General features: G+C 46.1%; 1 protein-coding gene across 1 annotated transcript; it reads right to left on the bottom strand.

Moving 5' to 3' along the window:
• Window positions 1-31,270: 31,270 nt before the first annotated feature.
• Window positions 31,271-52,632, bottom strand: CORO2A (coronin 2A). Its single transcript, XM_072859153.1, has 11 exons — window positions 52,432-52,632; window positions 47,064-47,180; window positions 42,219-42,368; window positions 41,488-41,667; window positions 40,688-40,804; window positions 38,824-38,928; window positions 38,382-38,478; window positions 34,594-34,706; window positions 33,378-33,468; window positions 32,808-33,079; window positions 31,271-31,402 (listed from the first exon to the last, which is right to left on the bottom strand). Exons 1-11 carry the CDS (start codon window positions 52,630-52,632, stop codon window positions 31,271-31,273), a joined length of 1,575 nt encoding a protein of 524 aa, XP_072715254.1.
• Window positions 52,633-72,089: the final 19,457 nt, after the last annotated feature.

Raw genomic sequence — 72,089 nt, 5'->3', positions numbered from 1 at the left:
TAACAATGCAGTCTTCCGAAGCCTGCTGGGTGAAGCATGAGCCTTCAGTTGGGCCTATAGGTATCTGATTCCTTTCTATTGCCACAGCAAATCAACCTGCTGGCCTCTGCTTGCTCCTTAGTAGATAGCTACCATAGTAAAATCTTCTGGGTATACCAAAATGGATAGACCTTGTACTATGGACAAGTGTCCATCTAGATAAGGCTGAATAATAACATATGTAGCAAGACTGATATTTCAAAACCAAAACTAACATGAACGAGAAAATTTTGTCTTGGAAATGACTCAGAAATCAGGGTAAGTCTTGGCACCTTTTGCAAAGTCTGAAAGGAGTGGAGAGGCTAGTTTCAGAAAGACATTTAAAAGTTTATTCACCCATACTTCTTTCAGTCTTAGGCAAGCAAAAAAATTGTCAACAGGGTATTTTTTTCTGGAAATTGCTAAAACTTCACAGTTGCCAGAGAAAAAAGTGGGACTCCAATTTTTAAGTAGTGATTTCCACTCACACAAAATAGATTCAAAGCACTAAGCAATCAGGATGGTAACACTTTTACAATGGCTTTGCAGAGGTGTAAATGAGTCTGAGCAAAGACCATGGCACCTGACGTGCAGACCACAGTTAGCTGCGAGGATATAAGAGCAGGTTGCCCTTATCTTCACTACTGCAAGGTCACAGCATTTTGATAATGGATTTGAGTCATCCCATCTTTTCATGTAAACTGTCTGCCTTATTCAGCCCACATTTTCCTTGTTCAGCAGCTGTTGATGTTGATGCAGCAGCATGACTTACGAGATTGGATTTTGATACTCATTTTGCCCAAGATGGAACAGAAATGACTGCTATAAAGAACAACAAATTAATTGGTATTATCTGACAATGACAAGTTTTAGATTACACTGAGAGTCCACCATGCACTTATGTCACACAACAGTTACTATAGAAGTGTCCCTTCAAACTGTCATTTAATGAACAAAAAATCCCATTTCCTACAGAGAAATTATTTCTGCAGATTTAAGGTTTATTTAATCCCAATCATCTTTCACATTTCCATTCTTTTTCCGTATTTTCATTCCATCCAGCAGTTTTATCATATCATAGCTTGCTTTCGATTGAGATCCCTGGAGATACTTTACCAGGAGATTGCCATACTTAGACTTGATGTTCCCAGGAAAGCACATCAATGTAACATTTCTGAAAGGCCAAGTTGTTTCCTGTTGTCCCTTAGGAGGCAATATCACTTTGTCCTATCTTTGTTTAAATGTACCAAGAGCTTTTTGGCACTGTGCCTGAACAGAGCTGTCAAGATTGTAAATTCAAGTTATAACCCAACGAGCATTCACAATTTTATCTTATCCTGAGTTGTCTAACATCAAAAGAAATACTGAGAACACAACCAGCCTTCTGCATCCCTGAAATATGCAGCTGCAGAAGCCTCTGATTTAAAGCAGTCAAAAGTAGAGCAGCTGTTTTAGGGAAGGTTATAAATGAAACCATGCTCCTTGCAGTTGCTGTTGTGAGCCAAGGTAAGTCCAAGTGGTAAGACTCTGTGTCAAGATGAGCCACTCTAAGAAGCAGAAATGGAGGTGTATGCATAAAGAACATACTCTGACAGAGCACAGTGCAGCACTCAGTTCCTTACTGCTGTCATTACAGAGGAGTCTTCCTCCTCTTCAAGCATCAGTGGGCTGAAGCCATATGACCCTATCAATGATGTCTGTAGTCCAAACTTGTGGAGATGGAACTGGCATAGACATGTGGCAAACTGAGCCCAAACCTCTTGAAACCTTAGCCAGCCCTCCAGAGCCCCAGTCCATGGTTTGACCTATTTCATAGAAAGAAAACTTGATTCACTTTTTGAGTAGTCATGCTTGGATGCTGTTGTCTTGGACAGACCTTTTGGGATGTATAACATATTGTCCATCATTCCTCATAAAAATCTGCTCTTTTACTTACGATTTTCACATCCCAAGGGCTTAAGCCTACAGTAATTGAAAATCATCCTGAAAGTAAATAAAAGCATGGAGTAGGACTGACCCCTGGTCAACAATTCCGTCCTGTGGCATACACAGTTTTGAAAGGGGATTGTGGTCCCCTGCTGGAAAAAGACCACTCAGAATCTTCTTATAAACATAGAAATGTGTTAAAATGCAGTATTTTTAAATCAGATTCTAAGGTTTTCCAATTCAAGTATGCATGTCTTTGTCTGGGACCTGGGCCAAGCTTGGAAAAATCCCAGATGGAGGACTCTGTCTGAATTTTTCATGTCAGATAGCTCTGAATGAGATAGATGAGGGACATAAATACATTTCCTGCATTTCATATTTGCACTTTTACTGCAATGCTGTTGAGAGGCAGTATCTCCTGGTCTTTTTCCTTCCTTGCCTTAACATGAGTGTTCATCAGTGAAATATCATTTGGCCATAAACATACTAACTCTAAACACACTAACATAACTCTAAACATACTAACATAAACATACTGACTCTACTACTGCCTGTGTATTATCATATGCAAAATATATATATATGTAGGAATCAAAGTAACTTGGGGGGGGGTGCAAACACTGTAATGGCAAATGGACAGGCATTCTTCTCATTAGTTCCATCTTTTCAAAAGCCATACACATGTGTGCGTTACTACAGTGCAGAGGTTATTTCAGGTTTCCTCAAAGGTGTGGTGTGAACAAGAGTGTTGACACCTCTCTCTCACCCCTCCAGTGAGCACAATAGGATTCTCCTTCGGACATCTTAGAAGTGTCCGGGCACCGGCATTCCCTGGAGAAGATATGGATTCACCAAAAGGTCTTTCAGGGCTTCAGACCCTGCATTAAACCCCAGTGCTCACTGTTTCGCAAGGAACTGAAAATTTGTGGCTACTCAGTACAGCATTGTGAGTCCTACTGACCCCCCAGCCCTACACAGGGCTAATATGGAGCATGGGAGAGGACCTGCAAGCTGCTTGGCCCATCTGCAGTCCTGTGGTGCTGGTTGCCCATCTCCCATGGTGTATCTCCACCATCCTGCAGCCACAGAGCTGGGCCCACCCCTGCCCCACACAGGGGCTTTCCAACATCAAAGTGCGTCTCTACAAGGTATTTTCTTTTAAGGCTTCTGGCAAAGAGCCTGCCTCCATGTATTGAAGTGTTAAAACCAGTGCCTAAAAGTTTTGTTATGAGGAAGAGTTCATGAACTATGATAGACACTGTTTCCAGAGGTGCTGATTATTCCCATATTCCAGTGACTCCAAGAAAATTGGGACTGTTTAGTGGGTCTCTGATTAAACATCAAAGCACTTTTACAAATAATGGATTTAGGCTCCACAAGCAGCCATGCGTCTGGTTTCTTTCAGCTTTCTGAATTTTTTATTCCTGAAATTTTAACATTTTCAGGATACAACTTTAGACCTTATTATATATTGGTGTGACATGTAGAGCTTATACAACTTAATGCATGATGACTAGAAGGTCAGATGTAAGTAGCTATGCCAATGATAAGCATGCTTTTGATGTATGCTGTGCTGCTTTTTGTGTCAGGAGGACACACTAGAAAATAGTAGTGAATGGTTATATGGCCACAGTTACAAGTAACTCTACATTAAATTATATTGCCCAAATATAATCTATTATTATAGATTATAAATTCTCTAATCTCTATTAATTGTGTTGTAAACCTTCATACACCATTGAGAATATACCCTTAGTTTAAAGAAAATAAAAGTTATTTTTTAAAATAATGATTAGACTTTTTGTTTGTTTGGAACCAAATATAAAAATGCACGAGTTTTTAGGAACTGACCAGACCACTACTTCAAAGAGATTGTATGCCTTGGCCTCTCATTTGGTTCAGTGATTTCATTTAGAGATGGAAAAGACAAATTTCATCTCCAGGATGCTTGGTTCTCAGTAGAAGGTGTGTAGATCTGCAGCCCTGGGTCAGATCCCTCTCTCCAGTTGGTTTCTTATCATATTTGTGTTGAGTTTCCCGCTGTATTGACAGCACAACTGCGATCCCAGCAAGAAAGTCTGCATAATGCCAACACAGAACAGTGGTAGCGGTGTATCTAGAAGGTAAAGCATGGCCTTAAGATTTCCCAGTGGGGTACTCCGTCCACCTCCCAGCAGTTCTGTACATTGGAGGAATCCTGAACATACTAAAAGGCAAGCAGCACATTTTAGAAAATGTCGGAGGGCTTCACTGGGTTCAGTTTGGGTGACCAGTTTGGACAAATGAGTGTATAAACCAGATTTATTTGGCAATTGTTCTTTCCCATTCCTTTTAGCATGATGAAGCAGTTAGCAAACCTCATACTTAAAGAGTGTCTGTGTAAATGTATATCCTCTGGAAATAAAAACGCAAGATCCAAAATAGCATTAATTGTTCTTTTGTAAAAACAAAGACGTAGCAGAAATATACAAATCCACAGTGCCACAAAATGCATTGGTTACTTTAGAATACCCAAATTCTCAGTAGCTCTGAAAATACCAGGACACAAAGGTTGAAAATGGGGTTACAGATAAAATGGTTAATTTCATGGAACTATTTTCTCATTTCAAGTTGGAAACTTGACTGTCCTAAATTATAATGCTTCACACTGAACTTTTTTCCTCTTTAAGCCCCAGAAGTCAGATTAAAAAAAAACACCGAGCAATACAAATTAATGAAAATATACCCCTGCTACCAAACTGGTTGTCATAGAAACAAATGTCATTACATCCAGAAAAAGGATTAAATAGCCAGCAGAACTAACCTTCCCACATGTCAAAGCATGGAGAAGCTTTACATGGCAGCACATTACAAACATGCCTCACCCTTGGCTGCAAGTAGCCTCTTCAGATGGGAAGATCACGGTTTGAACCCTGTGTCAGTTCAGCTCATGGAGTTTCAGTGGGTAAAGACAGCTGCTGTAGTTGTTTCCAAAGCCCTATTAGTTGGAATTCCTTCAGATGAAGTAATGAATTAAAATCAGACTGTGAAGAGGTCATGGAGCAGCTCTTCTGCACAAGCACCAGGATAGGGTACATGCCACCCTGCCCAGGACCACTCGTGCCTAAATTCTTGCTGTCATAAAACAGCAAAACTAGGCTCCAACTCTAAGATGATGCAGGTCTTCACTACCACATAACTCTTTGCATGCTTAAGTTATTTGGGAGAGAGCTAATCATAGAATCATAGAATGGTTTGGGTTGGAAGGGACCTTTAAAGGTCATCTCATCCAACCCTCGTGCAATGAGCAGGGACATCTTCAACTACATCAGGTTGCTCAAAGCCCTGTTCAACCTGACCTTGAATGTTTCCAGGGATGGGGCATCTACCACCTCTCTGGGCAACCTGTTCCAGTGTTTCACCACCCTCATTGTAAAAAATTTCTTCCTTATATCTAGTCTGAATTCATCCTCTTTTACTTTAAAACCATTACCCCTTGTCCTATCACTACAGGCCCTGCTAAAAAGTCTGTCCCCATCTTTCTTATAAGCCCCCTTTAAGTATTGAAAGGCTACAATAAGGTCTCCCTGGAGCCTTCTCTTCTCCAGCCTGAACAACCCCAATTCTCTCAGCCTGTCCTCATAGGAGAGGTGTTCCAGCCCTCTGATCATTTTCATGGCCCTCCTCTGGACCCGCTCCAACAGCTCCATGTCTTTCCTGTGCTGAGGACTCCAGAGCTGGATACAGTACTCCAGGTGAGGTCTCACCAGAGCGGAGTAAAGGGGGAGAATCACCTCGCTCGACTTGCTGGCCACATTTCTTTTGATGCAGCCCAGGATACAGTTGGCTTTCTGGGCTGCAAGCGCACATTGCTGGCTCATGTCCAGTTTTAATGCTGACATTTACTTCACTCTGATTAGGCTTTAGAGTAAATCAGGTATTATGACACACAAAAATAATTCATTCCTTTTAGAGTACCCATTTCAAGGAGCTGACTTTCAGTCTGTGATCTGCACACCCTTTAAGGCCCATAGACTATACCTAGTGCATGTGAAAAAGGTAATTAAGAGAAGCAAGCTGTTGTTTCTTGGCTTGAATTCAGTGTACAGTTGTCTGCATCTCCAATCTCCATATATTTTAGGGGCCTGCAAACTGAAGAAGGTGGAAAACCACTGCTTTTCTGGCCCTGACTGGAGGAACACTTGATTGACTGAAAGAATCCCCATTTGTCCTTGCCTTACACCATAGGAATCTTCCCTTTAGTTGGAGGATCTTTCATACTCATGAAGCTGTGAATACCTCTTCTGTCAACCACATGCTGAACACACATGACACTCAAGCCTCAAAAGACTGAAGAAAAATTCCTCCACAGGGTACCTGGACCTATCCCAGCTGCACTTCCTTGTAAGAAACCATGGTGGACCTGGCCCTGGGAGGGACCTCAGCAGGACAACGGCTGTTTACAGCCTTACTAGCAACTTCTCTGTGACCCTATCTCATTTCAGCCACTGGACTGAGATGATAAATTTGGAGCTATAGACTTCCATATCACAGCCCACCTTTGAAATTTTCTCTCTCTTTGCACTGACTTTAGAGCAAGTACACAGAGACATAAGTCCTAATTTGGATATCTCAACCCCTTCCTCAGTGTTAGGAGTGATGGATCAAAGCAATGGTCTGATCCATGCTGTAGAACTGCAACTGTGCTGACTGGCTCCTGCCCATGCCATAGGTACGCGTTTTGAGGGAAGGGGAAGGTGAAATTATCAACTATCCAAGATCTGTGTCATGTGTTGGCAATGTGCTCACTTAATATGCATCTTATAAAGCTAGTGTGCTCAATCGATAGTCACTGTAGGGAAACATGCACTTTCACTGTTCATGCTCTGCTGACACTGGAAATTCAGCATTCTTAATTCATCTCACAGCCACTCAGCTTACACAAGGCCTGATCAGAAAGCAAACCAAAGCCTTGCCCTTGACTTCAGCAGACTTTCAGTTGGGCTGTTTCACTGCTCTGTTTGTGCTCCTGGACCAAACTGTCATGCAACACCTTTCAGGCCAGAGTGAATTTTTTTATTGCAGTACTATATTCTCTGGAAGAACAAGTTTTATAATGAAAGCAGTGACACTGACCCTTAACTAAAACACAGCTTTAGATGCTGCTACTGCTCTGCCTTAACAAGTCTCCTATCAGCTTCACAGCAATAAAGAAGAAAAAGCCAAATCTCATGGTGCTGTCAGGGAGCATTTCAGTCATGTTCTGCACATATTATTTTTATTCAACCTATCTTTGCCAAATTTTAAAGTCTATTTCACATCGTCTCTGAATGCATCTGCTGTTGTCATGGCACTAACTTCACTTGCTCTTTGAGCTACACAAGCCATTAGATTTACTTCATCATTAATTTGCCTCTGTGCATACAGCTCATAGGCTGATTTATAGCTTTAAAATAATTTCTGGCCATCAGCATTTAGGCCAATTCTATTCCAAAAGCAAATCACAAAGAAGTCTGGCCTTTCCCTCCATCCTAGGTAACTCCTCTTCATGCCTATATGTGCATTAACTTTGAACAGCTCTGAGTGGCCAGGCCCTGAAGAGGTCTCACCTTCCCCACCTCTGCCACAGGCTTTGCTATTGCATGCATCTGAAAAGGAAAGAACTGTGCAGATTTAGGCAAATTATCCCCAGTCAGGATCTCAAGGCTCAAGCCTACGATTCAACACACTGCCTGTGCTTGTCCATTATGCAGCATGAATAAAGCATGACAGAGAAGGCAGCCTTTGAAAGTTCTGGATGTTTCAAGCGTCTCCTGCCAGCCAGCCCTCATTGCTGATCCATCATTTCACAGATGAAGCACTGCAGAGAGCTGCCAGTACTGCTGTCACTATGATGAATGAGGCCACTAGCTACAACTTTCTCAAGCAATATATTGAGCCCATCTTTTGTCAGCATTTATAACACCCCTCTCCCAAGGCGCTCCTGGGCAGCTACCACTTTACCAGTTGCTTTGTTTATTTGAACTTGCTGGAGAGGTTCTTGAAGTAAACACTTTATGATTAGAAATACAGGGAGTGGCTCATAGATAAGAAAGTAGATGTAAGTGTTTGTAGCAATCATCCAGCTACATACAAAGATGCTTAGAGATCACATGCTCAGCCCTTTTAGCCATTGCAAACTATATTTTAACTATCTTACCCAGTAATCACACCCTTCATTACAAAACATGTTAACCATAAAATTATATACATAGCTGGTTTTCTAAACTCTCTCACCATTGTGATATCTGGTTCTGTGATTTGTTAAAGTATTGCCTTCACAGTAGGGCAGGCCTAAAGCCTTTCCACTAGCTTATCACCCACTGCTCTCCTGCATCCACTTGTGGAATATTTAGTAAGCTGGAAGAGCAAACTGATCCCAGTTCAGAACAAGGGAGCTCCCAAGCTGAAAATAATTGGGTGCTAGGGGAAGTTTCACCTATGTTTGCCCTGTTCCTATTTTTCCCTACACATCTGGTTTTGATTACTAATGAAGACAGAATACTGCCTTAGATTGACCTTTGGTCCAGTTCGCCATGACTATTTTTATAGTCTTTGCAGTGAAGAAAATGGTCTGTGCCCTTGCACACTTACATACTAGCTTGTGAGGTATATGTGTATGTTTATACAGTTTTATGGTGTTATCAAGTGACACACTGATGCATTGATAAACTCATCAGCATGGCTGAAATACTGAAGAGTTTCAAGGGTTTTGTGAAGAGACTTTTACTGCAATAAAAGCCTTATAAAATGAATTTCCCTATATGTTGGTCCCTCAATCTTTGTTGCAAGATATCTTGTTCAGGTAAGCACAGTAAGCACATATTTATTACTTCTGTTTATAAATAGCTAGCTTCAGAAACAAAACTGAAATAATTTAATGAAATTATTCCAACTACAGAATAATACTTTGTTGCATAATCGTAGGAGCTCAATGGCAGATCTCAGGTCCCTTGACTCCACTGTAACAATCTCTCACAGCTGCTTTCAAATGCAGCTGTTAATCAGCAAGTACAAAATGTTAAGTAATATATTTTGTCTTTGCTGTGGTTAAATGGGAGACAGGAAAAGAGGAAACTGCTCCACAGAAGGCTTGATCTTCCAGTTCTGAAGATAATACAGTGATAAAAATAGCAATAGCCAGCCTTCATTACTGCTCACATTTGTTCTGCAGAGATCCATAAATCTGCTGCTTCTCTGAATCACAGTACTAAGTACCTTGTTGGAAAACTTTCCCGAGCCTGGAGAGAAGAGGATGACTGTTACCTAACTCACTCCTGCTCAGGCACATCTTTAAGCCACCTCTTTCTGCCCTACTTCAGACTGCACCCATGCCTTGGCCCAAGGAAAATCAAACCATGTAGCAGAAGCAGGGAAACGTGTGGACCCATCCTTCATGGAGAAAGGAAAAGAAAAAGATATCCGTGGTTTTTTGATCTTTGGAAGGATATGAAAAAGCCTTACAACCAAATACAGCTCAAAAAACCAAAAACTTAGTCTGCCTGTATATAAGGTCTGCTCTGTTCAGGCTGGGATCATTGCCATTTTGTTTCCATTTACTGTAACCTACCTGTCCCTGACCCTGGACAAGCAGGTGAAAGACACACTGCCTATTCTTCTACCTCTGCAACTGCTGCTGACAGCTGAGGGTCACAACACCTTAAGAAGCTCTAGCATGAACTGCCAGAACCTCTCCAGAGGCATCCCTAGGACAATAAATTAGGCCTTTTCAAAATGCTAAGAAAAAAACTTACATAGCCGGCAAAGAAGCACTAATGATGAATACCTGCCATGCAGCTGAAATGAGGCCACAGGAATGAATGCCCCAGAAGGTGCTCTAAGGAAATAACAAAAGCCAATTAGTGCTGCATATATCTTTTCATGGGTTTTTGCAAATCTGCAGTACCTGCGGTGCCTTACTGTGATATCTGAGCACCAACAGCTTCTTTGTCCTCAATAACTTCCTTTGAGGTAGAGAAAGGAAACTTGTCCAGTTCTGAGACCCAGACAGATTAAGGCTGAGGCTGATCTATCTAAATGACACCTTTGATGAATCCCTTAGGAACACTGTGACACCATATTCAGGATCCCTGTACCATGCACAGACTTCACCATTTTGAGAACTTTTTTCCTACCCAAGACAAAAACCTCCTTTGGAAGCAGGCTGCTCCTCCACTGACTCCATAGTTGGTGTGTCTGTGGTCTGGAGCTCGATGTACGCACACCAGGTGCCTACAGCTAAACAGGATGAAACCCCATCCCAGAGGCTGGCCCAAAGTCACATATCCATCGGGATAGCAGAGCAGAGAGCAGTGGTACGGCATGATCCTACCTGCCTATTCACTGTCATTCCTCCCCAGCAAACACCCTGCCAATGCTCCAGAATAAAACCCACGGGAGAGGCATGTAAGGTCTCTCCCCACAGGTAGAAGATTAAGATTTCTCTAAGAAACATTTAGGTAATTTTCCAGGCACCAATACATTAAATACCCCTGTGCCTTTTTAAATATTCTGAGCCTGACAATTACCCTACATACCTCATCCACCTGTTTGCAGTCACAAGCACTATTGCCTGCTCTGGCAGACAGCTTGAGTTTTCTTTTTCAAGCCTATGGTCTCATCACCTCAATGCAATTTGAAAAGTATCAGCACCACTACAGCTCCCGAATAAGCCTAAGCTTGTTTGGGTGCTGTCTCTTTTATAGATCCCAAGGAAACAACATTTGCAGCCCTTTCTTGAGTCCACTCATTTCTGCCCTGGCAGTGACATGGATGTTGGCATGTTCCCTGCCTCAGTGCTCCTTCAGAGCAATGACAGGAGCTGTCTGTGTCCTCTGTCCTCCCTCATCCCTTGACACTTTGTCCATAGACCTGTTGGGAATTCTGTGCTTTTTAAAGGAACATTTTTAACATATTTTTCCTTTTCACTCTTAAGATTACTCTTTCCCTTTTCTCCCATGAGTTTACCTGCCTTCCACTAGCACTTTCACAAGCTTGTATTGATTGCTGTGCCATATGTGGTACCTCTTCCAGAGTTAGTATACAGCCCACCATCTTGCATGGCAAGCTTTAAATTAAAACCCCAACAGGTAACCTCTTTTGCATTTTTCTGATGGAGCTTCAAGAAAAAATTTGCTTTGCTCATCCATTAGAAGCTCTATGTACAAGTGTCCAATTGTCCTCTGAGACTTTCCAGCCTTCAGTGGCAGAGTGGCTAACTCTTAAGTATATCAGGCAGAAAAGTAATGACAAGCCTATCTATAACACACAATGATGTTTTCCTCTTCCATTTCTCAGCAAAGGGGATGAGTTTCTTGGTCACTGCCTAAAGCAAGGAGAGCTGACACTCCCTTCAGCACTCTGCACATGCAGTTTCACTGAAGTTTATTTCTAGCTGACATGCTGCTTTTAATCATGCCATTCTTCAGTACCTGCAACTGAAACTCTGGTAGACAGAGCACCAGAAGATGGTAAAACAATCCTGCTCCAGGCACAAACTCTTCTAGCAAGAAAAAGCCACAGAAGTGTTGCTTTTCCCTAGCACTGTGCTAACTCCATCCATCTGTGGCTACTTGCCACAAATAACATGTTTCCACATGGTAGCGTCCACTAAGACAGGTTGCAGCTAGATCTGCCTCTTTTCATGACATGCCTTCTCCTATATCCTGTCTGCCTGTACTTGCCCTGTGACTAATCCCTTTGTGTCACGAACACAACATTCATCTCCCAGCCCATGCATAATATGCCTGGGATGTCTTATACATCCCAGTTAACCACCCATCCCAACCTCACAACTCCAATTATTCATGAAGCCCTCAGGAGCAACAAATAGATGTGTCTTTGGCTGGTATCTATACTGCATTTTGTATTTGTCTTTGGCCTGTCAGCCTCTCAAAGGACCTATGAAAGAGTACTATAAGGTTATAAGTGAATAGGGATGCATAAATATCGTTGCAAGTGTAGATTATGCTTCACATTTCAAAGAATAAGTCCACATAAGATCTATCTTCTTGTCACAGGGAGTCTGCAGTTTAAGAGTGTTTTCTGTATCTTATGGGGAAAAGAATGTCATACGGACTTTTACAGAATCATCTAGACAGCAGGTCCCCGGTACACATATCAGCCCTGTCCCCATCAAAATAACTCTTGTCCTGTTGCTAATGCTGTCATTTTTGCATAGGACTAGGTATCCATCACAGCAGAGGAAACCAGTAAGGGACAAAGAGATGCAGATGCTAATGTCAACATGAGAGAGTATAGGTGCTATGAGATAACCCAGCCAAGAAGTCATTTTTCTCTAGTGGAAGGTAATGCACACTAACTGCTGGTCAGGTTCAGATTCAAATTCCATTGAAAGGTGTTAAAGAGGGATCTGATCCCAGAAAGTAGAAATCATCTTTTCTCTGTTTGTTGGGACAAGGACAAAACCTGCCAGAAGATGCAGGACTTTGAAGGAGTTTCTGAGACCAAGAAAGCATCCACCTTTCCTTCACCAGTTTCTGCACTTCTGTACAGAAAGCTCACTCACCTGACACAAAGAAAGGACAGAAGTGTAGCAACCCCTTGCTTGATGCTTTAGATTGCTTTGTTTCTCCTCACATGCAATTAAGCCAACTTGAAAGATTTTTAATCAAAGGGTCGGCTGTAGCCATTTGCTTGAGCTGGGAGACTGAAAGATCAGCCAACAGTCAGCAATAGTCTGAGCAGTGAACCCAATAAATATGTTATAATATTTCCATTGATGCTTTGGGAAAGTTGGCCTGGACAGAGGTGAGAGCAGTAGTGAGGAGGAAAAGGTAGCTGTGATCCAGACAGCCAGATGCCATTCTGCTTTAAAAAAGTAAATAAAAATTCACACCATCCAGGCTCTTTTGAAAGAAAGAAGAGTACAAAACTTCCTGTTGCTGCCTGCTTCAGAAACAATGTAAACATGCTCAGCTCCACACTGAAAGCAGTCTACTACCAAAGTACTTACATACGCATCACCAGTAGTGCGTGTTAGTGTGTGTGCATGTGCGTATGCATGAGAGTATACATACATATGTCTATATGCATGTATTTGTATAGATTAGTCACCCAACCAAGCATCTGTATTTCTCTGTCTAGTGTTAAGAGAAAGGTGACAAACTCTTGAATTCTATCACAGCAGAACTGTTCCTACCCATTGTACAACCCACTGGATTGAGGCAGAATGAGAAGAAGGAAAGAGAACACAGAGATGAGACGATAAAAAGAAAAACTAACATAAGAATACCTCATCAGAGTCCTGCAGCCATCAGAGGGACAGAGATCCCTCCGAAAGGATCTCATGAAGGGTAAAGATAATAGAGGACTAATACTCCTTACAAGATAGCGCAAACTAGTGTTGCATAGGGTGGTACCACGGACTCAGTGGCTCTGCTTTCCCTGAGGCAGGAACTGCAAGGAGCTAGGCTGCCAGGGACTATCATAGAGGCATAAGACTGACGGCAGTTGAGAAGGTCAGCAAGCACATAAAGAGTGGGAGGTGGACAGGTGGAAGTGAGAGGGCAGGTTACCAACCCTTGAAGAAGCATCCTGGCAAACAAGTCCTAGTCTAGTGTTAATGGCTCAGCTCCTGAGTGCATGGAAGAATGTAAGCAATTCCTGAATAAGGAATATCCTGAAGCAAGTAAGCATGATGGCAGCCAAGTGCTGAACTAAAGTGCATGCTTAGTTCACAGGCATAGTGGCTATTTAAGCATTTCCTCCCTTCTGTCCTACAGCATCATCACAAATTAGATTCCTGCCCCCGAAACTGCCACAATAAAAGCCTCTGCTTTGCAATGTTATTCCAAAGAAGATGCAGAGAAATGGGTCGTGACACCTTCAGCTGCAGAGCTAATCCATCATAATGCACCGTAGCTCCTACAAATTGCTGCCCCAGGCAGATAATGGCAGGCATTTCCAATTATCCCCAGATGGCTAATATGTGGCAATGGTTTGTAACCTGCATATGCTGGACCATCACAGCTGCTCCACTGAGCGATCTTGCAATATTGATGGATGCTCTTTTTGACCCAGAACATTGAACATGTTTAATAGAGAAGTATTGCCACCAAAATCATTCCCTTCTCTTCCTTTCCTCCACATCCCCAATTCAAAGGTCAGAAGTAAAATCAAGCTCTATCAAAGCTGTCTGGTTTTCTCATTTTTGGAAGAGGTATTTGTGCTTTCATCTGACAGCTCAGTTGAAGTGTTCTGTCCTATGCCAAAAGAAAGGATGGTTCTGCACATTAACAAGCAGTGCAGAAGTGAAATGACTCTCACACCCTTACAATGAAAGTGTATAGGTTCTCTTTGTGATAGGGTACAGATCTGCTGCTTTCTGTCTCCTTAAACCTAAGATCTGGCTTTTCTCTGAAATATGAAGATGACACATTGTTTACTTTTTTTGAAAACCTGCTTCTTAATTTAACCTTTAAGAAAGCCACAACTGCACAGAAAATAGCCAGCCGTTACCACCACACTTGGTACTGTGTTATGCATCATAACGTTTTTCTCTCATGAGCTGAAGACAACCCCATTTTCAAGTTCTGCCAGATAACCCTTCAAAATTATGTAAAACAAAACAAACTCACTCCAATCACTTAACTATGTGTGAGTGTGTGTCTGTACACTGTGGTCATATATGAGTTATGCACAATTTAAGAGCCCAGCCCATGGACTTTTTAAATCTGCAGCAATCTTTCATGTGACTCCAGCAGATGGAGTTGAACCTTTACTTTGTTATTCATTTTCCCTTCTTTAGAAGCCATGTTGCCTACTAGTACTGAATTTGCCCCATCTTCTATGTTCCTTTTTAGCCTCCCTTCCACATTACTTGCCCTTGGCATTGTTAACAGTCTGTATTCTCACTGATTTTTTGCTCATTCAATTATTTTAAGGCTGAAGGGACTGTTAAATTATCTGATTTGATCTCCTACATGACCCAGTCCAGACAAGCTCACCCAGGTACTTTTGCAATGGGCCCAGTGACTCAGATTAGCTAAAATATTTTCCAATAAGCACCTTGTCATAATCTGAGGACATCACAGGACAAAGAATTCACCACAGCCTTTTTGTGATAGTATTCTTTGGGTGTCAGTATTTTAAAATTGAAAAGGAAGACTTACTTCCATTTTGCTCTTTCCTACCTTCACTTTCTGTCAGCACTTTCCTATTTTTCTCCAACATTTTTTCATATTTGTAGTTTATACTTAATTTTCTTTCTTATATGCAACTATGTGTAGTCCAGCACAACAGGAAAATGTAAGACTTTCTGCCTATACTGAAAATTCAAGAAAGAAGCCTCTTTATGAGGAGGAGATCCCATTCTGTGGTACCCTGTACTCAGAGAGATTATTCTCATACCCTCTACCAGGAAACAAGATATCAAGACACCCAGACCTTTTATAAACAAGTATAAGAGGAGTGAATGAAAGTAAAGTTTGAGCCAGGTAGGCACTCACCCAACTCCATGAACGATGTTGTTGAGTATGGTTGAGCAAGAATGACTGGACAACTGTTCATTGATTTCCACTAAAAAAGACAGTTGGATTCCCAGCTATTGTAATTCAACATAGCACTGTAACCGTCAGGAAAAAAATTTCACCTGCTAATTCCTGATAGCACACTGATGAAGTCTAACCTCCCATTCCTTCCTCCTCAGGCATATTTTTATTTCAAAGTGTTTAGAAAATCCTTTTAACAAAGATATGTGACATACTACACGTAGGCAGAAATCATCATCTGAAAAATACGAGGAAAGCATATAGCATCTCTACAGGAAGGGAGGTCAGGATTACGGTGAATATATTGAGCACAATTTCATGCCTCTCTGTAGGAAAGCAAGCAAAATACAGGCATTCAGAAACTGGGATACAGCCAAGATAACATGTGAATGCACCCTTGTCCTCTGGGAGTCTGTGTCCAGTGTTGCATCACAAGATTTGAATAGACCAATTTAAAAGGACCCAGAGGATCAATGAGATTAATCTAGTGAGGAAGAAGAGAATGAACTGAGGGTGTTTTCACCTACAGAGGAGGGACGTAGTGGTCTTCAAAAGGGCAAAGAGCTATTGCAGAATAAAAAAGAATAGTCTGTTCTACAGTTCCACAAAATAGGACAAAAAATAACAGCCTTAAATTACAGAAAGGAAGAGCCAGGTAAGACAGTAGTGTAAATCCTGCTGAGGGTGAAGATGGAAAAGCGTTGGCACAGATTGCCTGAGGAGGACACACATCTCCATCACTGGAGATTTTTAAAAGGCTAGACAAACACCTGCCAGGAATGGCATGGGTGCAGTTAATCCTGCCTCGGGCAGAGAGATGGATTGATGACCCCTTTAGTCCTTTTCAGCTCTGCTCTATACATAACTGGAATCAAAAAAGCGAATAAGGAAGAGACATTGGAGTCGACTGCACTTACTCTCCCCAGTGAGCTCCAGATCACATTTGCTTGGATTTTGTAAGTCTGAAACACATTTGTTTGCTTGTATAGCAAAAATCTTTTATACAGACAACTTATAAAGCAGTTCACATCATGGCAAATTACAGCTGTAAATGCAAATACAAGTAATATGTGGAGAAAGATTATAATATAGCCTCAAGGTATCATCTGGAGTCCTATCTGCTTAGCTTATTGACAAAAGATGAGCTACTCTAAACTGTCAGTGAAATGTCTTGCCATCTTACCGGCAAATTAAGCTGTGTTTTTTCTATTTGGAATATCATTGTCAATTATTATGATTCAAGAGCTGGAATTTTAACTTGTGGGTTTTTTGACGGTTTATAGGGCAAACCACCATAGCTGTCTTGCCACTGTGTCACTATTCCTAGGGAAAATTAAAAAATGAGTGGGAAGATACAAGGATTGATGAAGAGGATGATGAACAAAAGACAAAAATAATGCAAAATAGATATTATTACTTAGAAAACACAGAAAGAGTGAGAACAAAGTAATTACAAGTGTCCAAGCTTATTTCTTCCCAGGCAGAGACTGTAAAAACCGGTACAGCTCTACTGCAAATTGCAGTGTTGACATACAGCATCTGAAAAACTGTCCCACTGGTTTTATCTGGAGTAACCCAAGAAATGCATTTAGCCTGTTGGTGGTAACCAGAAGTCATCATATGGTGTCTTCTCCTAGATAGTCACACTTAAAAATGTTTCATCAGTTTTGCTTTTTGTCAGCAAGATGAACTGGTGATGGCTTGTGAGAAAGCAGAGAAAGCCACACAAAATAGCTGCCAGCATCAGGTAACAAATCAGCAGGACTAACGACAAAGCCTCAAGGCTGCTTTTATTGGTCTGGATATGTTACCTTGCTGTTTAGCAGCAGCAACGAGAATAACGGCATGGCTTAACTGACAAACCGTTAATTGGAAATTTACGGTAGCCCTCAGTTCTCTATTCAAATCTTATCACAGATGCTAGCTAGCATCATTGTTAACAGTTCAGCAGACTTGCTTTCTTGTACACACTAGTACTAGGGAGACCATACCTAGGACACATTGTCCACACATTGTCTTGAAAACAGTTAAAATAGCATTCATTCCTATTCTCATTCCCTGACTATATACCCAGTCCCAGGTTCCAAACAAGCTGATAGTATCTTGATGGCTTCCTGTTGTGCCTTCACTTGTTACTTGGTGCTCATTTGCATGATTTTATGCATGATGACAGGAACACGCAAAATGTGTCAGGATGCAAATACCTCATTCAATGTTGAGCTTATAGGCTAAAACCAACATAGCTAAAGATGGAAAAATACCATCATCACTGAGCAGATATAAGAAAGGAGCCCCTTCTCCAAAGACAAATATTAGCTGCAAAAGCACTGGCTGTTAAATCCTCTCAGCATATACTTACAAGAACTGAATAATAAAATAATTTTTAAAAGACTCCCAATAAGCTATTCTTAAAGAAACTAAGGCATTTATAACACCCAAGTTCTAAGTACCAGAGTGTTCACTTAAAGGAATCCTTGTGGGAAGGAAAACACTCCTCCTTTCTGATTTCTGGTAATGGCTTATAGCAGAAAGCTGCAAATGAAAGGATTCATTTTTTAATATGGCATATACTGTTCCCCAGAAAGGCTTAGGCATTGAATAGAAAATCAAATTAAACCCAGGTATGTTACCAAAGTAATCTAATTAACACAATTTATTTCACATGCCAGAAAACAAGTAGGATCTCAGGTGTTCCTGTTCTATGATAAACAGTTCAATTTAACCTACACATTTTTATATAAATCACCAATGTAAGAATACTCTAAAAGCAAAGATAGATGGAATTTGTATGCTCTGATCTTTTGTTGTTTTGTTAAAATCTTTAAATAGCTCAGTTTTCACACCTCATCTTTTATTATCATTAGATAAGCCCGTTTTCATCTTTACCATAGATGTTAGAATGTTTTCTAAACTATTTGCTTGGGCTTGCCATACATGAAACAATAGTCCCCTCTTCTGGACTGAGGTAATGTTGCACTTACTGCAGAGAAACCACTGCAGAATGGAATTCCTGTTAACGTTTACTAAGGGTTTGGGGGTTTTTCCTAATTAAACAACCTTACAGTAACAAGAAAAGCCTTAGGTTCTATACACAAAGAAGACAAGCACATAAAGAAAGAGAGGTGAAGAAATCAATGAAGTATTGGATCGTGGGTTTTTGCATTTGATTTCAGCTGAAGGCACTGATAGCTACAACAGCTGTAAGTAAGGATCTGTCACCATTTCAACAGTGAAACATGAATTCTCTGGAATGCATTGACTCCCAAACTCTCAGTGTTTTTAAAAAAACTGTACAAATCACTGAACTGGGAGGAGAAGTTTATTTTAAACAACTGTTTAATTCCAGGTCTTGTGCTTTTGGACCTGAGCATGGATTATATAACCAAAGACCGGCTACAGACTAGATTAGAAATAACCACCCACTGAAAGAAGAAACACTAGACAAAGGATGTAAGGCAGAAAAATCTCAAGGGCCCAAATTCACAAAACAAAACGGCCCCTCTAAGACAACAGTCCTCATCTCCACCTTGAGCACAGCATTAGGAAAAAAAATTGCACAGGAGCACAAGCATCTGAAACTAACTTTTGTTCTCTCCCAAGTTCCAGACTTTTGTTTGCGAAAAGCAGCCCAGAAGAGTAAAGTACACAGTGTGGAAGAGCTGAAACACCTGAGGAACCTGCAGCTAAGTCAGTGACAGAATCAGTCTTGCAAACAGATGGTACTGAAGTTCCCTCCAGAATGACACATACAGGGGACTTCACACCGCAAGCTTCGCTTTGCAGACCTCCACAATTCTTGCCTTAGCTGGCAAGGAGAGCCTGGGAAACCTGATGGCTTCCACGGAGGTCTCCTTGTGCCCTGAGAAAAGCAGAGGACAGGAAGGCATGAGAGGTGCCACCATGGCTGTCATGCAGCCTCTCCTCAGCGTGCTTTCCTCTGAGGGGCCACACAGGGAAAGGCCCTCTGGTGGGGGCTGCCCAAGGGGAGATGCTAAGCAGCCAGACACCAGGAGACAGCCTGCCAGGAGCCCATGGGCCTCGAGGTCACGGCAGCCCCCAGTGAGGAGAGGTCTCCACCCAGAGTGCGGCAGTGTCTCCAGTGGGGCCAAAGGGTGAAGGGGCTCTACTCCCTAAACAGCCCTTCCTTCCTCAGGCAGTGGGCAGTGGGGGGGCTTCAGGGTGCACAAACTTATAGGCTGGCCTCCCGAAGTGCTCCAGGGGACACTGGGTCCCTGACCAGTCCCACGAGCAAGCCTGCAAAGGAGAAGGGAAGTCTGTAAAACACCTCTCCTCTGCTGATGGCCACGCTGCCCCAGTGATGTCAGGGCAGCAAAGGGCTGCTGTAGCGAAAGCATTATCCCCTCTACCTGGGGGGATGCATGCCCACCCAGGGGCATGCCTACCCGTGCATGCCCACCCCTTTTCCTTCTCCATATCATTCTTCTCCTCCTCCTTCCCTTTCCCCTTCTCCTTCCTTTTCTCCTTGCCCTTTCGCCACCCCACCGGCCTTGCTTGTCTGTGGCCCAGGGAGACAGGGCCTCCTACCTGCTGCAACCTGGTGCCTTTGGTTTACACCAGGTACACAGATGGTGCAGCCCCCCCAGCAAAATGCCCTTGATCATCCAGATGTGGCACAAATGAGGGGTGTGTCACAGCTCAGGGAGCCTCTCTGGTGGCTCCAGTCACCACCTCTCGCCCCCAAGGATGCTGCCTGGCACTCTTTCCCAGTGGAAGATTTGAGAGAAAGTGTCTGGGCTGGGGGAGACAAGAGAGAGCCATGGGGTGCTGCAGGTGCCTGGCAGCAGCCCCTGTGCCCCACACATGCAGTAGCACCACTCACGTGTCCTGGAGAGCCACCTTCCTCCTGTGCTGCATGACCAGCTTCATCATCTGGTGGTCAGGCCACGCAGCAGGGGAGGTGCTGGGCGCTGCACAAGGGTGCATGGCTCCTGCCTCCCCCTGTTGGGAAGCAGCAGGGGCAGAGCCCTCCCTGCAGCAAGGCCTGGCCTCTGGCCATGTGTTATTCTCCCTGTGGCTGCAAGGAGCTGCATGCTGGCAGGGACCACAGTGGCAACAGCATCACCTCATTCTGACTTCAGCCGTCCCGTTGCAAATGCCACCAGCCCCTTCTGACTGCAGTTGGGATGGGCCGGAGACATGGATCTATGGGTACCAGAAGGAACCAAGTGGACTCTGTCCCTGGCAGCCACGACCCCAACAGCAGCCACACAGCCCTCCACCCCAGAGGCCATTACCCCCACCTCCTGGCCAAAGCTCCCATACTGTGTCCAAGGAAGCTGACTTGGCGAGCTCACCTCAGCGCAGGGGCTCTGGGTCCCTCTGCTGCACCACCAGCAAGCCTTCAAAGGTGAAGGGGAGAGCCATTCAACACTGCTCCTCTGCTGACATTCCCCAGGCTTTCTTGGTTGCCTCATGCTGCCCTGGTGCCTTTTGGAGGCTCCTGTCTCCAAAGTAACACCCCACCCCACACAGACAGTAAGCCTGTGCGTGTCCACAACTCCTCCTTCTCTTCCTCCCCTCACAGCCCTGCCCACGCTCTTCCTCCCCACAGCCCTTGCTTGCTCACAGCCTAGGGAGGCTGCACGTCCTATCCGCTCCAAACTGGTGCCTTTGGTTTGCAGCAGGTACACGGACTGTGCACTCCCCGGCAAAATGCCCTCGATCCTCCGATGTGGCGGGGGTGGGAGGTGCGTCACAGCTCAGGAGGCCTCTCGGGCAGCTCCAGTCACCACCTCTCGCCTGCTCTGTGCCGGCCTCCTCGGTGTTCAGTGCGCAGAGCCCAGTTCTCTCCCAGTTCGCCTACCTGGTGAAGTGCCTCGGGGCCGGGCCCACGGGTTGCACGGGCCTTGACAGCCAGCGCCTTGCCTTGGCCCAGCACTGGGGCCTGGCACCCAGGCTGCACAGGTCATGCCCCACCACGCTCCCTCTCCTCTGCCCGGGGCCCGGCACGCAGGCCTCAGGTCTCAATGTGGCACAGCAGTCACCCTTCCCGTGCCACACAGCCAGGCCTAAAGCCGTGGCAGCCTCTGCACGGGACCTCGCACAGGCAGGAAGGCCAGTGCTGACCCACCCGGGATCGATGGCACCCGCAGGCTGGTTTTGGCTGGGATATAGTTAATTTTCTTTACAGTAGCTAGTATGGGGCTGTGTTTTGGATTTGTGTTGGAAACAGTGTTGATAACACACTGATGTTTTAGTTGTTGCTAAGTAGTGCTCATACTAAATCAAGGACTTTCCAGCTTCCCATGCTCTGCCAGGTGCACAAGAAGCTGGGAGGGGGCACAGCCAGGACAGCTGAGCCCAGCTGCCCAAAGGGCTATTCCATACCATATGGCGTCATGCTCAGTATATAAAGCTGGTCAAGAAGAAGGAAGGTGGGGACGTTCGGAGTGACGGCATTTGTCTTCCCAAGTAACCATTACACGTGATGGAGCCCTGCTTTCCTGGAGATGGCTGAACACCTGCCTGCCCATGGGAAGGAGTGAATGAATTCCTTGTTTTGCTTTGCTTGCGTGCGCAGCTTTTGCTTTCCCTATTACACTGTCTTTATCTCAGCCCACGAGTTTTCTCACTTTTACCCTTCCAATTCTCTCCCCCATCCCACCGGGGGGAGAGTGAGTGAGCAGCTCTGTGGGGCTTAGTTGCTGGCTGGGGTTAAACCACGACACACCCGCAGGCTGTGGCGCCACGGCCACGTCCCTGCACTTCCCACCCGTGTCCACACTGATGGTAAGGATCAGCTGCTACAGAGCTCACTGCAGGAAAGGACCTGTATTTGGACGACAGCAAGCGTTACACTTGACCAAAACATCCCTAAACAGAGATTACTCAAAACAGACCATTAGGAAAGCACCCTCTCTTTGAAATAAAAGTACCCCACTGAGAGGAAAGAGTGAGACTCTGCAGAGGTTGACATGGACCTGGGGAGAGTGAAAGCTGTAAATCCAAGTCCAACTCCAGAGCCTATCATCCAGCAAATCGGAGTCTTTGTTAAATGTCAGAAAGTTTTATTCAAGACTCTGCAAATTCTGAATGTTCACAGTGTATTAGAAAACTTGCCCAGAGCCTGGGCAGACTCCAGTATGTGCTTCTAGCTAGGCAGGCAGAAAAGACAGATAGGCTTGTCTTCCATTTTTTCTGTGCTTGATTGGTGTAATACTTGGCAAAGAAACAGAGTGAACTTTACCAGGGAACTGGACAGCAGCCAACCTTTTCTGCTCTGAGGTCTAAAAGATACTGCTCGATACTGCTCCAAGAAATACATACTCCCAAAAGTAGTAACCCAATGTTACTACCCAATGGGATATGTGATAAAAACCCAATGTTAACCCAATGGGATATGTGATAAAAAACTCATCTCCACACATACAAAGGAGCCTGGGGCTACAACGTCTCTGTGAGAGGAGCATCTTCTGTAGCAGCATGGTCAACTTTAGCTAGCTGAAGGAACAGGGCTCAATAGTTGGGATACTGAGCTGCTCCTTTCTGGTCTTGAATTCAAATGAATAGCCAAACACGTCTGCCACAGTTGGCCTCTAGTGGGGAGAGGAGCAGATGTCTGAGTCAGGTGTTTCTTTGTATGTTCTTTTAATGAAAAGATTTCAGATGCCTGTTCTATCACTATAAGATGAACCAGGCTAGAGACAATGATTTAGCTCCTTTCCAGTGAGCAGTGGAACTGAAACTCAGCTTTTCTTCATCCTGCATTACTGGCCCTTCCACTGAACGCATCTGATTTTCATAGCAGCTTTGCTCTTTTTTTTTTTTTTTTTTGAGCCTGTCTTCCTCACTTCCAGAGACTTGCAAAGCTTCCCAAAGAATCATGACATCCCTCCGCCCACAAGGGCCAGGGCCAAAAGTGTTGTCAGTGCTTGGGTATGAGCTGCTATGATTCACTTCCGTGGTCCTAAAACCAACTAAATCCCTTTTCACCACTCTTCTCAGATGAAAGGCAGGCATTCTCATCTGCCCCTCACTTTTTCAGGGTGCTTCACTTCCTTAAAAGAGAGCTCTGTATTTAGCTTGAGAAGGCCTGCACTTTTAACTTCATCACAAACAAAAGCAATTGTGGGCTTGTGGGTAGTCAAAATTTATAGTTGTAGAAAACTGTGCAACACACCTCCGATCAGAGTGTGTCCAAGCCTTAGGAACACCAGTGCATTCACAGTCCCTCCCTTGAATCTGTTTTCAAGTAGTTTCAGCAGCAATAGAAAGTAAAATCAGTTCCTTGTTTTGCAGCTCTCCATAAGCACTGCTACTTCCACCACTTTTCAGACTCCAGCCGGGACAATGCATCTTTGCTCAGTGTCCTTGTTCATGAAAATAGTGCTTGAGCATAATTGCACTTGAATGTTCCCAAAGAAGCTACCTCACAAATCACAATGGGTGTATTAAACGTTCTTTTTGTTAAAAGCTCAGATAAACTCACATGAAAAAATTCTGCAGGAACATCTTTGTGAAAATCGAAGAGAAGACTCTATGGTCCGAGCCCCTGGCAAAAAAAGCTTCCTGCAATGACCAGGTTGAGCTGGAACTCTCCAGCCTTATGCATGCATGCTAGACTTGCTGCTAAAATGTACCTAAACATTTTGCATCACAAGAAGATACACAGAAGCTGACATAGAAATTAGGCTTTCCAGGCTGCATTAAGTCAAAGAAGCAGATGGGTACTGTAAAGGCTATCAGTACAAAGTAAGGTTTGATTCAAAACACATTACCTTCACATTTAGGTGATTTTACCCTACAGACTACCTCTCAGGTTTACACAACTGTATTTTCTGTTCCTTACTCAAGTTTGCTCCCATGTCCATTTGTGTACCGAGTCCTGCTGAGATATGGAATCAGTGCAAAGATTTGACTTTGGCATGTAAAATACATAGACCTGAAGCTGAGCTAAGGTATTGCTGGTATTTTCCCATAGAACTTGCAAGATCTGATCAAATATATCCATGTGGGTCAAGATAGTGAAAGTGTAATGTGTCAAATTAAACACAAAGCAGAAGAGGTCTGTAGCCAGAAGCAGAGTCACCCACTATAATCCAGAGGGAACAATGTAATAGGCAACATTTAAAGCAGATGAAGGCCTAAGCTCTCTCCTATTAAAGGAAATAAAAATTATACTGACTTGAGCCACCTCTAACGCTCCTCACCCATGCCTTCCATTTCTGATGGCTGAGTGCTGAGAGAGATGCAAAACATGGATAACTCCTTGTGCTGCTAAGCACCTTCCTCTGTGGATCTGCAGGGGTGTTTGTGGTTGGATCAGAAGTTGTTGGATGTGCAAATTTCTGCTGAAGAAAAAACATGCAAAAACAAGAGGAGAGAAAATAGTCTTGACTTATGCATACACTCATTTTAAGAACTTGCTTGAACAGGTTATTGTGCATCGTTTTGTTGCAAATAGGGGTTTGAAAAGAACTGGGCGTAGTGTTATTAGCCATGTTGTGACACTGAAAAATGGAATTCTGAAACTTTTCTCCTCTACTTCTGCACGAGGACCTTATTCAGGAGAGCTTTCTTTGCTGACAGAAGCAGCAATTGTCAGCGGCTCAGAGGAGCAAGGTTTTAAGTGTGGTAGCTCCAGCCATGTGGCCTTGGTCCCAGCCTTGTCAGGGCCAAAAAAAAGGGGGTTCTTGGGTGCACGTGAGCCATTCGGGACCACTAGAAGGAAGTGACAAGTGACAAGTGATAGAGGAGACTACTGTCCACAACAGGGGTCAGAAGCCCCCATATCTGCCAACCAGATTTATCATCTAGGGAAGTTTGCTGCTTGCCTGGGGCTATTCATTAAGGATGCTGTGCAGAGGCTACTGAGGCTCATCTGGCCTCTACTATACAGTGCTGCTTTTTCATGTATGCACCACAGATACTGCTAGGGGTGACCTGAGAAGTATCAAGTGTGACTAGCCGGTTCCAGGGGCACTGCTTAAGGGCATGGGCACCCAAGTGTTGGTTTTCTCCATCATGCCCAAGGAGGACTCAAAGGATGCTGTGGGTGAACCACTGTTTGCACAGCTGCTGTTCATAGCAGGCTTTTGATTTCCATGAGCACGGTAGCCATGGCGAGAATCTGATGAGTTTCACCTAGACCTAAGGAGAGTGAAAGCTGGCAGAGAAAAATGGGTACTGTTGTGGTAGATATCTGCTGTATACCAGACTAGGGAGGACCAGAATAGGGAGGACCAACTTAGGGAGTATTTCAACACCCTGGATGTACACAAGTCCTTGGGGCCAGATGGGCTTGCACCCAAGCATGCTGAGGGAGAAGAATGCTGATGGCATTGCAAGGCCACCCTCAATGATCTTTGAAAAGTGGTGGCAACTGGGAAAGGTTGCAAGTGACTGGCTCTCTGTCCTGTCTTCAAAATGGGCAAAGGGGAAGACGCAAAAACTACAGGCCGGTCAGCCTCATGCAGCCCTTTGGAAGATGGTGGAGAAAATCCTCCTGGAGAGCATTTCCAAAGGCATGAAGAATCAGAAGGTGCTCAGGAGTAGTCAGCCTGGATTTCTGAAGGGGAAAGCGAAAACTGTTTACAAAACAAATCCAAAGCTGTTGAACCTCTCCCTTAGTGACCTGCAGGATGGGACAGAATGCACCCTCAAGCAAGTTTGCAGAGCACACAAGAGTGGGAGGAGTGGCAGGTGCAGCAGATGGTTGTGCCACCCTTCAAGGGGACCTCAACAGGAGAAATGCAGAACTGGGCAAGGAGGAATGTGATGAAGCTCAGCAAGGGCAACTGCACAGCCCTGCATCTGGGGAGGAGTAGCCCCATGCACCAGTATGTGCTGGGGACTGTGCAGCTGGCAAGCAGCTTTGCTGTTGCTTGGGGTCCTGCTGGACAACAAGCTGAGCTTGAGCCAGCAATGCTGGCTCACTGCAAAAATGGCCAACAGTATCCTGGGCTGTATTTCGAAGAGCATTGCCAGCGGGTCAAGGGAAGTCATTCTTCCTCTCCCCTCAGTGCTGGTGAGGCCTTATGTGGAGGAGTGCTGAGTCTGGTTCTGGTTCTTGCCCAGTACAAGCAAGTTGTGGACAGGCTGAAATGACCCCAGCACAGGCTCTGAGACCCTGCTCCGAAATGGTGCTGCAGCGTACCCAAGAGGCAATTTCTGGCACTGCGGCTTGGCTCCAGTGCCCCCCTGCAGCTTGCAGTTGCCCCGCTGGCAGGGATAGATGCTGGCCAGCCCAGGGCCAACAAGGGTGACCTGCTGCTTCTCCCTGCAGGGTGAATGTGGGGGTGGTCAGCTCCATGCTTGCTTCTGCTCACAGCTCCTTGGTACACCATGGTACAGACCCCCGGGGTGGGAAATGAAATGAGAATGACAACCATTGCGTAGGTTTGAGTGGAGTTTATTTTGCTGTTGGCAGCTGGCCTGGAGTAGAGGGTGAAGATGTGATGTGTTGTGCCTCTAAATCCAGCAGGCAAGTAACACTGCAGGGCTGTTTCGCTCTCTCTTTGTGGTTCAGCAGCCATAACCCCAGGACAGCAAAGGTGCTGGAGGTTATTCCTCTGCCTCCCACACCGACCCGCCTGCTGCTGCTTGTTCCTAGGCTTTGCTCAGAGCAGTGAGCCTATGTCAGCACCAGAGGAGGGACACAGTGCCTTGGGACCCATCCCAGGGCAGCGCCTGCCTGGCCACCCTCCCGAGCACAAGGTCCCTTATGGGACAGGGAGGTCAGGAGGTCCCAGTGCGCTGATTGCATGGCTGGTGCACAAGTTCCCAGAACAGACTTTTTCCAGCAATTTCCACCTTTTTTTTTTTCCTAACACTGGCCTAAAATATGTTTTGTCAAACAAAAGTTACATCCTGAATGCAGTCGTGAACACTTCCATGCTGAAAGCTGTGACTGATCAACAAACCCCTACAGTGGAAGGAGGCTTAGAGGAGATGGGCACAGGTGATGCACTCATGATGCTCAGGGAAGAATACAAGGAGCGACCACAGCTGTTGTAAAGAAAGCTCAACTTTTCTCAACAGAAGAGGGACCTCAGGGTGCCTTTTGTTTTAGATTAATTGCCATATCAGTTGCGTGATCAACTGCTTGTGTAGGTGGCCTGAGTTGATCAAAAGGTGTGAATGTCTTCCTGAGCCAGCGAGACCAGCATTGGGCTCGGCCCAACATAAAGCATAAAAACTGAGCAATCAACAAAACAAACTTTGAAGAGAGCTGGGACTTGAGCTGGCTTCAACCTACGTATTTCTTCCTGGTGACTGGAGGTACCCAGCATCATGATGGTGAGCGTATAGAGACCAGTAATGGGAATTTCATTTGTACTGTGATCCAGCTGGATGTTGCAACTGCTATATTGTGCTTGTCTTGTGATTGCTGCTTCACTCTGCTAAATCAAAATCCCATCTAACATCAAATGTCTTCAAATAAGTAAATTTGGTAATAACACTTTAAACCCTCCTCATGTGGAATATCTAAAAGAGGCTGGTCAGAGCGTATTGGACAAGGGAAGAGCCAGGACTGCAAGGCAGCATGGTCAGGAAACACCTCACCACACGGTATGCATCCAGGGAGGCTCGGTTTACTCAAGACAACATCCACAGCAGTGTAATGCAGAACAGTTTGAAATAGCCAGCCTTTTGTAGCATCAAGCGCAGATGGGAAAGATGTAAGAAGACAGGCCCATGTGCATAAGACTGTGTACAATCTGCCTACTACTTCATGCAAGCAAAAGAGACAGCAGGTGATACTCCTTTCTGACCTTGATGTAGCTCAATTTTTAGTCACTTCAACAATACAGTGATAATAAGAAACCAACAACTTTGCATGTATCAAAAAGTAAAACTCTAAATATATTTATTATTCAGTTACATTTGCTTTTCATTGCACAAATTTGGTTTTTATCCCCATGTTTTACAGTTTTTTACAAAGCTGTTAGGAGTTTAAGAAACTGTTAAAATGATCGCTTAAGTCTATTTAGGCACAGTTCATTAACACGTAACTCAATTTCCTCAGTTTTTTCTCTGTGTGAAAGATTTACGGTTGCATTTAAGCTCCAAATTGAAATACATTTCACAGTCTACACTTTCACAGGCATACTGTCTAAAAAAGAAGTTTTGATTAAAGTCTCACCTTATCAAATGTTGCCAGCAAAGCCTAAATGAAAGCAACTTCTTTTCCAGAAATGCCAAAATCAACACAACCCTAAGATAACAACTATGGTGGCAGACCATTTTCTATGCTAGCCAGTCATAGGATAACAAAGAAACAGACCTCAAGAGGATTTAAAAATCCCCTGAAAAAATTACTTTAACTTGGAAATAATTTAAATAATTTATTCTGTATGAAAAATAAGCAAAAAAAATCCAGCAAATAAAACACATATGGTGACAAGGAAAGTGTCATATCCCCTGGACTGCTGAGGCTGTGTCAAGTGCTTTCCCTTCTGATAATGATAGCTTGAAAACCAGAGTGTCACATCTCTGGGGCTACCCTCTGTGAAAATGGCTTTGAAGTTTGAAGCTGTCAGGCCTGTTTGACATGGCTGAAAAACTGCGAGCTTCTTGATTTCTTATATAGCTCTTCTCTTTGGTGAGAAAGCCTGACCACTTCTGGTGTAAGATTCATGTGTTTGGATTAAAGCTCTGTATCTGGGGTGAGTGCTTTTGCATGTGTGCCCAGGGCACAGGAAAGTCCTTTCTAGACGATCTGAAATGAACTGAAGTTTGTTTCAACAAATTTGTTATTAATATATATTTTTTTACAAAAAGAGTAGTGTTAAATAAGTGACTGATGCTAACGGACTCTTCCTGAAGCACACAAACAACTACCCCTCTCTGTAATGCTGCAAAAAGAAACAACAATATCTGTGACTTTTTAGCACCCACATCGGTTGTTGCTATTTAGAAATTAATGAAATAGTTTTGAAAGCTGGGTGAAGTCTTTGCAGCAGAGCAAAAGGCATGCCGAAGTCTTTGTGTGATTCTCTTATAAGAGTATTTAGTGCCCATGAGCTCCCTGCTGGCTATTGCTTTCAGGGATAACCAGAGGGGCATCTCACATCAGCACAGGCAGTGCACAGCCTTTAGTCCCCTTGCTAAGCAGTCCTGTTTGTGGGAATTTCTGACTATGGAGATTGATTGATTTATTTGTTTGTTTGTTTATTTTAGACTTTGGGAAATCATTAGGCTTCAGGGAAGTAGCAGGATATTGTATTCATTCGTTACATGTGTCACAACAGAGGTGCACAGTTACAGGTTAAACAGCCGTTGCTTGCTCTACTTGGGTTTAAGACATCTCCATAAGCTCTGCATTTAGGGCAAGGAAAAACATTCTCCCTCCGGTGCTGCTGCTGTGCTCAGACCCCAGGAGCAACTGACAGTGCACCCTCTTGCCCCACACGGCGCAAACTAATGAGAGGAGACCCCCAGGCACCGACGAGGCAGGCAGCTCTGTGCACTCCCTCGATGCTGCCGCTGGCCCAGCTCTGCACACTGCAGGCAGAGTGCATAAAGGTGGTCACAGGTCCCAGCCCTGAAACCAAGGATGGGACCTGCATCCTGCAGCTGCTCTTGCCCTAAGCAAAGGGCTAGGGAGGCAGTGAGCTAGAGAGCTGGTACTGAGGGGCACAGATGAGCGTGGCTGCAGGGCTTGGGGAGACCGGGCAGCCCTGGAGGATGCAGGGGGCTGAGCAACACAGCTGGGAAGAGGGAGCCTGCAGCTGTAGGTGGCTGCAGGAGTGGGACAAGGCCCTGGCACCTGGGAGCTAAGGAAGCAGCAGCTGTGGGAATAAGGACAAGCAATACTCCAGTAACTGGGGAGGGCTGTTCGTGACCAGCCACGGTCCTATGATCCTCCTGCGCTTGATACCACACTTCTAGCACCATTGCTGAAAGGTCTGCAAGTGGGTTGCGGGTCCAACTCCTGCCTCATCCTTTTCATCCCTCTTGGCAAACCCCCCCGCTGCCAACACTGTGCAGCTTTGATGTTGTCCTCATTTGTCTGATGACCACCACAGGACCACGGCCCCCAGTTGACTGCAGCTGGCCTTTAGCAGAAGGAAGGAAGGAAAGAAGGCCACTGACTCAAAGGACCCAGAGACCTATGCTGCACCTGCAGCTTCTCTGGTGAGAACCAGCCCACACCACCACCTCTTTAAAGTAGGACCTCCAAACACCAACTCTCCTTTACTTACCACAAAAGTGCTGGCCCTTGGCAGCCCCAGTGCAGCCTCCCACTAGGAGCGGGACTATCCCCAGCACCAGGTCAGGGCAGCCATGGCTTTGCCTAGCCACCTGCCTGCAGGGCCAAGCTGTGAGGTGAGAGGGGTGCATGAGGATCACTTTGGAGCTAGACGTGCCTCTGAAGCTCAGCTGCAGAGTGATCTCACAGGGCAGGAGGACAGCAGCCACAGGAGCCACATTGCTGGGTACAGGGGTGGGAAAAGAAGCTGGGAGCTGCCTTCAGTCTCCCATCCTCATGTCATGTGGAGGGGCAGCAAAAGAGGTTGTTCCTAAAGCTTAACAGAGCTTAACAGAGCTTATCCAGGCTTCTCCAGGACCAGAAAAGCAAGATTTTCGCTAGCATTAATGCATGAGCTTCTGACATGAGTGAGCGGGCAAGCAAGGGGAGCCTGAAGAAGCACAGGAAGTCCATCAATAACTGCCTGGTGATGATTAGGGAAATGTGACCACCACAAGCCAGGGAAGTCCATGCTGCCTGAAGCATCAATTTGTCCCCCAGCAAAAACCCTAGGAGGAGTTATCTGCAGGAACTGGAGTCTGCTCCAGTTGCCAGGGGTGCAAAGAGCTGCAGGCCAGCACCCTCAGTAACTGCCTGTGTCCGTGCAGAGGTTTCTGAGTTCCAGCTCCAGCTGTTTAATTTGGACGTCTCTCTGGTTTACCAGCTCACGTAGTCTACGGATTTCATCCTGTTGCCGGTAAAACATCTGCAAAAGCTGTAAGAAAAGTCACATTTTACTTCCTTTATACTAAGAAAATGCAGACTTAACCTGTCAAATCCCACCAGTCCCGTCACTTCTGAGAGAAACAGCATCTAAGGAGGAGGCCTTCAACCAACAGACCAAATATCAGCAGTGCTCCTGCTGTCCACTAGCCTGGGCTATGAGTGCGGGTGTTTCTCAGCACCATTCAGTAATGCTACATCTACTTAATTCAATGGAAAAGATCAGAAAAAATAACGTTCATACCACTGGTCACTCAAAGAGAACCTAGACACAGAGAGTATTTGGAGTCTAAATTCCTGGATCTGCCACATCTCCTACTCTGACCTTGGGCAAGTCCTCTTACTTCTCTTCTTTTTTCCTGTTGATCATGTTCTGTCCTCTCCAGTTGGGACTAGCATGGCCTTCCACTGTGCACACAGCAGAGCACCCAGCTCTGCAAGGGCTGCTTCTGTAACCTTGGGGTGCCAGCTCAGAAACATGCAAAAGAATATCCTTTTTCACACCACAGGGAAATTTAGCTGTGGAAATTCCTGCCCCATCAAGCTGCAGATGCTAAAATTGTGCAGAGCTGAAAACGGGACCTGAGCACAGCTATGGGAAGGAGATTCTTCCAGGGTTCCTAAAAGCAAACAAGCTGCATGTACTTGAAAATGTCCCTGAGCTGCCAATGACGGGGGGCTTCCAAATCATTACAGAGATCCACCATTGTACAAGCTTTGGTTACTATACAGGGATGGAGTTGGCCATGGCTGAAGACAGATCATAGAGCTGCCACGACCTTTTCTGGAGCCATTTCCAGGAGCAGGCTGTGACTAGCAGCCAGCCTCAATAGCACTGCACTGCCAAGTTGTCCCCCAGCAGTGAGCTCTTGAGGCAAGGGCAGAGCCAATTCCTTTCCCATGTCAGGGTCCACAATACGGTTAGGCACTTAAGACTACATGGGTGTACCACGGGCCAAGGGAGCAGGGTACACCTACTCCTTCCACAGGCGTCCCTGCTGCCTCACCGGGCTCTCTGAGTACAGCTTTCATAGAAGGGTTACACTACATAAACCCCCTTCTCTTCTCCAGAACGTGGAGGTCACAAGGACCTCCTTGTCCCCAGCTAGCCACCAGGCAGGCCTGTGCCACAAGAATGCCTAAGAAGCCGGAATACTGATTGCTGCCTCCTTTCCAGACCCCCTCAGCTGGGGTGCTGCTGGGCCTTATTTCTGCTTTCTATGTGGCAGCCAGAGCATGCAGAGCTTCTGCCCCTGCAAAGAACAAAGAGCTAGCACTGGCCCAGGTCTCCAAAATAAACCCTCCCCAGATTCTGTCACCTTGTGAACGGCATCCTTTTGCCAGCTGACCCTGGGCTTCCCCCCACAACCCCAACCCTTCATCCCAGACATTCACACCTCATTTTCAGTTTTTGGTGGTGGACACTCAAATATGTCAAAGCCATTGGAGAGGTGCATTTGCTCATTTTTTGGCAATTTCTCCTCCACTTTCAGCTGTTTCCTGCTGTCTTCAATCTCACTTGGCTTCTGCATGTCCTCCAGTGGCATCCTTCCTCCCCGACCCTGGTGTTGGTTCAGGTCAGTAGTTTTCATGAATGGCTCTGGCTCAAGAAACTGTGGTAAGGAATTCACAGCTCCAGAGCCTGGTCTCAAGGATACCAAGAGAGGCCCTAGGGAGGGAGGCAGGTGATGGGTTAGCACTCACAAATCACACTCAGAAATGAGCTGTAAGCAATTCATTCAAACAACCTGCAGGGATAAACATGGAGGCACCTGACTGGAGAGGCTTCCAGAGTTCACAGCAGTTGAATATTTTAGCCACCAAATTATTTTAGCTTACAACCACATTTGTTATGTCTCTCCTTTTCTTCCCTTCCTGTTCTCTGGCAGTTAACAGGCCAGAGAGCCAGCGGCAGCTTACCCAAGCCCTGGGGAGCTGAAGGGCTGGGGAGCTCTCCATGTGCTGACCTTTGTTAACTCCGTTCAGCCACTCTTGTGCTGTCAGTGCTGGCTGGGCTCCTGTGGTCAAGGGGTAGATGTCTTCCTGGTATGACTCCGACTGCAAGCAAACAGAAGTCCACAGTCACTATGTCAGTGAGGTTTTGGCTTAGAAAGAACATACCGGATTGTGGTGGAGAAAGAAGTTTGTTCCACCTCAGCACAGGGAGTGTCATGAGCACTCACCAGCACGGACATAAAATCTTCTCACCTGCCCTGAGCCTCTCTCCTCCTCACCCCAACTCATAACAATTGCATCTGAAGGCCTATTTTAATTCCTGCGGTAAGGCCTTTACACATCCAGACAACAGACTGGGGGAAATTGGTCACGCAGGCTAACCTAACTCTAATGAGTGCAGTGTTCCTGAGGATGAAGAAGTGGATACGAAGGATGAAAACGAGTCACAAATCATCAGCTGATCATCAGCTGACAGAAATTGGCCAAGGAGATAATGTTGGAGGAACATGCCTGATTGGTAGCTGCAATGAGCATTAGCTCTGCTGCCTTTCTGAATTCAAGGTACTCATACCTTCCAATGTTTCTGGAAGTATAGGGCACAGTGCTGACATTTACAATGTACGGTTGCTCACATGTGGGAGCTACGTTGGCTAGCTACAGTTTCATGACCTGGGTCATTCTCTAGCCACATGAGCTCTGAGACTTACTTTTCCATCACTCTCAGTGCAATGGGTCATGTCTTCCATGCTGCAGTACAACTGTCTGTAACACACCTGCACCCACTGGGTAGAGAACTGGGAACCCATCATTCCCTTTTTCCCAGGGTGATTCTTCTTCCTTCCACGAGGAGATTTTCATGTCACTCAACATCATCCCCAGCCCCCCTCTCTCTTTTGTCATTATGTCAAACAGATGCCACCAACTGAGGAAGCTGACAGACAGCTAGTTGACCTTACAGTCAGAGAGATCTGTTGCACCCAAGCAGAGCACATCGGTGAGCATGTCTTAGAAAATTAGCCATTACATGGAGACTTAACTCGAGTTACCCAGCCAGGGTTTGTTGGCAGGGCTGCCCCACAAACTGACCAGCTTTGTCCCTCAGACCAGGAGAGAGAAAATCCCTTGTTCTACCTACTTTCCTGCCCCCGAGAGTCACAGAGAGGAGGCACTGCCCTCTTTTTCACGGATATTTGTCCCAGACATGAACATGACCTGAGGTTAACTTACCCGTCGAGGCACAATCATGGAGATGGGCTCAATCAGGCTTTTAGTTGGGATCAGTTTGTAGAAACGGAAAATCTCACAAGCTGACACTTCAAGGCCTCTTTTTGGCATAACTCCTGGTGGGACAGCATGAAACAAATGGTGTATAAATCTCCCTAGGAAAGTTAGTCATCCACCATGGAAAAAGGATCACCAAACAACAAAAGGAGTCACAGCATCAGCTCCACAGCAGCATGGTCTGAAATCTGCACCCAAAACTAGCTCAGTGGCACAAATGACAAGACTAAATTTTTTTTTTTCTGTCAGACCATGGAGTTACACACCGGGTCTGTGGTTTTCATGCTAAGCTTCCTGTTCCTTATTCATTCTCGTGAGGTGCAAATAGAGTGACCAGGACTGAGCAGAACTGGAAGGTGATGCCACAGGATTTGACTATCAGAATGACAAGGAAGGGATTTCAGGACACCTAAACAACACCAGAATAGCTATGTGGGTCAGGCTGAAAACCCTTCCAGCCCACTATCCTCCCCACAACACTGTCCCAAAGCAGAATGAAGTATGAGAAGGGCGTGAACATCTACTCTGTCAAGACAGCACCATCTGTGTTTCAGGGACTGGCTAAGCCACACAAGGTCTCTAAGTACCTGGTAATCTCAGTGGATTTCTCTCCCATGAGCCTGTACAGTCGAAAGCCTACAACCATGTCAATTCCCTTAACAAAAGAGATTGCCTCTCCTTGTAGACCTTGCTTCATGGTGTCCTACAGAAGCTTTGTTTTCTACTAATACCAAATGACTTCATTAAAAGTAGATTCTATGTGAAGGACTGTTGCTCCTTACATTATGCATTCATCTCAGTGCCAATCTAAATCCCACTCCTCTAAATTGTATTTTGTTTTGGCAATATTGGGAAAGAAGCTTTTGCGCAATAACCTTAGCAGTATGTTTGATCACCAGAACAGATCAGGTTAGGGAAGTAGATTTGATTCACTCAGGCCTTTTACAAACACTTGCACACTTCCTTTTCATGGAATGATTTTTAAAGAGACTATGACAACATAAAATCAGGATGCTGTATATTGGACAATTATAAAAGCTGAATAATGGAGAGATCTTCCAGTTAAGTTTTAAATATTTTTTTCCTTTCCAATAACAGTTTTTTGAAGGAGACCTGCAGGCACAAAATCCAGTGCGACTAAATATCTGTACCAATGTCCTGGAAGAATGGGAGTGTCCACAGGTAGTATGGAGGGTTGGCAAATGGTCCTAAAAACACGTAAGTCTATAGAGGTATATGGCTTACACGGTAGACTGGAGAAGGTTCAAGAAAGGGCTACCAATAGGGTCTGAGGGCTGAAAGCCAAATTCTGTAGCTTCAATGAGTTAAACAGTGGATAGTAATAAAAAATGTTTTTACAAATAATAAAAAATGTTTTTACAAATACATTAACAACAAAAAGAGAGCCAAGGAGAATCTCCCTCCTTTATTGGATGCGGGGGGGAACATTGCCACCAAGGATGAGGAAAAGGCTGAGGTACTTAATGCCTTCTTTGCCTCAGTCTTTAATAGTCAGAGCAGTTATCCCCAGGGAATTCAGCACCCTGAGCTGGAAGACAGGGACGGAGAGCAGAATAAACCCCCCATAATCCAGGAGGAAGCAGTTAACAACCTGCTATGCCACCTGGACACTCACAAGTCTATGGGGCCGGATGGGATCCACCCAAGAGTACTGAGGGAGCTGGCGGAGGAGCTTGCCAAGCCACTCTCCATCATTTACCAGCAGTCCTGGTTAACAGGGGAGGTCCCAGATGACTGGAGGCTTGCCAATGTGACGTCCATCTACAAGAAGGGCCGGAAGGAAGATCCGGGGAACTACAGGCCTGTCAGCCTGACCTCAGTACCAGGGAAAATTATGGAGTGGTTCATCCTGAGTGCGCTCAACAGGCATATGCAGGCCAACCAGGGGATCAGGCCCAGCCAGCATGGGTTCATGAAAGGCAGGTCCTGCTTGACCAACCTGATCTCCTTCTATGACAAGGTGACCTGCCTAGTGGATGAGGGAAAGGCTGTAGATGTCTACCTGGACTTTAGGAGAGCCTTTGACACTGTCTCCCACAGCATTCTCCTGGAGAAGCTGGTGGCTCATGGCTTAGGCGGGTGTACTCTTTGATGGATAAAAAACTGGCTGGACGGCCAGGCCCAAAGAGTTGTGGTGAATGGAGTTAAATCCAGTTGGTGGCTGGTCACAAAGCGGTGTTACCCAGGGCTCAGTTTTGGGGCCATTCTTGTTTAATATATTTATCAATTATCTGGATGAGAAGATCGAGTGCGCTCTCAGTAAGTTTGCACATGACACCAAATTGTGCAGGAGTGTTCATCTGCTTGAGGGTAGGAAGGCTCTGCACAGGGATCTAGACAGGCTGGATCGATGGGCTGAGGTTATCTGTATGAGATTCAACAAGGCTAAGTGCAAGGTCCTGCACTTGGGTCACAACAACCTCATGCAACGTTACAGGCTTGGGGAAGAGTGGCTGGAAAGCTGCCTGGCAGAAAAGGACCTGGGGGTGCTGGTTGACAGCCGGCTGAACGTGAGCCGGCAGTGTGCCCAGGTGGCCAAGAAAGCCAACAGCATCCTGGCTTGTATCAGGAATCGTGTGGCCAGCAGGACTAGGGATGTGATCATCCCCCTGTAGTTGGCACTGGTGAGGCTGCTCCTTGAATACCGTGTTCAGTTTTGGGCCCCTCACTACAAGAGAGACATTGAGGTGCTGGAGCGTGTCCAGAGAAGGGCAACGAAGCTGGTGAAGGGTCTAGAGCACAAGTCTGATGAGGAGCGGCTGAGGGAACTGGGGTTGTTTAGCCTGGAGAAAAGGAGGCTGAGGGGAGACCTTATTGCTCTGTACAAGTACCTGAAAGGAGTTTGTAGTGAGGTGGGTGTCAGTCTCTTCTCCCAGGTAACAAGTGATAGGACAAGAGGAAATGGCCTCAAGTTGCATCAGGAGAGGTTTAGATTGGATATTAGGAAAAACTTCTTTACTGAAAGGATGGTCAAGCATTGGAACAGGCTGCCCAGAGAGGTGGTGGAGTCACCATCCCTGGAGGAGTTCAAAAAATGTGTAGATGTGGCACTTCAGGACATGGTTTAGTAGGCATGGAGGTGCTGGGTTGAAGGTTGGACTAGATGATTTTAGAGGTCTTTTCCAACCTTAATGATTCTATGATAGTATGCAGACAGGTTAATAAGCAAGGATCTCCAATGGAGGAGAGGTGACCTAACCACAGCAGGTCTATCTCTAAATGGGAAATGCCAGTACAGGAGAAGGTAGGCAAGCAGTAAGAGTGAAGGCATTAAAATGTGGTACACTCATTACCAGAGAAATCCCAGAGTGGAAAAAATATCAACAGAATTCAATGCCAAAAAATCTTGAGGCAGATTCACAAAGGGCAAGGAGCATCCTCCACCTTTAAATCTAGACTATCCTCCCTTCCACCTTGACCAGGTATGTGAGAGGGGATGCAGCAGTGACTAGTAAAGCTGCCCGGCCTATGCACTGCTGGTCAGAAGGGACCCCTCCAAGCTGTGACCCTGTAATACCACCTGTGATATATAGGTGAGCTGGGCCAAGCTGACTGTTGTGCAGTGGGCCAAGCTAACTGTAAACCTGGGTGGAGACTGGAATCTGACCCACTCTCTTTTCTAAATGATATTTTGGATAGTCCTGGGCTCTGACAGCCTCTAAAGCAAAGAAGCCATCATCCTCTTGTAACATTAGACACATGCTGCCACTCACCAATTCCCTTCTGTGGTAAATGAGAACGATATTCCATCAGGTAGTTCAGGTATGGTTTCTCAGGGCTTATCTCATAGTACCGTATATTTCCATCACCCTAAAGGCAAAGAAAATGAACATAAGCCAGGCCCTGCTGTTCAGCATGAGGATCTGAGAGAATGCCTGGTCATAGAAGCCGTACAGGGTCAAGAATGAACCAAATATTTACCCCCAAATTCCTGCATGGGAAGATTAGGGCTCTGCATTGTACCTCCCCACAGTAAACGTGGTACGTCTGCAGTGGCAAATGTAGTGTGATGCTGCAGTGCCCTCAGGCCCCATCCCATCAGCCCATATCCTTAGGTTAATATGCTTCAGGAGCATCTTTGACTTCAGCCTGACACAACACAGGCCAGGAGAAGAATCAGACAGGCCAGCATTTGCTGATGTGGAAAGCACTTACCTTTCCCACCACGTAAAGCATGTGTGTGTCTGAGTCGTAGAAGGGAAACAGGAGTCCCGAGGAGCCATCCAGATCCTCCTCCAGTAAAGGCACAGAAAGGTCATTCTGGGCAGGACACAGGAAAAAGAGACAGCTACGATCACCTGTCAGTCACCTCAAGTCAGGGACACCTTACCTGAGCCCCACCTGGCAGTGGCATGTGAGCGCAGCTCTATAACGATCCTAGGCAATGGCCAGCTGTCCTGAGCAGAGGGCCATGCACAGACTTCTTCAAAGCTCTATGGGTGGGAAATGGGTGCTCTGTCCCTGGCTCTTGACTGAGTGCAGCACCTCAGGACATCAGTTCCTACCACTAGAACATCTCAGGCACCTGATGACATTTCAGGGGTAGATACAACACAAAACACTGCCTGCCTCTATGTGGGCCACTAGACTCAGGGAGATGGAGGGGCCTTCAGGGCATGTATGCATTCCACACTGAACTACTCATGTTCCCTCACTACCTCTAGTCAAGGCAATACCTCCACAATACTGCACCACCCACCACAAGAACAGCCTACATCAGCCAAACAGTCTCCACACTGCACAGTGGGAAGATACCCATTGCAAGGGCAAAAGCTGCCATCGGCCCTTTGCAGGTAAGGAGGACAGAGCACACCACTCCATACACAAGGCTGGCATGTCTTATACAAAGCTATCCCTGCACTGCTGAAGGGACCAATGTCAGGAGAACCAATGGGGCAGTGTATGGCATCCCATCGCTGCCATTGTGGCTATTGTCACATAAATATGTATTTAGCATAGGGTTAATACATGCTTTGTCCTGCAGAATTGCCCACCTGCAGGCTCCAGAAAGCCAGAGCTTCTATTCAGATGCGATGATGACATGGGTGGACATGGACCTCAGAACGATGCCTGCTGGGCAGGTCCTGTGCCAATGCCTGTCCCTAAGGAGGCTGCACATACCTGGCCTCACAGGCCTTTCCACTGTGTTCTCAAACTAAGCATGGCCAGCTCCTCCAGCAGCTCTGAAGGCAGTGAAACCCTGATGTGAGACCTATAGTGTGTCAGAGCACTGCTCAGCTTTATAGAAAGCCTTTAGACAGTAGCACAGTGCTTTGCCTCTCACATACGCAAAGAAGCCATGTCCAAACATAGCTAAATGGCAAATCATAGATCTGGTCTACCAGCTTTGCCTGGTACAAAGGGTGACAGCACAACAAAGAGGCAGAAGATTGTGCTGCAAGGTAGTTGACACGGAGGGACAAAGTGAGATGATAGCAAAGGAAAAGCATCTCACTTCATATGAGAGGGGTACAGTACAGCAGGGTTTCATAAGGCTACCAGCCATCATGACAGGAGATCATGTCTTAGAAGTGACCGATAAGTGCTACCTCAATACTCTACCGTCAGGAATAATCAGAAATCAAAAACACCCCACATCTTTTTCTCCATTGAGGGCTTCACCTGAGTAGGCTGTGTCTAGAGCTCATTTCTCTTTCCAGTACCAGTAACAATTTGACAGTAAGAGCTGCTTTTAAGTCAGAGCTACAGTGACTACCCAAAGGTCCTCTGAATTATTTCTTCCAGGTTCTTTGAATTATTTCTTCCTGTAGTGGGCATAGTATTCTCTTTGTTTTGGTGGATTTCTATGCTGAAAGCTTTGAGACCTTCTTCAGAAACTTATACTCAGTTAACAGCGTCATAGCAGTAAGACCTATCACCCATTAAGAATTTGACAGATCACTTCTGAATTGCTGTTATAAACCAATTCTTGGGTATTTGGCAGGTGGAAAAAAGTTAAAGTGACAGCAAAAGACAGAAAACTGAAGCTGGTATGGTTAAGATTGCTGGTCCAACTCACTTGATCCCATAGAGCAATTTGCCTATTATTCCACCGAGATGTTCCAGTAGAGAACAGCTTGTTCACATTTCCAAGGAACAAGACTTTATTGACTCTGTGAGACTTGTAGCTGGCTTCCTAAAGGAAGAGAAAGGACACTGTGTGAGTAAGAGACAGCACCTGTTGCATAGCTACATGTCACATTACGTGAGACCTCTGATTCAGTCACATCTGAAAGATCTGCGCAGCCTGGTTGAACTACAGTGAGCAGGATTTCATGGGGATCCAAGAAAGGTGGCCTAAACTCTTCAGGACCATTCCCAAAAGCCTAAACAATCTCCCTAACTATTGGTTCACATATTTGCAAGAGAGCAATCCCTATTAGTTATAGGCAGGATTTTCTGTGTAAACAAATCTGTGCAAATACCTATGAAACACAGTCAGCTTCACCTTACCAACAGATACAAAGTACAGGCAACAAGAACAACCCTGGCAGTGGCATAAATGTACACTTGCATCCACCTGTCCACCTGATCTCTACAAGCCCTCCCAAGGTGTCCCACAGAGGACTGCAGAAGGGAGCTATGAAAACAGTGCCCTTCAAGAAAGGTTTCAGGGAGCAAGGAGCATGGTAGCAACATGCAGACACCCTGTTTTCAACAGTGACAGCAAGTGTTCTATGAAAAGTAGGAGGCAATAGCACCATCTGGTGCCTTGGGCAATGCAGGGCACAGATGCATCTTCTTTAATGAAATACCCAGAAGAGGAAACACTCCAAGGGGTAAGATCAGCTGGACCACAAACCTCTGAACCCAACCTACTTGTAGGACTCTTCCTGCACGAGGGTCTATCAGACGTATCTTTCTGTCCCTGCATGCTGTGGCAAGAAGACTGCCATCTGTGTTGAATGACATGGAGAGGACCACATCTTTGTGAGCATCGAGGATCTTCACCGGGTTCGAGATGACAGCCTCTTTGGTGTCAAGGTTCCAGACCATTATCTGGAGCAAAAGAACAAAAAAATCAGCCGTCTGCTGCCTGACCAACTCGGGACTTTGTGTACCCTATTCACTTCTTCCTCTCTTCTCTACATGTACAGGTCTTACCATGATAAGTGGTTGTTCTCCAGCATTTAAAATAATCCTGGTACTTACACCAATATATCAGGGACACAGTGTCTGCTCAGAATGCCCAATATTCTAATTTCCTTTGCAACCACATTTTATACATAAAAATGGCCAGCATCAGTGCAGATATTTGCACTAGCACAAGAATGAAGCTAAACAAAAGTGCATGGCATTGCATTTTATATCTAATCTAGTAAAGGAGAAGGGCAGAGTAGACTGAAGTTCATCAGAAAATTGAAAAATTAGCAAGTTCTTCTGAACTTGTAGCAATTTCCTTTTGTCTTTGGGGTCACTATCGAATTCCTCCCTGAAGAAGGCTTCTGAACTCTTTAGTATTGTCTTACAGCTTGAAATTAAAACAAATTTCAAAACACCCTGCCAAACAGGGTGTCCCAGGAGAAGAGCTCCACAGAGAACAGACCCACCTTGTAGTCATAGCCGGAGCTGAAGAGGATGTTATTAGCAGTGGGATGCCATTCAATGAGGCCCACTCTTCGAACATGCCCAAGAAGCTCCTTCTTTGGACTGGTAATGTTTCTTGTTAGCAAGTGCTTGGGGATGTCCCAGATTTTAACCTGAATGGCAAAGGATGGGTCTTTGTGAGATTCCTGAGTTAGGAGATAATTTGGAACTTACCAATAACTATTGTTCCCCTGATATTATTCCTGTGGTACTGAATAGGAATGCTCCTGGCTTTATTGAATGCCAATCCTTTAAATTAGTATTTTTACTTTCCTGTGGGCCTGAAGACTCCTCTTTATCTTTAGCCAGTGGTTCTACCAGTTTGTTTTAACTTGGCAAGCCAACCCTTACACCTGGCCAAGCTGTCAGCACAATTACAAAAAGTTATTCCCAAGGGGAAGAAGGAAACCACAGATCTTGCAGACCTTGCCTCCTAATAAACTTTGAGCAGGAACAAGCAAATCTGACATAAACTTCAGCAGAGTCCCAGAAGATATTATAGCAGTGATTGATCCAAGCAGTCATCCACTCAATGCTACCTGGTAAAAGAGCTGAGAACTCCCCTGGTCAGATGACAGCTATAGTACTGTTTGTCCCATAGAAAACTGCATCAGTACTGAACGCTTTGCAAACAATACAGCCATTTGCCAAAGTACACAGAAGCCCACCCAGGTGGCTACATGGCAGATGCCCTGCGCAGAGAGACTGGGCAGCACCGCACTGAAGTCACTCAACACTGAGAGTGTGCTGTCTCATAACAGGTCTACCTGCAGCCCTGGGTTCTTCTAGAAGGATGCTGCATGAAGACAAAAATCCTCTGTCCTAGGGTGGAAGAAGACAATAGAGGAAACCTGCAAAAGCAGCTGAACATATACAGGTAAAACGAAAGAGTCTTTCTCATGCTAACCCAAGAAGCACAAGTATTTAGGATGCTAACAGATAATTAACCCTTTGGCTCAATGAAAATTACTATGCTTGTCATAATTTTTCTAGGACTTAGCCTGAAGCAAAAGGGAAATGCTCTTTAAAGCAGCTAGTTCATGGAAATTAGCCACACCTGCCTCAGTCTCCCACTGCTTGGCTGATGAGGATCACACCTTTTTAAGCCAAAGAAGAAGAGGCACAAATTCTGGGACTTGCTGGGAAAGATCATGAGCACCCTTCTCAACACTGCTTATCTCACTGAGGAATCAAGCCCATCAGAAACCTAAGGACTGTGGGGTCCAGTAGCCTCCAGATGAACTTCTACAGCATCAAGAGAAAGCATCACACTCTACAGCTTCAACAGCTATCACTAAAGGAATGGGGCTGAAAGAGTAGGAAAAGGAAAAATAGGTTGTGTTCACACTGAGAACTGCCTAGAATGAACCATTCACTCCCCATGCTATGAAATGGTTGGTGGTAAAAGCAGGGAAAAGCTCCTAGCTGGAATCGCAGGATGCATTAAATGGCAGAAATTGCCAGTGTTTAGTGTGCAGAAGAAGCAGGTCTTGGAGCCAGACCTGCCAGGCCAAGCAGGAACAATCCACGAGCCATCTACCCTGCTGCATCTCCAAGAAAACCTGACAAAGCAAAGTAAAAGGCAGAGTTGCCCCTCTAACCACAGGGGAGAAGATCTCCAGCAAGCTGAATTCATACATGCCTGATGATTTGCGAAAAGGAACAGAAGGGGTAAGAGGATAAGCCCTCTCCCCATACCGTTCAAACTCTCAGCCCCTGGCCACTTGCACTGGCCTCAGTCCTAAGCCTGCCTGAAGCAGCAGTGGGAACTGGAAAGGCCACTGGGTGTTCACAGAGACTAACTATCCACTCCCATGCCCAAACCTACCACTCTATATGCTTCAGCTGCACGCCACAAAAGATAGCTGTGGTATCACCAAAGCAAGCTCCAGAAAGGTTGGTTAATGGCCAAGAAACCTCTGGGGAATTAGGGAGACCAAGCCCAGTAAGAGCCATCAGATGCATCCTTGCACACAAGCCAGAAGAGTGGCTTATGCTAATGCTCAGAAATGGCAGAGAGCACCCAGCCTTTAACAACAGACTGCAAGGAAGGCTTTGGCTCTAATGTCCAGCCCAGTGGAAGTGGTGGACACCTCTGGGACCCCAAAAACTTCCTCAGACTTCCCTCAGGACAGAGAAAGTGGAGATGTCCCAACAGTATGTCCAATCTGAGCTCTCCAGTACAGGCCAGGACAAGACAGATGTTGACCCCATGGAGTGAGTCCAACAGCAGCCACTGAGACAAGCAGGGGATGGGAGCACAGCAAATCTGAGGAGAGCTAGAAAGAAAAGAATTTGTTCAGCCTAGGAGCAAGAAAGCAAAGGTGAGGTCTTCTGGCTGCCCTTCAACTACATTGCAGAAAGGAACAGAGAAGATGGAGCCAGACTCTTTGGAGGTGCACAAGGAGAGCACCAAAGGCAATGGACACAAATGGCAATATGGGCACTCCCTGGAGATCAGAGGAGCCCTATTTTCCCTAGAAGGGTACTCAACCCCTGGAAGAAGGGCCCAGTGATGCCATGGGATATGTAGCCTTGGAGATCTTCCCAACTCATCTCAACAAGGCTTGGAGCAACCTGATTCAACTGGCCTGCTTTAAGCAGGGCTTGGACTAAGTGGCCTCCACAGGTCTAGCTACCAGGTACCAGGAAAGACAGTCACACTAAGAAACACAGTCTGCTGTCCTCACTACTTAGCAGAGAGGGAAGCGGTCTGTGTCACTGTGCAGGGAACACCTAAGATCCCATTTCCTGGTGCCACGATGATGATGGGAGTGTAGTACCAAAAAAGAGAGTACAGTCACAAACAGCAAGACTTCTTAGAACAACTTTTGGTGCTGAGACCAGTGACAAGCTCAGTGTTTCCATTCTTTAGCCTGGAGAATGATCCAGTGCCAAGCTTCAGTAGGAAACTGGAAAAGAAAGCTGACAGAGAGCAGCCCTTCTGCATAGACCCTGGGGTCCTGATGGACAACAGAATAAATATGACCCAGCAGCATGCCCTGGCAGGGACGAAAGCTAGCAACATCCTGGTCTGGAACAACAGGAAGGCAGCCAGTAGATCAAGGGAAGCGATTTTCCCCTTTACTCAGCAATCATTAAACAACAGCTGGAATACTGCATCCAGTTTTGCACCTCCCAGTGCAAGAAAAATGCTGATAAACTTAACTGAGTCCAGTGGAGGCCACCAGGATGCTCAGGAGGCTGCAGCACTTGTCCTGTGAGGAGAAGCTGAGGGAGATGGCCTTGATCAGCCTGGAGAAGAGACAGCTTCAAGGCGAACTGACAGAAGCCTTCAATACTTACAAGATTACTGAGAAAACAGAGCCAGGCTCTGCCTTGAAGTGCAGGGTGGGAGGACAGGATACAGAGGTCACTAACTACACTGAGGAGGTTCTGACTGCATATAAGGAAAAAAATTTCCCCATGGGATCAGTGAAGAACAGGAACAGATCGCCCAGAAAGGTGGTGAAATCTCCATCCTCGGAGGTTTTCAAGACTCAGCTCCACAGATCTGCACAGGAGGCCGGGGAAGAGACCGCCCAAGCTCCCTTTCAGCACAAATGGTTTTGTGATTCTGTAACTACAGCAGGAAGCTTCAAAGTTTGTGCTCATTCCTCATCTGAAGCTCAAAAGAGAGGTCATGGTGGTGCCTTCCTGCCACAAGTCCTTTCTGAGACAGCATGAAAACCTGGCATACAGGTTGGAAGATAAAATAAAACCCTCATAGGCAGCCCAGAAATTGAAAGAAGCCTTCAAGAAAGACATGAATATCCAAAGAAGCAAAGGCAAGTCACAAAACAGGAAGGACAATTCAAAGAGCCTAGACTTCCAATTCAAGCATGAGTTCTGGCAGAGCTGAAATGGCAGAGGATGTGCACCAAGACAGGGTTGGAGGCAATGACAAGGGAAACCTCCCTGCTGCTGTGTGACAGAGGGTGAATATATCCAGTGGGAGAAAACACATGTGGGATTTCTGGAAAAAAGCAGAGTAGTTAGTCAGATGTCCTCACTATCACAGAAGCCAACACCACACTTTTGACAGCACATGGAGAGCAACTTTTCAGTGGGTAGATATGGGCTAAACTGTCCCTTTCAAACATTAATTGAATCTTTCAATTCATAATAACTAGTCTGCACCTTCACTGAAGTAAAATGTGACTGCATCTTATACTAACTTCAGCCAAACCATTTATTGCCTAAAACTTAAACCTGATGTGATGTATTCGATATCTTTTTATAGGTTTGCATTAGCATGAACCTTTGCATCTCTGGAGTCTTTCTGGGGTTTCAGTAGGAAAACGCTCATTTCATTTGTGCCTTTTGGAGAATAGTATGACGCAGATTCCTCAGCTACCCCATAACTGATCCAGCATGACTTTACAGAGTAACTGAGTGCAGGAACAAGCTCAAACTTGCTCTGCAGGGAATAAATCTGAAATAGCTGTTCCAGATTATGTTGTGTTGAAGCTTTTGTTCTAAAGTAAAGGAAGAGTTTCACAGCAATTAAACTTGAATAGTCATTCCATTTGAAATTCATATTCTGTTTTTCTCATGCAAACACACCCAAAAAGACACAAGCCCCCACAAAACAGATCTTCCCCCTCACACTGATTTTGGTACACCATCTGGAAGGGATCACACAGGCCTGACCTCAAGAGAGAGACAGGAATCTTACTCTTACCTGACTTTTTTATAAGTATACATATGCTTTCACATCTCATCCATGGGCCTTTTGGTTTCTTATTTCTTTACCCAAAAAGCACAGTAGCCAGGTAATAATGCAGGGTACAAGCTGGTAAACTTACTGTGGCATCTTCTGAACATGAAGCTATTACAAAGTCATTGAATGGGTTCCACTTGATGTCCAGAACATTCCCTTTGTGCCCACATATTTTGGGATAATGTGGGTCAAGCTTGCCTGTCTGGAAAAAACAAACATCATCAAACCTAATGTGAGCAATGGAATTACAGGACATTTTCAAGGAAGATCCAAGCCAGCTCCAACAAGAAATCTCTTTCTGCTTGTTATGCTCCAAATGCTCTGGGTGCTCTCTATTGAGAATGGAGTTTTACTGTCCCTGCAAGGCAAGTCGTGATGATACCACTGAAAAGAAAGGAAAGAAGTGCTCAGGCCTTCCTAAGTACACACTGCTATCAATAAATCTGTACTCATGCAGCAGTCAAGACTGCTGAAATTAGAAGACAGTATTTGGTTCAGACACCAGAATAAAACTTAGAGGGGAAACACTTATGAATGAGTTGCATCTTCCACATTTTTTAAAGATCTTGGGGAAAAAAAACCCAGAATATCTTTCAGAAGATGTTTCTTCTAAGCAGGAAAAGAAATGTTTTAGCTTTTACTTTTTAGCCTCATCAGCTAGAATTTATTTTATTTTTTAAGCAAAAAGACATTTGTGACACCATTTACAAATGCAGTTTTTCTTTCAACAAGCTATCTATTTCTCTCCAATAGTGTTCAAATCCAGCAATTCACTGTATTCAATCAGCATTCTGAACGCTCAAAAAAAATGCCATGTTTAGGCGGCATCTTCACTGGTTAAAATCCTGCACGAAGTGCGCTAAGGAGTATTGAGGGCCTTGAGCCACATGGGGGCTGTGTTGCCTCACGATAAACCCATACTGCAGGCACAGTCTCTGCTACAAAGTCAAGCGGGTACATTTATTATGTGCTAGGAAGGGTGCTGGGGAATTTATTAACATTGGAGCAGCACTTGCTTCTCCTTGTCAGGAGCAGGAGAAGTATGGGGAGCTACAGGAACCACCCTGAATCCCAGACATCTGTCCAAGAGCAGAGGTCAGTCACCTAAAGAGAGAGACATGGTGGCAAGCTGGTGATGCTTACCTGCTTACTTTTATCCCACCTGGAAGAACCATAAAACAAAACGAATGCAAATGTGTGCTTTCCTGGAAAGCAGACTCTTCTGTTGGTGTACTCCCTGCACCTCTCCAGAGGCAGGCCTTAGAAGTGCACAGCAGAGGGGAATCAGTGCTGGCCCTAACCTGGATGTAGCTAGGATGTAATTTTCCCAGCCGTGAAAATTTGTTCTGTTTTGAATGCAGAACAGGACACGATGTGTAAATATTCTGGCTTCACTGGGAAGTTTGTCACATAGGCTGGGACTAACCTGCTTTAAACTGAACACCCAGAGGGCTTTGAAATGTAAAAGACTGTGCTTTTTTAGACTACAGTCTAAAACAATTCCCTTTTATAACATCGACAATACAAAGTTACTTGGGAAGGCAGAAAAGAGATAAAAGGCCTTTAATAAGCAGCGTTCCCCCCGCCCACGGTGTCCTTTTGCAGGCTTCAGGGCTTGGTTTCAAGCTGGCAACTCAATGGGCTGGGCAGCCAGCTCCACAGGCATCCCTTGATCCCCATGGGAACTGCATCCCCTCCCAGAGCTGGCTGCCTGTCTGCTCCCCACTCCATTTGGGAGACTCCCAGGCTGCCCTGAGCCTGCTCTGCCTGCCCCATCCTGCAAGGCTCTCCTACCCCCACATCCCCAGCCGGCTCAACTGGCCCTGGGAAAGGAGCCCTTGCCCTCCCGGCCACCAGTCCCACCCGCCCCAGTGCAACTCCGCAGCCCTGGAACAGAGCAGGACCCACAACAAATGAACCCCCAGGCTGCCAACAAACATATATGGCAGGTAGGGCTGTTGGTCTCAGATGCACATCTGCATGTGGAAGTAAAGCTCTTCATGTGCGGGGGAAATTTCATTCCACAGATCAAAAACTATTTCAGTAACTAGATGTGTTGTCATTCACGCAGAGGTACCTGACTTCCGCAGTTATTCGCAGAGCTTGAAAATGAGTAATTTTTGAACCACTCACTTTCTAAACTCCCAGCATTTTTGAAAAGTAGCCAAACTCAGAGTTCCTTGACAAAAAACACTTATAGTGGGACAGCTGTTAAAACTCTCCCAGCAGATTTGTACAGGGTAGATTACCATAGGATGGGTCAGCCCCACTTCTCAGGTGTTCTCCAAAGGACACTAACACACTTTGTCGTCACATCATGGCACTACACTCACATATGGCATCAGTTAGGTAAGGCTTGAGGGGTCATCACAGGTTTCATTTCATAGTTTTTGCTCCAGGAGAGACGGGAGTGGGGTTTGTGTCTAGGAAGTCTACACAACCACAGATGTCCTCCCTTTCACACCTGGTGCTGACACATTGAAAGACTGGAGACTGCAAAGACTTGGACACAAATATCTCCCTGTCTCTCAGAACTTTGTTCTCATTTTGTTATCCCTTTGCTTTATGCTGCAAAGGAAGAGACAGATGCAGTCTCAACCAAGTCTGGTCATCAAAGAAGGAAAAAGGCAGGCTTTCAAAGGAAGGCCACAAAATTGCCCTCTGAGTCAAGATCCTTTCTTGGCATGTCGTGCACGCACTTTCCCAACACATCTGTGTCAGACACCAATCTACACCCAGGCCACACTGTGGGAAAGCAGCTCATCTCCCACTTACAGTCACTGAGCCCGTGTCTCCTTGGACTTGCAAGATTTACAAAGGCATTCAGTCTGTTCTGGGCACCAGAACAGTGGGCACCACCCCGTGGCCACAGCTACTTCCCTCCCTGGTGAGATGTGCTGCCATTCCACCCAGCTGGCTTCAATGGCACATCTTCATACAGACCTAACTGACAAATCCTGCAACAGAAGACCATTCTCCAAGTGATGGCAAACATTCAATTAATTTCTCTTCAAGTTGAATGCAAAGGTCTGCTGAAAGGAGGGTTTCTATGGTGAAGGGCTCTTTCCCTACATAACCCCTGCTGCTCCCAACCCTACCTCACCACCAGGCTCTCAGAGAGGAACAATGGTGCAGAAGGCAAGAAGTGGTATTTATTCAAGGAGAGATGAGAGAGCTTGGTGTCCATGACCCAGCAGGAGGAGAGCACAACAAACAAGCAAGGAGGCATAGTTAAACGGAGAGAGGTTGAGCCTACATTCGAGCACATCCTGAGGCAGGCACCCCTCCAGTATCACATGCAGAATGAACTCAAAAAAGCATTGGAGGGACAAGAGCAGCTCCCTGAGCAGCTTGTTCATCCACCCCGGAAAGTGTAGCCCTCCCTGTCCCAGCTACCACCTCCTGCTTCAGCTAAACGTGACATCCTGGACCTTGGGCTTTTCCTCCACACTGTGGCATGCTTGGGATGTGGCTGCTCCCTGTGAATCCAGTCAAAAGTAACCACAGATCAGCTGTCCACGGGTCATAACAGGGCAATAATGTCCTAGGCACATGTCTCCAGACTGCGCTGCCTTTGGTGCCCTGGCAGCCGGGGGCACAAGCCAAGAGTCCAGTATGCTGTCTAGCATGGGTCACCACCACAGGAGGAGGTGGCAGCCACAGGAGCACAAGCCAAAAGCTCCCGCTTTTCACCAGGTGGCACCAATTCAGAAGTTTATCATGAAAAAAGGTAAGTGGTATCACAGCCCCCAGACTCAGGGAACCCCTTTCTGTGGGTGGCTGAGGCCGCTCTTCCCCCCCAGCATGGGTCAGGAACAGGTATTCAGAGAGCAGCTGTACAAAGCGCAGCACATACAGATCCTTTCCCTGATCCATCACCAAAGGTCAATCCTCAAGGGACTTCCTGAACTAAGGGACCTGCATCTGAACAAATACAGTTCGTAAACCAACTCTTCTCCATAACTTCATCCTGTTTTGAACCCCTTAATTCTTCCGGGCTTGTCAGCATCCAGAGCAGTGAGCTCCACATCTGAACTGCAGAAGCATTCACATCTGCTGCTAACGGTCTGCTCCCTGGTCTCCAGGATCCCCTTCACCACACATATCAAGAAGAATTGCTCCTTACACTTCTTCCTCACCCTCTTCACAGTTTTATAATCTCGCTCATTTGTCTTTTTTCCCGGACTGATTGAGGCTCTAACCCACAAAGACCTTCCTCACGTGAAAGCAATTTCACATTTTCATTGATGTACTTTAATTATCCTTTTCTGTATCTTCTAGTTCTACCATGCCTTCGACTTCTGCAAGCAGTATTTCAGATCTGGGTGGAGTATCTAAGCCAGTGTTAAGAATGGAAGAATTGCTACTAAAGACTAGCCAAGCTGAGAAGAGGTGAGAAGACAGAAGAATTAATAGTAAGCAGTGCAAGCACCTTCAGCTCGTTTTGCCAACATTTTGAGAGCTGGGTCCCACCCCATGTTCCACAGTCACCATCTGCCTGCTTACAAATGCAGCTCTGTGATAAAGACAAGTTCTTCAGTCTCAACAGATCACGGTCGAGGGGGCAGCAGTGACTCAGTCAAGAAAAACAGGGTAGTGGTTAATTTTAGAAGGACTGTCTCTGAACAGCACCAGTGGTGAAGGAGCTGAATAAACAAAGTCTAGAAGGGCTGGGAACTGTGCTAGGTTCTTCAAGCATAGCCAGTTCACTTTCATCCTTAGCAAATATATATTGAAAAAGTGGCATTGCAATAACACCATCAATTAACTTTTAATTAAAGGCTGAACTTTTGCCTTTCATCTGTTCTGCCCTGATTCCAGAGAGCTCAATCTCATATTGAAGTTAATCCACATTAGTGCATGCCTAATATTTCTGAAGCAATAAACATCAAACAGACAGCTTCTCCCTCTCATCAGATCCCTAAGTCATCAAAACCGATAAACACAGGATTTGTCTCTGAAAGGGAAGTTTTTCCAGCATCAGTGCTTGAAGCTGAAGAGCTTCATTGCCTGATAATTGTGTCTCCATTCTTTCACCAAGGAGAAGGTAGAGCAAAACATACCATATTATCCTTTGGTCACAGCTTGAAGCCATGCCACTAAAGCACCTTTCAGTTTTTGCCCTCTGTATCTACTAACTGCTTTTTTATTTGCAATTTCTCCTAGGAGACAAACATCTGAACAGCACTGTTCCTGCTGATTATACAAGAAAGGGAAATGAGCCATGAAGTGAAGGAAGGTGTTGAAAAACTGCAAGCAGCAATGTAAGACATATAAGTACACACATCCCAGGAATCACCTGTCAGGGCATCTGGGGCACCTTCCATCATTTTGCAATTCAGGCAACAGCATTAACTGAATATCCTCTGTGCGATCTAGCTCCCTAGAAAGCCCAGCTCTCCTCCAGCCTCTAGACACACTCGCAAAAGCCAGCTCGCCTTGGCAGAGCTCACCTGGTAGATGGGAATGACGAGGAAGGACCCCCCGCCTGCGCACTCAGTCACCACTGCAATGAAGTGGGGGTTCACAGCGCAGAAGTGGTTGTCGTGGACGTTGCGGGTGATAGGCACACAGTCGTAGCACTTCTCCTTGCTGGCGGCTTTGCCATACACGTGGCGGAACTTGGAGCTGCGGTACTGTGGGTGCCACGACATCTGCAAGGGGAGAAACACAATGCCCTGTGACATAAGGACCAGCCATCCTGCCAAGGCTTGTAGACCCCCATTTCCCTGTCCCCAGCACAGGCTCACCCTCCCCATTTGGGGTCCTTGCACCAACCCTCAGCCAGCAAGCGGCAGCCATGTTTTTCTCTGCTGGTCTTCACCCCTTTGGCATGATCTGTCTCTGCACCCGTTGCACATCTCTGATGGAGAGAGGAGAGTGCAGAGGAGAAAAGACAGCTCCCTCCAACACCAGCCAGCTGAGCTATGCATGCACCAGCAGTCCCTATCACTGGGGCAGGGCCACATGGCAGCAAGTTTAAGAGGAGATGAATCCTCCTCTTAAGCATGAAAGATACAACATCTTGGGTGAGGAAAGCCTGAAAGATGGCGAGTGAACGAGCCCATCTGGATGCATGCTTCATTTAGCCCTCAGGTGGTTTAGGACCAAAAACAAGTCTAAATTTTGCTCACATGAAGGGAAAAAAGAGGTTTGATAGATCATAGGAATAGTTACAGTCACACCTGTTGTTTTTTTTCCCATGGACAATGACATTCTGCATGTCTGGTTTATAACTGCACCACAGCCCTCTGATAGACGGCATTTTACATGGTGTTTAAATGAGATACATAAAGCATGCTAAACACAAGAATCCCTTCCCACAGAGAGCAGTGAAGCTTAATGGAACTGATGCAACTGATTTCAAACAGGAAACTACCAGTGTTGGGCAGAAAAGGCAACTCAGACTACCAACTCCTGCTCTTTGCACAAGACCTAGACAGTAAAAGGCACATGGCGGGGATGGTGAGAAGATCCTACTGCCCAAAGGAAAAGAAATCCAGATCAGGCAAGAAGGTTATGGGTGAAAGAGAGTCCCGCACAATCATCTGGGAGTATGGGTAAAGACTGGGAGAGGGCTTGGTTTTGCTGCATATCAATCTGTTTAACGTGCATTTGGTGAATAGTATTATCAGTGATGCTGGATCAACGATACTCCAGTTTGAGAGGGGAACCCAAACAAGCAGCTTTTGAGTTATATCAAGACTTAGACCGCTCACTCATGTGGGTAAGCGTTTGAAGGTAAGCATGCACTCAATGGCAGGAAGCCATGTGCATCACCACCTGACAAGCAGAGGTCTAAGCATTCCTAAACCAAAATGTCCTTGTTGCTGGTACAGTATTGCATCCTCCTGGGATGACTATTAAATGCTAGGAATCTGTATTGGTTGACCCCAGGCAGTCAAACTGGAGCTTTACGAGCACCCATCAACACAAAGATGCACAAAGCTCACATCCCACATCACACTGGAAGATTTGGGCTGTGAATAGTGGCAAGACACAAGTCCTGTCCTATTCCCTGCCTCCTCCCAATCTACTGGCACAGCTCAGAGCCAACCCCACCTTGGACAAATACACATGCCTGTAAAAAATCAGTCCTGGCAGATGACTGGTTGCTTTCACAGTCATTTTTGTTGCTCACTTTTACCTTGGCATGTTTCACCTATGTCAACCCTGCATTTTTCCATATTCTTAGCTGATTAAATTTCTTGTGCAGAAAACATTAGGTGCAAAGGATCTCTGATACAGTGAGGGCTACCTACCCAAACAAAAGCAAAGAAATGCAAGTTATTTGAAAAAGAAAGCAGCAATCCTGGGAAGCTAATCTTGGAAGAGGGGATGTTCACAGGCAGAAAGAAAGCTGAGGATGTATGCAACTGGCTAGCTCCCCAAACAGCCCCAGAGGTGTAGCATTCTCAAACAACTTCACACTCATTACAGCTTTAGTGGTTAGGTTTACTCACACCACAGGAAAAAAAAATAATTATATTGTCTGGATGCAGCAGTTCCTTCTTACAGCAGGAACATTATCTTTTCAGAAGGAAATTAATTGCCTGCTCCAAGGAACTTCTAGCTAAACTGCTCTTGAGGTGGAGAAAGTGTGTGGTCTGGAGGTTCAAGGCTCCTCTGCAGAAAGAAGTCGCCAAGCACACGGGAGATACTCATTATTGCGATATCATTCCCATGGAGAGTAGGAACACACAGCAAGATACTGACATCCCATGCAGACTACCTGTAAAATGTTAACAGTGAATAAGGAATAAAGGAAATAAAAGGAATTAAATGCCCAAGTTGGGACAGTGCTTAAGAAAGACAGCTCTCTCCTATTTCCATTTGTAGAATTAAGGTTCAGCTGCCACAGGTGTGGACTTCAAAGCATGTAGAATTCGGACAGCAGGGCAAGATATGACTGGCAATATCATAAAATTGGCAAAGACAATCCCAGCAACACAGTGTCCCTCTTGACACGATTGCAGCCACAGCAGAAAGCTCAGCATTAGAAGAAAAAACTCTTGGATAAAATATGGCAGAAAACAGCCTGAATAGGTGCAGCATCAGCAGACTGCATCTGGTACAGTGGGAGACACTGATCCCAAATAAAGCAGACACATGGACATTAGGAAAAACTTTTTTGGAAGCAGTGTGGAGGAGTGTTCTGCACTAGAGGTTGCTCGAGTGGTGATAGGTATCCATCCCTGGAAATCCTTTCATGACTTAATTAGGCAAAGCCATATCCTCCTGGATCTAATGTTCATAATAGTCCTGCTCTGAACAGGAGGCTGAACTGGAGAAAATCAAGGGCACAGTGCCACCAAATCATACTGAAACCTTACGATTTACAACTGAGAAAGCTTACATCTTCGCTAAGTAAAATAAGCCCCTATGTGTACAGCCTGTCTGCTACAAGCCGTGCAGTGGACAAGATCTCAGCAAGAGATGATGACTGTTAATGAGAACAGCACGGCCAGGGCTCTGACAGATCTCAGCTATTAGACAGTGCAAGCTATGGTGCCTACAAGATCTTTGCAGAGGAAAGAGGTCACCATTCCTAGAAGTTCTCCATCAGAGCTCTCAACACACCAAATGCTGTGTTATGTATAAATGCAGGCCCAATACCGAATGCATAGATGGGTGTATAGGTACTAAAAGGACTACAGAGACACTTATCCCCCAAGCAGGCCCCCAGTGCAGCCTGCCTTCACACAGCTTGCCCAGATCTGCCCTTCCACTGCTCTCAGGACAACATAGGAATCAGTCACAGGCCACTAGTAGCCCTTTTCCATCAGCAGTCCTGGCCCAGCCTCTTTGCTCAGCTCCTGTGCTTGCGTGGCAGGGGAGAAGAGACCTCAGTCTACAGCTACAAGTCTCTGGTTTTTTCTTAAAGCAGCAGGTTTTCCAGTCACTTCTCCTCCTCCTCCCTCTACCTTCCTGGAATGAAAGGGTTGGTTTATTCACACCTCATCTGATCAAACAGATGATCAACCAGATCAACCATCTTGACGACCCTCCACGTTTTTTTCTGCTAGATGCAATGCTGTATTTGTTCCTGGGAGAGACAATATGACTGCATGCCATGTCCACTCCCCAGGGCTGAAGATGGAGCAGGGGGATTGACCAGAGGGAAGGGAGGCATCTCTGCTCCTTCCTCTTAACAAGAAGAGCACCACAACGAAGGCAGAGCTGGGTGCAAAATGCTCATGGCCAGGCAAGGGGAAGAAGCGTGGTTTTTACAGCACCTCCTATCCAGGGCTCAGAGAACCTGTTCTGGTGCAGCTGGCAAAAAGCTGGCCTTGCCTCCTTACACAGGTGTCAGAGAAGGCAGCTCTGTGAATTCTGTGTGGGAGACGAGGGTCTCCTCAGCTTACAGGCACAAGGAGATGCCAGTTTCTGATATCTCTCCTGCTCCCAGAAGGAGCTGTGTGTGGCCCAAAGTGCCATGACACGTCTGCAATGCAAAAGTGCGAGATGCCACTCCCTCACACAGCTGTGGTGAGACACACGGAGAGATAAGCAGCAGCCCAGATAGAGAAGCTGGGAAGAGCTGGGCTGGGCAAAACACTTCCCTACAGGGCTGTCCTTGAGCAGCTCCCGAGCGCCTGTTTCAGAAGAACAACATAATGTTATCTGCTGCACTCCTGTACCAGGCAGAGATAACTGCTCTTTCCTCTTTTATTCTCCACCCCTGCAAGATTGTCAGCTAGTCAAAACAGCTTCCTCACAGAACAGAAACAGCGTCCTGGCGTGAGCAAAGATGGCCACTTGAGCCACTGGCAGCATTCACTCTTGGAGGCAAGCCCACCTTGAATCCTCTCCCATCTTGGGTGAGTCCTGCAGCAGAGCAGCCCCCGCCTTCTCCATAAAGGCCTTTGAGCTCCCAGATGACCCCCACGCTCCACTTCAGCTAATTTCACATCAAACTAGCCCACGCAAGCGGTGCCACACTGACACATTTCCATTTCATCTCACCCTTTCCATGCCCCTCCCTTGCCCACCACCCTGACATGAGCAGGCAGGTCCTCTCACTGCTGGGGGCAGGGGCCAGTGGGGGGCTGCAGCATCGTCAGAGCTGACTCCATGGGCCACAGCAAGCTAGCTGCAAAATCTTCCCCAGAGCAGGAGGCAGAAGCACTTCCATGGGATCCTCCTCTCCCCCATCTTTCCATGGCAAGCAGGAGACTCTGGTGTACAAGTAACTTTTCTCAGCTCTTCCAAAGCTGCTGAGGCTCTGCCTGCACTTTCCACCTACCTCCCCCCATTCAAGGCCTCACCACACTGCAGGACCTTCTCACCAACCTCCTCCTGGTCCTGGTCACACAGGCTCCCACTTCCAGAGGAAAAGGGAGCTGGACAAGGAGATCCTGACAGTAGCAGAGCCCTGGCCTCTGCTCACAGGGCCAGGCAGAGCCCTGGGCATCCACCACCTCCCCGGGCCCACCCTGGGGTGGTGGGATCTGCCAGGGAGCTCTGCTCAGTGCTCCCTGCAGGGTCCTCCTTTCCTATTTTTAAATGTTCACTTCCCTCTTCTCTGTTTTCAGGTTTTGCCAGTCACAACTATTTGTTTCCCTTCCAGGTTTCCTCTCCGTTACCACCATCCATAGTGCAGAATAACAGACAGGGACACCAGGCAAAAGAAGGTGACCACTGTCCAAATATGCAGGGTTGGGCTTAGGAAAGCTAAAGCCCACCTGGAGTTGAGTCTGACAAGGGATGTGAAGGGCAATAAGAAAGGTTACTACAGGTACCACAGTAGTAAAAGGACAATTAGGGAAAACATGGGCCTGCTGAGGAATGCGGCAGGAGGCCTCATGACAAGGGACACAGAAAAGGCTGAGGCACTGAATGCCTTTTTCACCTCAGCCTTTCCTGCTAAGATGGTCCTTAAGGTACACGGGGGCCCTGAGACCTGTGGAAAGTCCAAGGCAAGAAGACCTGGAGGTAGTTTATCTCAACATTAGCGAGGCTTTTGACACTGTCTCCCGTAACAGCCTCATAGACAAATGGATGAAGTACAGACTAAATAAGCAGACAGTGAGGTAGACCGTAAACTGGCTGAACTTATGGGCTCAAAGGCTTGTGTGATCAGCAGCATGAAGTCCAGCTGCAGGCCAGTCTCCAGTGGTGTGCCCCAGGAGTAGACACTGGGGTCAATGCTGCTTAAATTTTCATTAATGATCTGGATGATGGGGCAGAGTGTACCGTCAACAAGTTTGCAGATGACACAAAACAGGGAGGAGTCACTGATACACCAGAGGGTCGTGCTGCCACCCAGAGGGACCTGGACAGGCTGGAGAAATGGGCCTACAGGGACCTCAAGAAGTTCAACAAAGGGAAGAGCCAAGTCGTGTACTTACAGAGGAATAACTCCATGCACCAGTATAGGCTGGGTGCCAACTGTCTGGAAAGCAGCTTTGCAGAAAACAACCTGTGGGTCCAGGTGGACAACAAGCTAACCATGAGCCGCCAGCAATGTGCCCTTGGAGCAAAGAAAGCCAATGGCCTCCTGGGTTGCATTAGGAGGATTGTTGCCAGAAGGTTGAGGGAGGTGATCCTTCCCCTCTACTTGGCACTGGGGAGACACACCTGGAGTGCTGGGTCCAGTTCTGGGCTCCCCAGTACAACAGAGACATGGATATACTGGTCCAGTCAAGGCGCATGAAGACGATGAAGGGACTGGGAGTATCTCTCATTTGAAAGAGGTCGAGAGAGCTGGGACTGTTCACCTGGAGAAGAGCAGGCTCAGGAGGATCTTATCAATATGTACAAATACCTCAGGAGGGGGAGTAAAGAAGACAGAGCCAGACTTTCCTCAGTGGTGCCCAGCAACAGGACAAGAAGCAATAGGCACAAACTGAAATACAGAAAACTCCATTTAAACACAATGAAACACTTTTTTTTTTTTGTGAGGATAGTCAAACACTGGCACAAGTTGCCCAAAGAGGTTGTGGAGTCTCCGTCCTTGGAGATACTTAAAACCTGACCAGACATGGTGCTGGGCAAACAGCAACTCTAGTTGACCCTGCTTTGAGCAGGAGGGTTGGACTAGACGATCTCAAGGGATCCCTTCCAACTTCAACTGTTCTGTGATTCTGTGATTTTAGGGCCTCTGGATCTCAGCCATGTGTATCTTGTACTGCCCTAAAAATGCCACTGGCAACATACCAAGATGCACACTTATATGGTGTGGACTTTCAACCCAATAAACCTGAAGTTCATCTTGCAGGCTCAGCTCTCCCATCTGTTCCTCTGACAGGGAGTGATGAAAACACATCTCTTCCCCATTCCATGAAAACTGCTGTTTAGAGGGGCAACCATTTTCAAAACAATGCAAATAGCAACTGGTATAACAGATGCGGGGAGAAAGTGAGGGAAAATACACCAACATTTTGTCAACAAGACAGGACTGCTTTTTCATTGCGAAAACTTGCACCATGACCTCCAAAAAAAAAGCATATTTGTGCTTTTTGTAGATCCCCCAAATTAAATGTTTTGCATAGTCCCTTAACAATATGCTTTCCCCGGATGTTTTTTAGGACTAAGGGGGTTGGCTTTCTCCCTGCACTGGAGGGCTGGCCCCAGTGCATAGAGAGTCTCTCCTTGCACAGCCATGTCTGAGCAGGCTGAGCCAGCATGGGCAGAGCCCGAGGTCCTGAAAATCCTGGGTATGCAGCACCAGGTAAGGCCTGAAGCCACAGCTCAGAGAGCCCTAGCTCACCCCACCTGCTCGTGGGACAGCAAGGAGCCAGGGTGCCCACAGCAGGGGCATGCAGACCATCCCTGCACACTGGGCAGTGCCCATGGGCAGCATATCCCCATCTTGAGAGGCATCTGGAGCTGAGGTCTGGGTCCTCTCATCTGGGCAAGGAGGTAGAAGATCCGCCCTCACTTGCTGCTCAGGGCTCTGGTGCCACTATCCCAGCACAGAGGCTGATGCTGAACTGACAAAAGGATGAAAGGGACTGATGAAGGAACCGTCGGTCCTCTGCCAGCATGGCACAGAGCCCTTTGCGTCCTGGAGAAAGGAGGAAGGCAGCGTAGCCTTTGCAATCCAAGAATCAGCCTCCTGCTTTCCCTCCCCATCAGCCCAACCTAATTCCCAGTCTCACTAGCCTCTCTGTGGGGGGAGGGGGAACTGGGATGGACAGAGACACTGCAGACTGTGTTGGTGTCCGTATGTTTCTAACCATACAGCTGATGCAAAGAATGTGTTTAGCACTATCCTCCTCTCACCCAGCTCTCAAAAGACCAAGTCCTGGGACTTTGTGGTTGTCACTCCCACCTCTTCCAACAATGAACATCATTAAGATTTTTTTCTGAAGCTGCCAAGACGTCCTGGAGTAGGATACAGACATCCCTGCAAGCAATCCTCAGATCTCTGCTTACCAGGTTGCAGCAGGCAGTCAGCACAAGTTTTTTCAGGCTGGACAGTGTTTCCTAGACAGCTTCTGCCCATTAAGATGTGCAGCCCTAGCACTGGGAGCACTATCGTCTCATGAAAGAATATGTAGTGCTCTATATGAAATAGAGTAAAATGCATCCATTTGCTTCATAGTTCCTCACTGCTGGCATAAACAGAGGAAGCAACTCCTCTGCCTCTCTAAGCAGGATAAAGCAACTGCAAGAGATACAGCAAGGACATACAGATAGTTTTAAATTATTCCCTGAAGCCTCTTACAACAGGCATTTCTGAGTGCTTGGCTCTGAGCTGAAAGAAGGAGGACAGAACATGGACTACTCTGAGAGACAGATCCAATTGTGTGGAGAGCCTCAACTACAGAGCAGACGAACCTTCATGCAAGCTGGTCTCAAAATAAAAAGATCCTCATCTCTTGTCCAAGGCCCAGAATACAGCAGAAGAAAGCAGAGAAAGTGAAGTCATGGCTGCACATTCTCCCACCTAACGGGGGTCTTGCTAGAATCCACGCTCTCTGACTGTGAAAACTTTGTCAGGTCCAGCCCCTTGCAAACAGTAGGGATTCGGACAACCGGCCCAGCATACTGGAGCCCTGAAGGTAAGCAGAGAAACCTCTGGAGACGTCCTGAATGTGCAGCACAAAGTGCAGGCTTCACTAAAAAATGGGCCTGAAACTAGCCCTGCTGTTTCTGTGTATGCACAGGTTAAGTCACAAATGCAGCAAGCACAGTCAGCAGCGGCGCATGCAAGGAAGACCAAAGGGAATCGACCTAGAATTGATCTGTAACTTTGCTGCTTGCAAGACCTTTTCTTCCTTTTTTTTAAAGATACAGTCATATTGTCCTTGGGTCTGATATTGTAAGATAAAACAGCAAAGCTGTAGCAATTCTTAGCCCAGTGCTCAGAACAGGTGGGATTCCTCTTCCTGGCACCTGAAAAGGTGCCCAGAAAACCACTGGGGCACTTCAATACTCTCAAGCACAGCCTACTCAGCCCTTCCATGCTTACCAGACGTGAACATGGAAATACTTATGTGACCTCTAAAGAACAGACAGTTAAAGATGGAGAATCCAGGTCCACCACGATGCAGCAGCACTGAAGGGATTTTGCTCTGCTTTAGCTCTGACTCTTTCACGAGGTTGTTTATGAAAAGTGAGCTTTTCATGACTCACCCGTGAAACCTGACTGCAAAGGTCCTAGCTCCCTGCCAAAGGTGTGAGCTCCTAAAAGGGCTGTGAAGTCTAGGGATATCTGCAGCACTCAGAAGCAGTCTTTGGAGAGCTATGCTGTGGCGTATTTACTACTCTCCAGGAAATGTCAGACAAAACAAACAGGCGTATGCATGTCCAACTGACTGAATATGTGCTTCACCGTAGGCCAGCATGTTCCCGCTTGCCCCTTTGCATCCCACTTACCCTAGGATTACAGATTTGCCAGCACTGTGCACGAAATTTGTGAATTCTGGATTAATTTCTCTTGCTCCTGGACAAAATAACCACATGGAAAAAGTGCAATATGTTTGAGGAAACCCAGACATGGTAGCTTAATCCTGACCCAACTGAGAGCACATTCTCCTCTGGTGCACAGTATTTTGTGAGAGTCACAGCAGCCAGGTCAGCCCTAATAGTCTAGAAACTCAAGACATTGGCAGCACTTTATTCTGCCTTTTACCATCTTTGATATCCTTGGCATCGATAGTGCCAGGAGCTAGACGGCATACACACCAGGAAGTTGTTTCCCTCATACCCTGAGGAAGGCCTGACAGAAGATTGATGGGCACCTTATCTCCTGGAAATACCAGCTCTTGGGTGGGGCTCCACACACTGTTGCGAGCTGACCTCTCCAGCACACACTCCTGGCATATTTGTGTTCTGGCACTTTCAGTCCCATCCATCCATGAGCTTCTTTCTCTTGCTCAAAGAGCAGAAAATTAAACCCGGGAGGGGGGGCAGGTAAAAAAGAAAAAAAACCCAACAGAATAAGGCACTTGAGCATAATCAGATCATAAAAAGTATCTGATGTGGGTCAAACAGAGCACAAATAGATGGCTGTCACATCACAGCTGGAAGCAGAGGGAATTGGAGTATCTTTGGCAGCGGTGGGATCCCCTCAACTGACCCAGGGAACCACAGCCAGGCGGTGTGACAGTGTCACTCCAGGAAGGGAGCAGTAGCTACGAAGCAGACCTTGCCTCATTCCCCTGTGAACAGGTGTGCACATCTCCAGCAGTGGCTGGAAGCACATCACGGGCCATGCTACACCCAGTTGGAGCAGGGAAGAATTTAGACTACATCAAGGTCAGATGGAAGATGGGTTTGTAACCTGACTAAGAAGTTTGGGGGCAGAAAATCCCACTTAGCATGCCCAGCCCCTATATTGCACACTCTTCAGTGCACGCCAGCCTTCTGCTCTTTCCCAGTCCCCAGGGACCAGCAAACTCCAAAGCACGCACCATCTGCCACCCAGCATCTCCTATCACATCATGCACCCAAAATGTTAACAGCGGATCCCCATTGTGGGAGGGCAGAGGTGACACCAGACGATGTGGAAGCCAGGACCTCCATGCATCCCACTGCTGGCTGCCAGGAAGGGCACTCATTTTCTAATTCCCAGGTGCACAGAGCAGAACTATCCGCTACCAGGCCCCCATCCACCAAATAGACACCAAGGGCTAAGCATGCATGACTCTTTCTGGAGCCAAGAGTGTCCACTGCCATCCATCTGATCATCCTGGCTTAGTGTTGGTGACAATTTTCCACTGACTTTATGCGAGGGGAAAGGCTGAGCAGTCCCATCATTTACCAACCTGGTCACAGGCTGTATCTCTGTGTACTTTCTTTGCTTCCAGGCATGTTCCCTGCTCTGAAAATACAAGCAAGGAATGAGGTAGACTGGCTCTGTGCTGAAATACTTAACAGTGGCATCCGCTGTCTGTATTTCCAGGACAGAAATGATACACAACAAGTGTGCAGAGAGGACAACACTGGACTGCATGCTCCTGCCCTACTCCACATGCCTACACTGGGATTTCAGTTCAGCTTACATTTCCCACCATCAGCAACACAAACACCAGACAAAAGACTTCAGCTCTGGGTACTGCTCTTAGGAAAGATGCCAGTCAGAGGAGAAGTCAGTGAAGAGTGGTACGGACCAGTGATCAAAGGTGTGTGACCTGCTAAGAAATCCTAAAAGCTTCAGGGTGGAGATGATGGAGGGAAGCCATGACAGTAGGCTTCAAACACGGAAAAAGTTGCTACAAAGAGGATATAAATCGTTTGCTTTCAAAGTCTAGGGGAGACAGACAGTCAAAAAACATGTGTTTTAACCGCATCAGAGAAGTTTCCAATTAGGCAGCAGTAAAACTTTCTAACAGTCATAGGAGTGGGAAAGGGAGAGGCATGAATCTCCATCAGCGGCATTTCCCAGGCAGACTCGATAAAAGCCTAGCAATGACAACAGACCCTGATTTGGACAGGAGACAGACTCACAGAGCTGGAACAGAGAAATCACATAATATCGTGATTTCATGTGCAGTAAGCCTGCTACATCCGGAGTGTGGCAGGGCTACACCCGCTCATACTGGCTGCACCAACCCCCTCAGCAGGGCACCCAGTATCTCCATTTTAAGCAATTTTCAGTTGCAATACTTAATGTCAGAATTGCAATTCTTAACATCCAGGGCAAAACAACTGAATTAGATATAGCTACTGCAGAACAATCTGTTTCATTATGGTACCAAGAGCCGTGCTCCAAGCCAAGCTGTTTAGCCATGGCCATCATTCCTGCCATTAACAGGTCAGAGTAGTTCCTTTTGAATGTACCCCTGTTCAGAGTCACTATTAAGAGTGGTATAATGGCAGATGAAAGCCAAAAGTTTAAATCGAGTTCATTTGTTTGATGCAGCATTTGAGCTGAAACCTTCTCTACTGCCCTCGTGAAAACAAGCAGGCCCTATTTCCCTGAGGTTAACCTCAACAACTGTATGGGACTGCAAAAAGGATGCGTAGAGGGAAGAGACCATCCCATCCAGATGCAGAGCTGAAGATGATGGTGAGCAAAAGAGGTGGGACCTTCAGAAGCAGAGATCACACGACATCACAGAAAAGGAAGGAAACCGAGGCACAAAAGCATTCAAAGCAACACAAAACGGCGCCTGGAGAACTCACAGGAGTGGAACAAGCCCAGTGGGCACAAGAAACTTCTCCTCTTGGCTAGGCCACCTGGAGGTCCTTCAGGGAAGGTGTCTGAGGTCTCTGGCTACAGAAAGTTTTTCAAGCTAACTAGGCTGGAAACCACCTCCCTGTTTGCAGAGAGCTGGCTCTCCATGCCCAGAGCTGCCCCTGGGCCATCCCAGCACCCATTTCCTGTGGGAGCAGGCTCCAGACATGAACTAAGCCCCCCTCTCCACCTTCATGCACAATGCATCCGGGGGCCTGGCAGCACCCAGCATGCATCCACCTGACACGCATCCATTGAGATGCAAGTCCTTGGCCCCTTCTGTCCCCACGCCAACACATATTAACATTTCACTGACTCAAGGCTGTAGAGAGAGGAGGCTCACTGCTGACTCCAGTGATACAAATGGGCATTCCTACTCCACCAGCTATAAGATCACCTTTATTCAAAGCCTTTTTTACAAGTTTCATCCGAACTAAGCTTGTGCAAGCACAAGATCACTGCCTGTAGAGCAACACATTAGATGAGGGGTCTCTTACAATACTGTATTACAATCCTGCTATGGAAGCAGCGTGCGTAAAGGCTGCACAGATTGCAGAAGCAGCACTCAATTCAGCCCATGCAGAATTTCTAGGCCGAATAACAGTTTGTAAGCTCTAACAGAAAGTTCTCCAGCTCTGCCTGACTTCAGGTAAGCAAGGGGAGAACAGACTACCTGTCTCTGCCCTTGATCTTAGGACTATTGCAGTGATCAAAGAACAGCCAGAGCTCTTCTGGAGACCAAAATCTGGCACAGCATCTCCTGAAGGGACAGACTTGCATCCTCTCCCCATCCAAACACACACTAAGATCCAAACACTCCTCAGAACACCCCATGCCTGGGCTGAGCCTTCCAGTTCATCATGCGCCATGTGGATGGTACATGCCCCTTGCCAAACAATTGTTTTCTGTTTTCTTGGTCTACTTACCTCTGAGCACGGTACAGATACATGCCAATGAACTAATAACAGCTATGTTTGCTTCACACTCCCCCAGTTTCACACAAGAAGCCTCCCTTCTCCTTGAGACCTGTGCTCCACGTGGCCTTTGTTGCACTCCTGTGTGAAAGCTGCCCTGGCATCACAAGACATGAGCTGAAATCCAGCCATACCTCTGGAGACATCGCCCCAGTGTACTCCTGGGGAAAGCACATAACATGACAATCTTCCGATACACTTTTAAGTACTGTTTTCTATTGTTCATAGGCAGGTTTCCAAACTCTGCCTATACCTCACCTGCCATTCTGAAAAGCACTTCAGATGTTCAGGTGATCCAGCCTGGCAAGTTGGACTCTCTTCCTCCCCTGTCCTTATTGACACTGACTCAAGAGAATTTACAGTTCTGAAGGACTTTTCTGAGGTCCCAATCTCTTGAAAGTTAGCGATAATTTGAAAAGCAGAGGGACCAACAGAAAAAAATAAATTTAGCCCCCATTCCTTTTTTTGCATGCAGTGTCAAAAAGAGATTAAAAGGGAGAAAGGAAGGAATGCAAATGCTAATAAGGGGGATTTTTAAAGTTACAATGAACATTTCAATCTGAAATGCCATTAAAACTTTTCATTTCCCTTTTCATTTTCTCTTTTGGAATGCTAAACTTGTATCGCACAGGTAATGCCTTGTCCCTTTCAACCTCATCATTTTTAGGTGATGCTTCTATGGCCAAAAAATCCATAGGGCAGCCTTGCTAGTCTCTTGAGAGCACTGTTTGCAAGTATCCAAGAAGAGTGCCACAAGAGATTCAAACTTCCAACTGCACGCAAATAAGCAGACTGAAACTAGCACAAGGATACACAACTAGAAGGTTCCAGAGAAGACACACATCCTCTTTCAGTCCTGTATCAGCAGTCCATGAAATGAAATCTTTACATGCACTCAGCTCCAAGTAATAAAATCAAACAAAAGCAAGAATCACTGGCCTTTCTGAAATCTGCCTAGGTCCGTTATTTTCTCTGGCCCCTTCTCTCCTACTGTCTTCAACTCATTTTCATTCATCTTATGCTTCTCCTCTCCTGCTAAATCCTCTCTCCTCCCCTCCCTGTCCTTTTCTTCCACACAGCTGATCCTCTCAACACTCACCCCTCCCCATCAAAAAATGAATAATGTAACTTGCTGCCAAAAGACAAGAAGAGTTACTCTAGGAGACTCGAAAAGCCGTTTCGGCTATCTTGTCTCTGCCAAGGGCAATTCGATAATGCTTAGAGCCAGATGAGGACAGCAAGATGTACATGGAGTCAGCTTCAACACTGCCCTACACTGAACACCACGCTGTGCATGGGAAATAGGAGAGACATTCCCATTCCCAGTACCCCAGGACTTGTAGAAAGGAAGCAGTTAAATACATTACTTTAAATAAGGCAATTAATATATCATGAAATACTGCTGGTTGTCTGCCTGAGAGCCAGCTACATGCACTGTAAATTTCATGACATGACTCCATATGGAGCAGACTGTACAAGAGAGCTCCATAAAAAGTACTCCCCCTCTCCTCACTTTGCTGTCCCCACAACAGATTTATATTGAAGCATGAAGACATCTGCTACCTGCTCCCAAACCAGGCTTGTGCAATCTTCACACAGGCACAAGGTCTTCGTTTCAGTGTCTCCACTTTAGAGAGACTGTTGGCCCCTCTTTTGATCAGACAGAGGCATGCTTCTTGCTGCATCTTGCTCCTTGCTGAATCTCAGCAGAGGAACAGCTGCGGAGCAGGCTGCTCCAAAACTTTCTGCTCTTACCTAGCCAGCATCAGGGCACAGCTGGGGAGCAGTGCAGTACATACATCAGGTCACCAATGTCAATATTTCTTATGCCTCCTGCAGAAGACCTTTGTCACCTAGATGCAGTACACTAGCAAGACTCACATACAAGCACATTTCACTGGGAAACGGCTGCTCTTAGCAGTTGACTAACCAACCAAGCCACCTAAGTCCCAGGTCCACCCAGCTAGACTGGGACAGTTTTGGCAAAGACAAATATATCACGTCATTATATTTATTCTGAATAATGCTACTAATGCTTCTCCCACAGGGCAAAGATCTCTCTCCCCAAGACCTGGTACTGCAGGCCATGTGCTCCAATACCCCCTGCCCCTGTGGTTAAACAAGAGCATTCAAAGTGACAGGCATTGAAAAAATTGTGCAGAGGAACTTCTCACTTCCAGATGGCTTTAAAACTTTCAGCCTCACACCACTCCACATGCATTGCTCACCCTTTCTTCTTGCCTTATGCAGAGAAAAGGCTGTTGGCTGCAACCGTGGTAGGAACACAGCGATCACAAAACAAGCAAGCAGAGAGAAAGGTGTCTGCTTGTGCTACTCTGCAGGTGCCACTTTCTAGCTACAAGCAACCAGTACTGTGTTTCAACTTCCCATACGATGTGTCCTTGTTTGCCACCAGATTTCATGGCAATGAAAAGGGCTTTGTTAGAAACAGCAGAGTGGGCACACATGTCCCTCTTGCTAAATCAAGTATTGTAGTAAGATACCGTTTTCTGCAAGTAGCACACACTCATCCCAGGAGGGTTTTGGAAGACGGGACAGACTCTCTCATGCTAACATGGACCAGACTCAGGCATGAGCAGTTGGCCTGTTGGAGCATGGTCTGGTCCAGCCATCATTCATTCCACCCCACATAAATATTATTCCCAGGTGATTTCACCAGAGCAGTCAGTTCCCTGTTCCCACTCTCCTCTTTCCCCTTTCATCAGAAGCAGCAGCAAGCGACAGTTTTATCACAGATGTTAGGGAACAATCCTCTGTCTCAGAGCAAGGCCACTCCCAGGGACACATCAGTATGGCTGCAGCTTTCTCCAGCTGTGCCTTGCAAACCCCGAGGAGGGAGACCCCTGGTGCCCTGCACCACCCTCGTGAGGCTGACCTACCTCCAGAGACTTCTGTTCACAGCCCTCCATGCATGGCCTGGAGAACCAGCAGAGCAGGGAGTACTGTCAGAGACACCCACCTCCTGTCCCCAGAGAGGACTCACTAGCAGCCTGGAGGAAGCCTGCTGGGTTGGGCTTGTAAATCTCTTAATGACAGGGTCACTAATGATATGGGTGTACTCATAAACACCAAGTCCTATCCACCACCAGGCAGATGGAGAGGCAGTCCCTGGTTTGTAGCCTGCAAAGAAACTAGAGGAGACCCCTCAAAACACCAAGGGAATTACTGCGCTGTTGGACTGTTGCAAGAGCAGGTGGAGGCTTTGCCAAGACACCCCTTTGCTCCATTGGTTTGGGACCATCCTCATCTCATCCTGTTAGCAGTTTTGGCTTCCCCGTGATGAAGGTCTCTATCACAAAGGCAAATGTTCCTCTCTCCTCTCCTCTCCTGCTCAGTGACACCTCATTTATAACAAGCTCTTCCCAAGAGAACGTACTTGAACAAATCAAAGCCAAACCCTCATACAGCCATCCAAACCTTGTGTTGAAAAGGTTATGCTGTCCTTTCTCATTTTAAGCATTCCTTGCCTTGGGGTGTGAAAGGTTTTGGGTAAGGCTGTATGAAATACACTGCTGTCACTATGGAGGAAATATTGGTAAGAACTGATCATGGAGATGAACAGGTTATCTTGTCCCCAATAACTGCCAACAGCAGGCAGTGGTACTGCATGGGCCATCTTCCAGTCCTCTGGTACCTAAGGAGGCTGCTTGCTGGCACACCAGGAAGATGCAGGTGTCATAACAGATCTCCAGCATTTCAGCTCCCTTCTTAAAGGAAATTTACCTTTTAGAATTTACCTTTTACCTTAAATTTACCTTACCTTAAAGGAAATAAACCTTTTCTTTTGCCCAGAGAAAGCAGAAAGCCCAAACATTAACTGCAACTCTGTTCTGGCTCAGAAAGTAGTTCCAAGCACAAATGAGGAAGCTTGTTGCAAAGGAGCAAAAGAAGAAGCAGCTAAAATAGTTAAGTCCTTGCAGCTGGCATGGAAATATTCAAGAGCACTATACTGGGAGCAAGAGAGGTTAAAGTTGCAGGCAAATGAAGAAAATAGAAAGAGGCTCATAAGTTTAGGCAGATTTAGTATAAAAAAGCACCACTAAGGGCATGAGGAAAAATTTCTAAATGGCACAAAAGCTACTAAATTCTTTCTCAAGCACAACCACAGCAGCATTTTCAAGGTTAACCTCCAAGTTCATAATGGTCCATCCCAAAATGCAAGAAAGCAAGCAAAGGCAGCATGAGAACTGCATGGATGAACCAAGACATCCTCATAAAACTCAACCATAAAAAGGATACACACAGGAGGTGGAAGCAGGGACAAGTGTCCTGGGAGGAATATAGAGACACTGTCCAAAGATGCGGTGATGGGCTTAGGAAAGCTAAAGCCCACCTGGAGTTGAATCTGGTGAGGGATGTAAAGGGTAACAAGAAAGGTTTCTACCAGTACATCATCTGCAAAAGGATGACTAGGGAAAATGTGGGCCTGCTGAGGAATGGTAACGGGGACTTGGTGAGAAAGGACACCAGAAAGCCTGAAGCATTGAATGCCTTCTTGACCTCAGTCTTTACTGCTAAGACCAGCCTTCAGGTATCCTGGGCCCCTGAGACCTGTGGAAAGTCCAAGGCAAGGAAGACTTACCCTTGGTGGAGGAGAACCAGGTCAGGGAACATTTAAACAGACTGGACATGCACAAGGGCCTGATGGGATGCACCCACAGAAGCTGAGGAAGCTGGCCCATGTTGTGGCGAGGACATTCTTGGTTTTCTCTGAAAGGTCATAGCAATCGGGGGATGTCCCTGAGGACTGGAAGAAAGCAAATGTCACCCTTATCTTCAAAAAGGGCAAGACAAAGGATCCGGGGAACCACAGGCCCTTCAGCCTGAGCTTGATCAGGAGTTAAACATAAGAAGGAATTTTATTGGGAGGGTGGTCAAACACTGGCACAGGTTGCTGAGAGAGGCTATGGAGTCTCCATCCTTTGAGATACTCAAAACCCAACCAGACAATGCCCAAGCAACCTGCTGCAGGTGAACCTACTCTGAGCTGGCAGCTGGACTAGATGATCTCCAGAGATGCCTCCACCCTCAGCCATGCTACGACCCTCTGAAATCTGCACAGTGATCTCTAGGGAGAGCATCCTGAGCGGATACGGTGAAAGCGGACCAGAACCTTCCGTGTGCGTTCAGTGTGAAGGAGACAAGAGAAGTTTCCGTTACACAACACTGCCTGCCGGGGACTCATCAGACAGGCTGTGCTCAGGGGAAGGAAAACGAGCAGCAACTCACCCAGCTGACTTAAAGCAACAAAAATAGCTGGACTACAGTGTGCACTCTCTCATTTAAATCCAATCATATGAGGAAAGCAAGAAAGCAACATTAGAAGGTTTTCAGGGGAGGCTGGGGAAAGGAAAAATTACATCAAAGAAGTAAAAAATTGAACAAAGTTAGCAGATACACAGATAAAAGTGAGACACATGGAGAGTCAGCACAGCTTTTGTAAGCCCTTGCCAGGCCTCACAAGCCAAACTGCACTAACGAAAGCCAAAATCTCTGTGGCACAGTGTACTCAATTTCCAATACTAGCATGGTTCCTCACCACAGTGATAAGGCAGCATGAGGTTAGCAAAAAGGTCCTCAAATGGGCAAATGGTTTGTGAAAAATGGGAAATACCTACTTTTTGAGTGCTGCAGGCTTCAGTTTGAAATAGACTCTCACCACCCTAGTTATACGCCCACATGTCTCCCAGGAAGGATAAATTTGTGGAACAGAGGCCAAGTCATCACAAGTCTTGGGAGTTCATCTTTTTTCCTGTTCTTCTCATTCATTTCTCTACATCCTTCCCTAAGGATCTTTTTCTAAAATTCTCCAGTAATGGACAGAGCATCATCTTCCTGTGAAACTTATCCCAGCACTCAGCTGCCTTTACTATTACAAAGCTTTTCCCTGTTTTCAAAATTAAATCTCCTTTTGTGCAACCAATGTCCCTTGCTTCTTATCCTACTTAGCCAGAACACAGGAAAGACTATTCCCTTCTTCCTGCAGCAAGCTTTCCTCTGCAGTTGACACATAGCTTTCCAGTCTTCTCCAGTTTTTACCTCATTCTCCTTCTGTCAGCCACATTTTCTCAACAGCTGATGAATTTGTCCTCCTCACTTCCACCCTCTTTGGCTGATCTGTATTTTTCCAGAGCAGTTGCACCTAAAACTGGCATACATTTATTTTACTAACATGGATGAACAGATGCTTCCTTTATACTTTACCAGACACTCTCCTGTTCGTATTTATCATTTTCTTGCTACAGCATGGCACTGGGTCGTGCTCAGCCTGGAATGAACTGCAGCCCCTGGACACTTTTCTGCAAAACTGCACTGGGTCTGATGCTACTGTGTCATCTGAAGACCTGAACCTCTCACTACGGAACTGCATCCTGATTTTCCCATGCCATTTCTTCAGCTCATCAACGCAATTTCAAACCAGAGCCCTGTCCTTCTGCAGGCTTCCTGGTCCTCCTGGTTCCTGTTTATTATTTATTCCTTTGTCCTC

The sequence above is a fragment of the Ciconia boyciana genome, chromosome 4 (genome assembly GCF_034638445.1).
Source record: "Ciconia boyciana chromosome 4, ASM3463844v1, whole genome shotgun sequence".
Taxonomy (NCBI): Eukaryota; Metazoa; Chordata; class Aves; order Ciconiiformes; family Ciconiidae; genus Ciconia; species Ciconia boyciana.
The sequence above is the reverse complement of the archived record's forward strand: the minus strand, read 5'-3'. Positions and strand labels throughout refer to the sequence as shown.

Excerpts from the sequence above, each read along its gene's own strand:
- CORO2A (XM_072859153.1), bottom strand. The coding sequence starts at position 52,632 with ATGTCGTGGCACCCACAGTACCGCAGCTCCAAGTTCCGCCACGTGTAT. Across the intron at positions 42,369-47,063 it reads CATGTTCAGAAGATGCCACA|GTTAAAATCTGGGACATCCC; the intron begins GTAAGTTTACCA and ends TTTGCCATTCAG. Across the intron at positions 38,479-38,823 it reads TGCTTTACGTGGTGGGAAAG|GGTGATGGAAATATACGGTA; the intron begins GTAAGTGCTTTC and ends CTTTGCCTTTAG.